General features: G+C 41.6%; 1 protein-coding gene across 1 annotated transcript; it reads left to right on the top strand.

The window, feature by feature from the left end:
* The first annotated feature begins 28,863 nt into the window (after positions 1-28,863).
* MXD1 (MAX dimerization protein 1) lies at positions 28,864-48,565 on the top strand. The gene is made up of 6 exons (XM_063448661.1): positions 28,864-29,186; positions 32,330-32,426; positions 43,465-43,494; positions 44,811-44,925; positions 45,005-45,164; positions 45,727-48,565. Exons 1-6 carry the CDS (start codon positions 29,114-29,116, stop codon positions 45,918-45,920), a joined length of 669 nt encoding a protein of 222 aa, XP_063304731.1. The 5' UTR covers positions 28,864-29,113; the 3' UTR covers positions 45,921-48,565.
* The last annotated feature ends 23,524 nt before the right edge of the window (positions 48,566-72,089 follow it).

Here is a 72,089-nt window from a genome sequence, read left to right as displayed (position 1 = left end):
ATCCCCATGTCTTGGAGCTGCTGTCTGGACTCTCTGTGCAGAGCTGCTCCCCCGTGGATCAGTGAGTAGAGAGAGGCAGGGAGGGAGATGCCGTAACTTCTTATCACTGCCTCTATCCACACAAACAGCGACCCCTAGTGGCCGGCGCTGGTACTGCAGAATAATCTCTGTTTATACTGAGACAGACATTTGTATTGCCGGTATTACTGCAATACCGGCACCGGCACCGGCTAGGCAGCCTCAATTACCTGAGAAATACTTCTGAGAAATACCTGGCAACCCTAAGAAATACATGAGAAATAATTTTATTTTTTTTTAAATCAATGGGCCTATTCCATGGGCCTGGGCCTGGAGCTGCAGCTCCATCAGCCCCTATGTTAATCCGGCCCTGGAACAAGGATAACATGACTGTTGGTGATAAGGCATAGGGGTGCTGAGATGTTTATGTAGGTGATCTGATTTATTGGATTGAGTGTGATTGGATTATGAGGTTGGGATAATGTAATGGTAATGGGACTGGGGGAGATAGAAGGATGGGTACTGTAATAAGGACTATCATACATAGGTTTATATAGCTGGGGTACTACTGTTAGTGATTGGGTCTGCACTACCTTGTATTTTGTTCTTGAATTCCTAAACTGGCTAGGCTCAGACTATGATTACTACCCACTACCCTCAGCCTCACCACCCTCCCCACCACCCTCAGCCTCACCCCCTCACTACCCTCAGCCTCACCACCCCACCAGCCTCAGCACCCCCCACCACCCTCAGCCTCAGCACCCCCACCACCCTCAGCCTCAGCACCCTCAGCCTCACCACCCCCACCACCCTCAGCATCACCCTCCCTCACCACCCTCAGCATCACCCTCCCTCACCACCCTCAGCATCACCACCTCACCATCCTCAGCATCACCCCCCCACCCCAACCACCCGCAGCATCACCCCCTCACCATCCTCAGCATCACCCCCCACCCCCCTCAGCCTCACTCCTCACCCCCCACCCCCCTCAGCCTCACCCCCCACTCCCCTCAGCCTCATCCCTCACCCCCCTCAGCCTCATCCCTCACCCCACTCAGCCTCATCCCTCACCCCCCTCAGCCTCACCCCCTCAGCACTCTGTGTGTGTATGGTCTCAGCAGTCTATGTGTGTGTGTATGGACTCAGCAGTCTATGTGTGTGTGTATGGACTCAGCAGCAGGCCCGCCATCAGGGCATAACAACCATAACGGTTGTCATGGGCCCGGCGGTCCTGGGGGGCCCGAACTACTCTGGCAGTCCGAGCCCCACATTCCTTATGTGCACTTATATATAATTTTTGCTATATATATGTGCACAGAGGGCCCCCTGCTACCTGTACATTGAAGAGGGTGCCCAGCAGTACACTCTGTCCTCCTTTCCAGCTGCTCTCTGTCTAACTTCCCTACGCCCTGCGGCCGCTAGCGCGTTGTGCTCCGCACAGCACGCAGACCTGTCTCGCGAGAGTTAGTCAGAGAGGAGCTGGAAAGGAAGACAGTGTGTGCTGCTGGGCCCCCTCTTCAATGTAACGCGGCTGGCTCGCTCCACCATGCCACCGGACCACCAGGGAATGCGATCTCCCCCCTCCCTGGCACAGAAAGAACCAGGGAGGGGGGGGGGGAATTGAAATATACACAAATAAATAAAAAAAATACTCCCCTCCCCCCTATTTTACACATACACTGCATCCTTACAAGTACACACTCTGCACTACACACACTACATTCACTAAACACACTCTGCACTAGACCCACACACACTACATTCACTAAACACACTCTGCACTACACACACACTACATTCACTAAACACACTCTGCACTACACACATACAACATTCACTAAACACACTCTGCACTACACACACACACTACATTCACTAAACACACTCTGCACTACACATACTCACACTACATTCACTAAACACACTCTGCACTACACATACTCACACTACATTCACTAAACACACTCTGCACTCACTACAAACACTACATTCACTAAACACACTCTGCACTACACACACACTACATTCACTAAACACACTTTGCTCTACACACACACTCTGCATTCACTATACACACCTACATTCACTACACACACTCTGCATCTAATGCATGCATACAAACATTACATACATTACACAAAACGTACAATCTGCATCCACTATACACACTGCATCCATGACACACATACCGTATCCACTACACACATTCTACATCCACTATACACACTGCATCCATGACACACATTCTACATCCACTATGCACACACACACCCTTCATCCTTGTGGGCAGCTCGGGGCTGGCCCTGGAGGCCCAGATCTTGAGCTGTGTAAGGGGCCCTAAAATTTCTGATGGCAGCCCTGCTCAGCAGTCTGTGTGTGTGTGTATGGACTCAGCAGTCTGTCTGTGTGTGTGTATGGACTCAGCAGTATGTGTGTGTGTGTATGGACTCAGCAGTCTGTGTGTGTGTCTGTGTGTATGGACTTAGCAGTCTGTATGTGTGTATGGACTCAGCAGTCTGTGTGTATGGATTCAGCAGTCTGTGTTTGTGTGTGTGTGTGTGTGTATGGACTCAGCACTCCCTGTGTGTGTGTGTGTGTGTGTGTGTGTGTGTATATATGGACTCAGCAGTCTGTGTGTGTATGGACTCAGCCCACTGTGTGTGTGTGTATGGACTCAGCCCACTGTGTGTGTGTGTGTGTGTGTATGGACTCAGCCCACTGTGTGTGTGTGTGTATGGACTCAGCCCACTGTGTGTGTGTGTGTGTGTGTGTGTGTATGGACTCATCAGTCTGTGTGTGTGTGTATGGACTCAGCAGTCTATGTGTGTGTGTGTGTGTGTGTGTGTGTATATGGACTCAGCAGTCTGTGTGTTTGTGTGTGTGTGTGTGTGTATGGCCTCAGCAGTCTGTGTGTGTGTGTGTGGACTCAGCAGTCTGTGTGTGTGTGTGTGGACTCAGCAGTCTGTGTGTGTATGGACTCAGCAGTCTGTGTGTGTATGGACTCTGCAGTCTGTGTATGTGTGTGTGTATGGACTTAGCAGTCTGTGTATCTGTGTGTGTGTATGGACTCAGCAGTGTGTGTGTGTGTGTGTATGGACTCATCAGTCTGTATGTGTGTATGGACTCAGCAGTCTGTATGGACTCAGCAGTCTGTATGTGTGTATGGACTCAGCTATCTGTATAATACTATAGTGCTGTTCTCTGTATAATACAGATCTGTGTCTGTATAATATCCTGGGACAATCATTGTTCCCTGTATAGTGCTGCTCTCTATCTTGGGATATTATACACAAACAGATCTGTATTTACAGATAGCAGCACTATACAGGGAGCACTGACTGTCCCAGGATATTATACACACAGCCATGTATTATACAGAGAGCAACACTATACAGGGAGCACTGACTGTCCCAGGATATTATACACACAGCCATGTATTATACAGAGAGCAGCACTGTACAGGGAGCGCTGAATGTCCCAATTTCTCAAATGTTGGCAACTATGGCACTATATCAAGGGAAATGTTTTTTTTTTTTTAATAATCTCTGGTGGAAAATAATGAATCCTCCACCAGGGATTATAAAAAAAAAACCAAAAAAACACATTGTGTCGGGGGCGGGGCTTAACATGCGGCAGGGGCGGGGTCAAACTGCGGCGAGGGCGGGGTTAAATGTGCCCCCCTACTTTTGTCCCTGGCCCACCATGTGCCATCTCCCTTCTCTCAGTGATTATAGCCCAGTGTGTAAAGTTTAGGGATTATAGCTATTATAGCTGGCTCACCCAAACACTAGCCGAGACAGTGTAGTGTGAAATAGAACTGATTTTATTGAGCGAATGGCACACTATTATACCTGGGTCTGCAACAGGGGGTCGCCAGGAGAACAATGAGCATTGTGACATCCCTGGTGCCTAGGTGTCTGTACCTGGTCAGGTAATTTAATTAGCAGCCAGACACATTGGCGGCAAATAACCGTTTTACTATAAAAACAGAGTTCCCGTACCAATATCCCCAAATGTGCCTACCCCAGATAGCTCTCTCTGCAGTGCCCTTTCTGTGCAAAAAGCACTCTGATCGGCGGTTTCTAATGGTCCGAATGGTCTGGATCTTACATTTTAATAGGGCCGCGAGTATCCTCCAATCCAGTGCAGAGTTCCAGAGTGCTGGATGTAAAGTCCCAGTCATGCGCTTTCTGTTTGTACATCGAGCTCCCTCAAGTCCTTGGTATTGTTCGATGCCTCGTCATCACATCCCCTGTTTCACTTCCAATAGCGCTCTATTTGGTATTTCTGGGACAGAGAGTGCCCTCCAAGAAGTCTTAGCAGATTGCGGCAACTCCGCAATCCGACCTGGAGTTCCAGACGATGTGCAGGTTGCTCCCAGGCAGGCGCACCATGCCACTGCTGGTCCCCTAAAACGCGCTAATATCCTTGGGGCAGCTGAATAGTGTGCTGAGCTGGAGGGGCAATTAAGTCTTTTAGGGGAAGGTGGTGGTAGGGATCTCTGCACAAGTCTCAGATTCAGGAGTAAACCTTAAGGAAGTGGGGGCTGGAAAAAGACATGTCTGGGGTAGGGAGGATTCAAAAGGCAAATATAAATATATAAGTGCTCAACGGGGGAGAGATTAGTGGGAGACACAAGTAGAAGTGAGGCAAAATCAGAGAGTGAGATACAAATAGGGAGAGATAACAACAGACAATTTGGGAAGTCATAGTAATATGAGAAACAATCAGATGACAAAAGAGGGAGATACAAGTAGGACACAGAAGGCAAAGAAACAGAATTATCTTGGGAAGAGATGGGGAAGTGACAGACTGGAAACTAAGAGATTTCCCATTGGGAAGCTCTAGGCTGGGGCCAGCTACCTTCACTGTAAAGTTTAAAAAACAAACAAACAAAAAAAACACATACACATGTGGTGTGACAGGTCACAGAATAAAGGGGATGGGGCAAAGAATAGCAATCAGAACTTGATTGGTGGCAGTGCAGAGTGGAATAGCGAGGGAGCAGATTCTGCATGCATAAATCTCTGTTACTGATCCTTCACAAGCACATAGTATTTCATTGATGGTTGCTAAGATACACATCATACCCACCAGCCAAGAGCTCTGTCTGGTATTTGTGGAAGAGCAGCCAGTCAGACAATTCTGTGTATTTCATTCAAAGCTCTGACGAGGCTGCATCATGGGATCCAGACCTAGGGCCAACTTAATAAAGGACCTGGATGTACTCGTACCAGTGAGGTCATCGTTAAGTGTCAGGGTTATTCACTTAACTGTGAATTTCAAAATGTAGGCAAAAATCGTTAAATTAGATTAATTCCCAGTCAGTTATGTTTGCAGTTTGGCTATTTTGGCATTAATTTTGAAATTCACTTTGAATTCCATGGAATTCTCATCTTAGTGAATAAACCTGTGCTTGTATGTCCTGAAATGTCTTCTATGGCCAGTGCCCAGAACCGGAATAAATGCACCTGCTGAACAGATCTACCGCTGTGCGTTAAGTTCGTCCTCAGAGCAGATGAGAAGGGGAAGCCTGAGAAACACCATTACAGATCATAGTTGATTTCACATTACTACTAATTAAAAAAAAAAGAAAAGTATGTTAGAGTTTGAAGGAGGACAAAAGAAGAAGGCAAATGAAAAAAAAAAGACTCAAGCAAAGGGTAAAGTTTATAATATTCTTTATTTTTTTCTACCTATGCTATGTGCATTATAAAGCTGGTATTAAATATTTCACAGGGATGTGTTTGGATTGAGTTTGGTTTTGGGAAGTGAAATACAGAACAAGTGGGTAACAAAACAGGAAGCAAGATGCAGATATTGCTGTCAGAAGTGGTGGACTTTGGATCACAGGAAACCCTCCATTTTTTATTTTACAAAACACTGAAAATATTTTGATATAAACCAAAGGGACTGCACCCATTAGTATAGTTTTTTATAACGCATCGACATAGTTGGTAACGATTTTCAATAGTTGGACTAACAAATACCTACAGCCTTCTAGTGGCTATGGTGATTTCCTTTTAAAATATAGGGGGATGGCAATAGACAAATCCATCGTAGGGTACAAAACCCCTAGGTACTCCTCTGCCCAATAGTTCACTCTTTAGTGAATAACCATGTATACATTTTTTAATAATTCATTAATATGTTGTTGTGTGGCCTATACTTAGTATAACCTATCACTCCTTGCAAACATGTATTTCAAATCCTCATTGTTTTCATTGTTGGGCCCTCAAACGTCCATCCTCCTTTTTGGAGAAACATAGCTTGTAGAGTGCAAGTATATACTGTATGCCCACTACATGGGAGTCAACCTCCTGAACCTACTGGAGCTGAGTTAGAAGCATATGCTCACACAGCACTATTCCTGGCCTAACGCAGAGGGAGAACAGAAGTCAGCTTTTCTTCCTTTTGTAGTTGATAAAATTACTACCATTAAATGACCACTATAGGCACCCAGACCACTTCAGCTCAATGAAGTGGGCTGGGTGCCAGGTCCATCTAGGGTTAACCCTGCAGCTGTAAACATAGCAGTTTCAGAGAAACCTCTATGTTTACATTAGGGTTAATCCAGCCTCTACTGGCTGTCTCATTGACAGCCGCTAGAGGCGCTTCCGCTCTTCTCACTGTGAAAATCACACTGAGAAGACGCTGACGTCCATAGGAAAGCATTGATAAATGCTTTCCTATGGACTGATTGAATGTGCGCATTCAGCGGATGACGTCGGAAGAGGGAGGAGAGTCCCCAGGGCCGAGGGAGCCCAGCGCTGGAGAAAGGTAAATGTTTAACCCCTTCCTTCCCCTAGAGCTCGGCGGGAGTGGGAGCCAGACGGTGGGGGGGACCCAAAGACCCTATAAAACCAGGTAAACGAGTTTGATTTCCTGGCACTATAGTGGTCCTTTAAGTTGGGCAATAGTAAAACCTATTAATCAACTCCAATTCAGTTAGATCTGTGAGTTTATGCACTAAACCTTTTTCATAGAATTGCCACATAGCTGTTTATTATTTATTTTTGGATACTAATAAGTTCAGTTGGCAGAGATTTAAAGTTCTGGATGTACGTAATTCACATTCTTCTGGAATGAAAGTGATTAAGTAGCTGCCGCATCATACTGCCTGACCGCACTTTCAAGCAAATGTACAGATGTAAAGTTATTTATGTATTCTTTTTGTTTGTTTGTTTTTTTAACTTCCCTTTACTACTATGCCATTGCGTCAGGGGTAAAGACTACACCTATGCACTCACACAGCCACAACACCTGCAGGTGAATTCAGAGTTGAGGGATGCCACAGCATCACTTAGAGTTGATGACATGCTCAGTGTGAAGATTCCCTTTTTAATTATTGTCGTTTACTGGATACACAAAAAGGGAACAGAGCACACAAAATATACAATTCAAAATGTTCCCTAGCTATATAAAATCACCTTTCTCAATTAAATGCATAGGAGTCTGGCCACACCATCTTGCTTTATTTCAAACTCACGTCATCCCCAAAGTAACCCTGTATTGGAAGGGCCTACTCTAATTTGAACATGGAAAAACCAGTGTGGCTGTAATATTTGATAGTTCAATGGCTCCAAGAGGCTCTCTTTAAATGTATTCACAGGTTGATACCCACCACTGAAAATCTCCACAACCAGCATGTCAATGCAGAACTCTGATAATTCTTCCCATAGAGAAGCACTGGGATAATGCTTCACCATAAGAAGCTGATGAGAGTGGCAGTTTAAGTAATTCGTTAAAGGACCACTATAGTGCCAGGAAACATACTCGTTTTCCTGGCACTATAGTGCCCTGAGGGGGAGAGGAAAGGGGTTAAAACGTACCTTTCTCCAGCGCCGGGCGGGGAGCTCTCCTCCTCCTCTCCGCCTCCGATCCTCCCATTCGGCTGAATGCGCACGCGCGGCAAGAGCTGCGCGCGCGTTCAGCCGGTCTCATAGGAAAGCATTATCAATGCTTTCCTATTGACGCTTGCGTGCTCTCACTGTGATTTTCACAGTGAGAATCACGCAAGCGCCTCTAGCGGCTGTCAATGAGACAGCCACTAGAGGCTTTGAGGGCTGGATAAACCCATTTATAAACATAGCAGTTTCTCTGAAACTGCTATGTTTATAAAAAAATGGGTTAACCCTAGCTGGACCTGGCACCCAGACCACTTCATTAAGCTGAAGTGGTCTGGGTGCCTAGAGTGGTCCTTTAATTTCACATTGGGAGCTCAGGAATCCCACATGTAGAGGGGCAGTACTTTTAGAAATAATAAGTGCCCCACAAAAGCATGGCCTTGAGGCAAACCTAACCAACACTTAAAAGAACGTTGTAGGGTCAGGAACACAAACATGTATTCCTGACCCTATAGAGAACAAAATCCCAATTTAGGTGGCTTATCCCATGTTAACCCCGTTAAATTGTAATACAATTAACTTTAATTCCAGTGCCGCGTGGGCCCGCCAGCGCTGGCCCCGCCCCGATCCACCTCCTTGTTGATATAATCAGAGCTTATGATTTTTTAGCCCATGGAATGCTTTCCCATAGTGCATTGGATTGGCTAAAATCGGCAAGGAGGTGGGATGGGGACAAACGCCGGCTTGCCCAATCAGCACCTCCACATAGAGGTGCATTTAATTGGAGACGCTGAACGGAAATGTTGCACACTGTGCAGCGCATCCATAGGAAGCACCTCCAGTGGCCATCTCTAAAAAGGCAGTGTTTGCATGAAAATGCCTGCATATAATGATTATACTCACCAGATCAAATACATTAACTTGTAGTAGTTCTTGTGACTATAGTGTCCCTTTAATTCCAAACTCCTGCTAATTAATTTCATCATTTTATTTTATTGAAACACATTCGAAAATCAATAGGGTTTGTTCATCAAATCCTTACTTGTAGAAAATTAAAATCCAAAGTGACAAAATTAAAACTGTGCCTACAGCTGATTTGGAGACATTTCTGAAAATGTAAAATGTAGTGAATAACTTTCTATGTTAAGCAAATGACCCTGGATATGCAGAGTAGATTCTATCAAGGCAGGGTATGATAATCTGAAGGAAGACAATGGTGATTTATATTGTTCAATACCTGTACATATTTTAGAGGAGAGAGAGAGAGTGTGTTACATTGCTATATTATACTATTATTGCATTATTCCCCCAAATTGCTTTAAGGTAACAAACAAATCAGAATCACCTTCTGTTATAAGCTAGCAGTACCGCAGCAGACAAGGAGTTAAATCTACATTCATTGCCACATGGTGAAAAAGACGCATCCCCCCTCCCTACGCTGCTCTCCTCTAGCACGTGATCTGCCAGCCAACTACATTACGTAATGCGTTCTATTTCTAGACAATGCATGCCGACGTCACAGAGGGGGATCCTGCCATGAGTGACAGGTGCGTTCCAGCAGTGACGTGTGCACCTCTGCCAGCTTCCCAGCCCAACTTCCTGCTGCTATGGCAGGAACCATGCTGTATTATTAGTGTGGCGCTATTCTACCTCTGCTTACCATGTAATACATGTATAATGTAGGATACCATATTTATCTGCATGTATTAAACATGACTGCTTTTTCTTCACCCTCGTGGAGCCTGCATATTTAATATTGTGCATAAACATGTTATTTGAGATCTATACTGTATGTGTGCACCCAGCTACACAGAAACTCAACTTTTTTCATGCAATGACAAGAAAGGGTTTCCCTGGACTGGCTAAGGAAGGGAAAGACAAGACTGCTGCCCGGGAATGGGGGATGGATTAAGGGGGATACATATGTAGCAAAAGGGGACCTGTATATAAGGGAGTCTGGGGGGGTGGGCCCTTGCCACTCAGAAGGAAGAAAGATAACTAACAGGAGCTTTTCCCACCCTCCCTCCCTGTGATGGTCAATGTTAGTAGCAAAGTGGTGGTGTTGGTGGTGTTTTTTCTCGGTGTCTGGTTTTTTGTTTTTGTCACAGCGGAATACCTGGCCAGCGCATGGGAAGGCAAGTGCCAAGTCGGATTGGGGAGTCCCAGCCTGCTTGGGCTGAAGGCGGAAGGCAGGCTGCTTTGGACTCTGGTAAAAGGATGTGAGATCTGTCTGATGGATGAATCACCCCATCAGCTGACAGTTGGTATTAATGCTGGTAAAAATGTTAAATAAAGCTGTGGCCGTTTACTTATCCATTATACAGGTGTCGTGTGGGACAACGGATGGGTTCGAGGGTCTGCAGTCAAGACATTGTTAGCTTTTTGCAGATAGAGCTCCTAAATTAAAACTGGAATCTCTTTGCATTCATATTAAAGTTCAGTTTCTGACATTAAAGTCATAATCTTCCCTAACTCAGATGCTGTAAATCCATTGTATCGTTCGTATTATGGGCTTCATCACTTTAAATCGTTAGTTTTGAAATTACATCATTAAATAAAACACTGCAAATCACCAACAATCGAGATTGTTAAAGGAACACGCTAAGCACCATACCCATTACATCCTGTTGTAGTAGTTATGGTGCCAGGACCAGCAGGACACAACACTACTTCTGGTCTTCAGTGCTGGAGAAACCAGATGTCCGTTTTGTTCAATTGAGGAATTCATTAGTTTGTCAATAGCTCTCAACTGAAGCTTTCTTCCAGTGCAGAGAAGACCAAAAGCCCCAGGTATGTGCCAAACCATGCTAAAACGGTTTGAGAATGTATGCTGGGATACCATTAGCACTAGAGCAGGCACTATTGGCCATGATTTGAGTGTTCCTTATATTTCTCCTCTTCTCTCTGTGCTCTTTCTGTCTATCTAATGATGCACTTCTGCTGTGCTACCCAGGGACAATTCCCTGATGACCCAAGATACGGGACATCATGGAACTAAATCAGGACTGTCCTGCTGAAAGCAGGATAGTTGGGAGCGCTGGGTTAGGTCTAGGAGATACAAGAGTTAATATGGAGACTTGACCATAAGGGCATGCATGAGATAATATGGCAGTTTAAAGAGGTAGTATATATGTCTGGCTGGAGAGGACAGAGGTAGTATAATAGCCATACAAGACGTAGTGTTGTGGTGGAATCTCGGTAAAAATAAATTTAGTAGGCCGAGATTACCACGTGGCATGTGTACGTGCATATGCTGACGTATCGATCAGTTGGTTGCACGAGGCAAGATACGATCAGTAGTGTACGGAGCATGTGCAAGAATACAGGATGTAGTATTCCCCCTCCTCCATTGTGCTGGACAAGCCATGCGGTCAAACAGGAAGTTAATTCTTATTTGTGTTGATTGGTTAAGAGAATGTGCGGGTGGAGCTTAATATGGGAGGAGTTATGTGCCTATATAAGGAGCCTGCACTATTGTCCGGGGCTCAGAATTTGCTGTATTTTGGTGACGTTAGTCCCTCTGAGTCCCGATCGGTGATCCAATAAAGAATCTCTTCCTTCCTGAAGAAACCTGTGTCCATCTCTCTGTGCTTGGCTTCCGTCAGTTTCTCCGGTATCATTTGGTGCATTGGCCGGGAAGCTCATCATTCAACGGTAGCTGAGAGGCAGAGGCGTGAGACGGTCTATCTTTGCCCACGTTCTCTACGGCTGCACCCCTGAACTTCTGCGTGGACCTCCCTTCGTCTCGGCGCCACTGGTCTGTTGTCCAAGAGATCATCGGCCTCTACGTGAGAAGTGCTGGGGTGTCCCCGTCGATGAGTGTGAACTCAGGTTCAGGAACGAGGAGGTAAGACAACTGCTGTTTTAGACGGCAGGACCCACTAGGGGTATACCGATTGTGCGGTAGGCCCAAAGGGGTTTTGAATCTGTGTATCTGCCCCCTCTGTCGGAGGGAAGGAGCGAAGGCGCACCGCTCGATCGAACGCTCTTTAGTCAGACCGTTTGATTTTGTTAGTCAGGCGGGGCTCTGGTGTAAATAGCCCTAGCCGGACACCGGTGTCTTGTCTAGACTAGCGTTCTAGGGTGTATATTTTGTTCGCTAGGTCGGAGGGACCGGGAGACTAAGCGGCGTCTGTGTAAATTCGGTTCGCTAGTTCTCATCCTATCTGGGCTAAGTGGGAAGGCGTGTAAATTTGGAACCCACTAGACTTTTGATAGTGCGACTAAGAGGCGTCTGTGTAAATTCGGTCCTCTAGCTCGCTATATATGTGGTGATTGGGCAGTGTGGCTAACCAAAACATATGTAGATTGTTTTTAGGTAGTCCATTCAAGGTACTGGCCAATAGTTTAGTTGGGAATTGTAAATGTGTTAACGATTGTTTAGTAAAGTGTATATCTTGTTAGATAGCGCGAGCTCAGCCGTCTAGCGAGAGTGTTAATAGTGTGTTGCTGTATTATAGTGCACGGTACCATAACCCTGTATATTTACTGACACTGTATATAAGTACTAATCATTGTCGTCTATTGCATGTTTAACACCATAACCACTAATAATTGTATTGTGACCTTAACTTGTGCTTTGACCTATGCTAACCGTACTGTAACCGCTATTTGTAAAAGACGATGTTACTGGGGTGTGTTATAGACGGGTAATTCGTATATAGAGAATTATAGCGTGGGTGACTGTATAGTTACGCCAAAGGGCATAATATTGATTATATAGTGACTGGTGTAACAGCTGTGTGTGTACGGGAATTCCCTGAGTGTTTATTGTTATTGTGTACGTTTCACTTGGTAACCGTACCACGTGGTGCTGTTGCCAGAGGAAACGGGTGTGACTGTTGAATAGTACGCGTGCATAGTATTCGTTGTCGACGACGTTCCATTGTTAAGTATGGGTGCGTCGCAGTCAACGATCCCGGATCCCTTAGGTTGTATGGTGAAGAATTTTAAAAAGGGATTCAAAACTTGTGATTTTGGGGTTAAAATGTCTCCTGTACGTTTGGTCACTTTGTGTACTAGGGAGTGGCCTACTTTGGTTGCGGCATGGCCGCCACGTGGCAGTTTGGATCCAACTCTGGTACAGCGCTTACACGTGGCTGTATCAGGTAGGCCTGAACTTTACGGCCAGTTTCCTTATGTTGATTGTTGGAGACAGGCCGTAAATGACTCGCCAAAATGGCTCCGGACATGCCACGAGGAGCAATGTCGCCTCATGGTAGCTAGGACTTGTTCGTCCACTAGGACTGGTGTTAGGCCCATTTTGGACACGCCCCCTGAGTCCGAGATCCCTTTGCCGCCCCCTTACTTTCCGTTAAGAGGAAGTGACGCAAACGCAGGAAGTCCTGCAGCCCTCCCCTCATTACCCCCATCCACTTCCGCTTCCTCCTCCAGTACAGGATCCACCCCCCCTCGTACTAAATCTCCCCTTCCGGAATCAGAACCAACCCCCATTAAAAACGAATATCCTGATTTGGCGCCACTTCAGACTTCCGGTCAAGCTTCATCTAGCTCGGCTCGAAGTGTTCTATTTACAACCTTTTCCCAAAACCAAGCTCCCACATCCCCATACCCTATTTCTCCCCGACTGGAACCTATGACTGACGCCCCTCCACGTAGCCCCATACAGACCCGACAGTTGACCGGTGCCCAACAATTAAGACACTATCAGATGCCTCTTCGTCTGAATCCTGGGCCAGCCTATATCGATGCCGCAGGCCAAATGGCACATGCTGACCCAGTCTTTGTATACGTCCCATTCACGACAACCGATCTTTTAAACTGGAAGACCCACAATTCCTCGTATACTGAGAAACCACAAGCTATGACTGATCTGTTCACCTCAATAGTACAGACACATAACCCGACATGGGCTGATTGCCAGCAGTTATTAATGACTTTGTTTAACAATGAGGAAAGGACAAGAATAAATCAAGCAGCCATTAAAGCACTAGAGGATAAAGCCCGTACTTTAAACCAAGCCAATCCATCAGCATGGGCCGCAACACATTATCCCAACACCGATCCCGATTGGAACGTAAATGGTGCTGATATGGTTCAACTCAGAGCCTATAGAGACGCTATAATTGCTGGCATGAAAGCCGGAGGAAAGAAAGCTATTAACATGTCGAAGACAGTTGAGGTGATTCAGAAAAGCGATGAAGCGCCCAGTGTCTTTTATGACCGATTATTGGAGGCATACCGCTTGTATACCCCCTTTAATCCGGAAGACGCAGATAATTCCCGAATGGTGAACTCTGCCTTTGTCAGCCAAGCTTACGGAGATATTAAGCGCAAGCTACAAAAGTTAGAAGGGTTTGCAGGTATGTCAATCACCCAACTAATGGAGGTAGCGAATAAGGTTTATATGAATAGGGAAACAGAAAGTAAGAAAGAGGAAGAGCGCAAGATGCGTAAAAAGGCTGATATGCTAGCGGTAGCGATCGCAGGCGTAGATAGACGGGGCCCAGATAGAGGCGATAGTAGATGGAATGAGGAACCTCTAAGTAGAAATCAGTGCGCATACTGTAGGGAAGAAGGGCATTGGAGAAATGAGTGTCCTCGAAGAGAACAGTGTGAGAAAGACAGACCTAGGATAGGTTATGGAAACTTTAGAGGCAGAGCGAGAGGTAGAGGAGGCCCCGGAGGGAGTAATGGTTATAGAGGGAGTAATGGGAACAGAGGAAGTGTTAGAGAAGACAGGTATATTCCAGCAGCGCAAAGGTCCCGCGATAGAGAAGGTAGGGACTTTGTAGGATTGGCTGACACGGTCATGGAGGACTATTGATACCGACCGGGCTCCATCCCCCTTGGTCGAGCGGAGCCTATGGTCGATGTATCAATAGGGGGGAAAAGGAGTGCGTTCATGATCGACACTGGTGCTGAACATTCAGTGGTGACTAATCTAGTTGCTCCTCCATCTGGAAGGACTATTACTGTGATAGGAGCAACTGGAAGAAGTGCTGAAAAACCGGTTCTTAAAAGTCGACTCTGTACATTGGGAGGCCACGTAATAAAACATCAATTCCTTTATATGCCTGAATGTCCAGTCCAATTGCTGGGACGTGATATGCTATCAAAATTACAAGCGCAGATTACGTTCCTACCAAATGGAACAACATCCTTAAAGTTTAATGGACCCTCAGGTATCATGACATTATCCGTACCAAAGGAAGAAGAGTGGCGACTTTATACAGTGTTGACTAGCCAAAACCCTAGGAGTGATGAGACATTATTTAATATACCAGGAGTTTGGGCAGAGAACAACCCACCAGGACTGGCCCGCAATATTCCACCTATAAAAATTGAACTAAAACTTGGGGTTTATCCAGTGAGCCTAAGACAATACCACATCCCGCAGAAGGCTAAGAAGAACATCCAATCCTATCTGGATAAGTTCATACGGTATGGTATCCTAAAATTCTGTACTTCCCCCTGGAACACCCCATTGCTGCCTGTTCAAAAGTCCGGTACAGATGAGTATCGACCTGTGCAGGACTTGAGAGCAGTCAATGATGCGGTTGTTAGTATACATCCAGTTGTACCCAATCCATATAACCTGCTTGCTTTAATTCCGGGCGGGGCTACTTACTTTACAGTCTTAGACCTCAAAGATGCCTTCTTTTGCCTCCGAATTGCCGCAGAAAGTCAATGTATTTTCGCTTTCCAATGGGAGAACGCTGTAACGGGCTCAAAACGCCAGATGACTTGGACAAGACTGCCCCAAGGGTTTAAAAATTCACCTACCCTATTTGGTTCAGCCCTAAGTCAAGATCTACTGGATTTCGAGTCCATCCCAGGAGAGTGTGTATTGTTACAATATGTAGATGACTTGTTGATAGCAGCAGTTACAAAAGAAATCTGTCAGCAAGCAACGCACGATCTACTACACATTCTCTGGAAGGCAGGATACAAGGTGTCTAGAAAGAAGGCTCAGTTGTGTTTGCCAACTGTCAAATATCTGGGATTCCATATCTCTGAAGGTCAAAGAATTATGGGGCCAGAGAGAAAAGAAGCTGTCTGCCAAATACCAATACCCAAGAATAGAAGACAAGTGCGAGAATTCTTGGGGGCAGCAGGCTTCTGTAGGATATGGATTCCCAGCTATGCGATACTGGCAAAACCTCTGTACGCAGCTATCAAAGGTACAGAGCACGACCCCTTCTTATGGACCCAAGAACAGCAAACGGCATTTGAAGATGTGAAGAAGGCTTTGATGAGTGCCCCAGCATTAGGTCTACCTGATCACACACGACCATTCTACTTATATGTACACGAGCAAAGAAGAATGGCTGTGGGAGTATTGACACAGTACTTGGGATCATGGCAAAGACCTGTTGCCTACATGTCTAAGCAATTGGATGCAGTGGCCAGCGGACTTCCACCCTGTCTAAGAGCCGTAGCTGCAGCCGCCCTGCTAGTAGCTGAAGCCGATAAACTCATTCTGGGTCAAGAACTTTATGTACGAGTCCCACATGCAGTACAGACGTTGTTGGATTACAAAGGAAATCATTGGTTTAGTAACAGCCGTATGACCAAGTATCAAGCAATGTTGTGTGAAAACCCAAGAGTGCATTTAGAGACTGTAAACACCTTAAATCCAGCTACCCTTTTGCCACAACCTACTGAAAGTCAACATGATTGTTTGGAAGTAATGGATGAAGTATTCTCAAGTAGACCAGATCTTCGTGATTTTCCCATCCAGAACCCCGATGTTCAATATTATACCGACGGCAGTAGTTATGTGAAAGAAGGGATCCGCTATGCAGGATATGCAGTGACAACAATAGACAAGGTGATAGAAGCTCGGCCACTGGCGAAAGGAACATCAGCACAAAAGGCAGAATTAATAGCACTAACACGAGCGTTACAATTGGCTGAAGGTTTAAGAGTGAACATCTACACGGACTCCAAATATGCGTTTTTAACCACTCATGCCCACGGAGCTTTGTATAAAGAAAGAGGACTACTGAATTCAGAAGGCAAAGAAATCAAATACGCAGCTGAAATCCTACAACTATTGGAAGCAGTGTGGGAGCCGAAAGAAGTCGGTATCATACATTGTCGAGCGCATCTGAGAGGAGATGGTGATGTAACCAAGGGAAATCGGATGGCAGATAGTGCAGCTAAGCGTGCTGCTGAATCAGGAAGACAGGAGTATGTGGGGCATATAGCTGCTCTTATACCAACTCCACTGTCCCAATGGACTCCAGTTTATACAGCTCAAGAAGAGGAGTGGTTAAAGACTGAACCAGGAAAGTATTTGGAGAACAAGTGGTATCAGCTAGAAGATGGAAGAATAGTCATACCAGCATCACTAGCGGTAGAAATTGTCCAAAATTATCATAACGGGACACATTCTGGGAGAGACAGTACTGAAGAATCTCTCAGAAAACATTTCTACATACCCAGATTGTCCAACTTGACTCAGGCCATTGTACGAAGATGTGTAACGTGTGCTAAAAATAATGCAAGACAAGGACCAGTAAAGCCACCAGGAGTCCAGTTTATGGGGGGACTCCCCATGTCCGATCTACAAATAGACTTTACAGTGATTCCTAAATCGGGTGGACATCGTTACCTGTTGGTAATTGTGTGCACCTATTCAGGCTGGGTAGAAGCATGTCCTACTCGTACAGAGAAAGCAGGAGAAGTTGTAAGATTCCTGTTACGAGAAATAATACCCCGATATGGACTACCCTGTTCTATAGGATCGGACAATGGTCCAGCTTTTGTTCATCAGTGCCTACAACAACTGACTCATATGCTTGGTATAAAGTGGAGGCTTCATACTGCATATAGACCCCAGAGTTCTGGTAAGGTAGAGAGAATGAATAGAACTATAAAGAACCAGTTGGCTAAAATGTGTCAGGAAACCCAACTTAAGTGGAACGTTCTCTTACCCATAGCTCTATTGCGAATCCGCAGTACCCCTACCAGAAGGATGGGCCTCTCTCCTTTTGAAATTATGTATGGGCGACCACCTCCCATACTTGGTAACTTAAGGGGGGATTTGAGTCAGTTGGGAGAAGGAATTACCCGGCAGCAGGTTGTAGAGTTGGGTAAGACTATGGAGGAGGTACAGAAATGGGTACAAGATAGATTACCTGTGAATATTTATCCCCCTGTTCATAGTTATCATCCAGGAGATCAAGTGTGGATTAAAGAGTGGAATAATGTACCGTTAGGGCCCAAGTGGAGAGGTCCTTATGTTGTTCTTTTGTCTACCCCTACAGCGATAAAAGTAGCCGAAGTGACTCCGTGGATACATCACTCCAGGGTTAAACCAGCAGCAGTCGATTCTTGGCAAGTTACAGCAGATCCAGAGAATCCCTGCAAGATCCGGTTAAAACGCACTACTCAGTCGGAGTAACGAGGAACTATTGTGGATTACAAATTTTATTATTTTTGGGATTTGGTGCGTGAGTGAGAAGGCCATAATAAAGCCTGTGCGCTTACCAACACATAGTATATAAGCCAGGAAAGTCTCGAAGGGACACCTGTGAAGACGAGCAGAACTCCATTCCCTGCAGCCCTCACATCCTGGAAGCTGAGGCGCCTTCGCACGGACGAAGACTGAGGATGACGGCGAAAGATGTGCTTTTGATAGTGTTTATTTATATGTGTTTTTATATTCAGGAAGGTAGAGGTACCGACACTCCTAGCTGTGAGGTATGCATTAAGACTACGAGAACAGGTAACCATATTTCCCAAACCCTAATCTGGCATTCACAATACGAGTGTAAAGGAGATGTATCGAGATGTAGATACCTAAATATAGACTATAGTGTGTGCCATTTAGGAGTGGGAGAACCTAAGTGCTTCAGTCCGGAGTATCAACCTCGTACAATTTGGTTGACTCTCAGGAATGGAGATCCTCAGGGGACCCTAATTAATAAGACGGTGTTAGAATCCGTACATTCTTCGGGTGTTCTGCTATTTGATGCGTGTAAAGCGATATCGAGTGGTAGAAAGCCGTGGAATGTATGTGGGGATCTTAGATGGGAGAGGACGTATGGGTCTAATGATAAATATATTTGTCCCAGTAGTAAAAATAAATATGTGAGTCCTAGATGCCCAAATAAAGACTATAACTTTTGCCCATATTGGTCTTGTGTGGGGTGGGCGACTTGGGGACAGACAGTAGACAAAGACATGATAGTGACTAAGTTGCCGACTAGCCCATATTGTAAGTCTATGGAATGTAATCCCATCCATATACTTATAAATAACCCCGATAAGTTCTTAGACAAATATGGCAATTTATTTGGGTTTCAGATATACGGGACGGGTTTAGATCCTGGGACATTATTGTTTATAGGGATAGAGACTGATACGGTATCCTCCCAAACTCATCAAGTATACCATTCCTTTTATGAAGAGATGAGTATAGATAATAAGATCCCCCATAATGCTAAAAACCTGTTCATCGATTTAGCCGAAAGTATTGCCGGTAGTCTTAATGTTACCAACTGCTATGTGTGTGGAGGTACTAACATGGGAGACCAATGGCCTTGGGAAGCAAAGGAGGTAATGTCCGGTTCTGAGGCAGTTGACCAATTAATATCTACACAAGCCGATTATCATATGAGTGTTAGAGGTAAATCTGAATGGAGATTAAAGACCTCCATCATAGGTTATGTTTGCATAGCAAGGAAAGGAATAATGTATAATACTTCTGTAGGAGAATTAACTTGTCTAGGGCAAAAAGCGTATGATGATGATACAAAGAATACAACTTGGTGGTCGGCTTCAAATGTCTCAGAACCATCTAACCCGTTTGCTAGATACGCCAATTTAAAGGATGTGTGGTTTGATTTATCCATCACATCTACTTGGAGAGCCCCAGCAAATTTGTACTGGATCTGTGGTAAGAAAGCCTATTCGGAGTTGCCACAGGACTGGGAAGGGGCATGTGTGTTGGGTATGCTCAAACCATCCTTCTTCTTGTTACCGATTGAAACAGGTGAGACTTTAGGTGTTAAAGTGTATGATGTGAATCATAGGAAGAAAAGGGGACCCATAGAGATAGGCACCTGGGAAGATAATGAATGGCCTCCCCAGCGTATCATAGATTATTATGGGCCAGCCACGTGGGCTGAGGATGGTACCTTTGGTTACAGAACCCCTATTTATATGCTCAACCGTATTATAAGATTACAGGCGGTGGTTGAGATTATTACTAACGAAACATCACAAGCGCTCAATCTTCTAGCGAAGCATAACACCAGGATGAGGACAGCAGTCTACCAAAATAGATTAGCCTTGGATTACCTTTTGGCAGTAGAGGGAGGTGTATGTGGGAAGTTTAACCTGAGCAATTGCTGTCTTCAAATAGATGACGAAGGGCAGGCAATAGCTGAGCTTACTAGCCATATGGTTAAACTAGCGCATGTGCCTACTCAGGTATGGAAAGGGTATAATCCAAGTAGTTGGTTTGGTAGCTGGTATGAGTGGTTTGGAGGGCTTAAGGCAGTGGTAGGTGGAGTCCTACTAATTTTAATGTTGTGTCTACTCCTGCCGTGTCTTATACCCTTAGTAGTTAGGTCTGTGCAAAGCCTGATAGAAAATATAGCAGAGAGGAAGGCTGCTGCACAGATAATGGCGATTTATAAGTATAAGGCTTTAGATCAGGGAGAACCAATGCAGGAAGATGAGTGTTAAAAGATTCACATCATAAGATAAGTCTGGTCTGGTTCAAGGTAACTTGCGGTGTATGCAAACCAGGGTTAAGTGATGCCTCAAGTAATTGTAAAATATCAAGAGGCATCAAAGGGGGGAATGTGGTGGAATCTCGGTAAAAATAAATTTAGTAGGCCGAGATTACCACGTGGCATGTGTACGTGCATATGCTGACGTATCGATCAGTTGGTTGCACGAGGCAAGATACGATCAGTAGTGTACGGAGCATGTGCAAGAATACAGGATGTAGTATTCCCCCTCCTCCATTGTGCTGGACAAGCCATGCGGTCAAACAGGAAGTTAATTCTTATTTGTGTTGATTGGTTAAGAGAATGTGCGGGTGGAGCTTAATATGGGAGGAGTTATGTGCCTATATAAGGAGCCTGCACTATTGTCCGGGGCTCAGAATTTGCTGTATTTTGGTGACGTTAGTCCCTCTGAGTCCCGATCGGTGATCCAATAAAGAATCTCTTCCTTCCTGAAGAAACCTGTGTCCATCTCTCTGTGCTTGGCTTCCGTCAGTTTCTCCGGTATCAGTGTGTGTAGGTTTGGCATCAGGGAACATACAGTAGTTGTGGTCTGGCTGGAGGGCCAAACAATAAGGGGTCTTTAATAGGTAATAAAATGTGCTGCACATACTTACAGCTAGAGATTTATAAAAATAATAATAGATTGTGACATTTGTTAATCATTAAGGCTATTGTTTAATTCATTAAACTATTGAACCCACAACACTAACTTTTTTTTAATAATCAAATATATACTACGATACACTCAGTTTTCACACATATTATCTTGCAACAGATAATCAGCAGCTAAAATTATTCTAAATTGTGGATCTAAATGAAAGACGTGGAGTAAAAAAAAATTTTTTCTCAAAATATATGCGTATTGAACAATTTACAGTCCAGCTGAAACTGGCTTGAGAACCTGTACTTAATGGTTATGTTAATAAAGTTAGGTTAACGCACTTTTACGTGTTGATGTTTTTTGAGGGTTTTTTTTGTATGGGAAGGTGAATGTACAAAAGAGGAAGTGCATACGCAGGGACTTGCCCAGTGATCTGTTTAACAGTAAGTTTAGACTGTACTTTGAACTTTGAAGATAACTTGTCACTTGTTTGCTCCTATACTATTGCTATGCAGGTACTCTTTTGGTAGGACAATCGAGGTTTTGGTGCATTGTCCTGCGTCCCGATTTAGTTCCCACACTTGCCTTGTGCAGCAGGCAGAGAGCACTTCAGCAATGCTCTCTGCATGGTCATGTAACTAATGGACCAGCCAGAACACTGTCTATCAGCCTGGTATGCTTGACTTTAGGCTGCTGCGCTCCCTTCAATGGGAGGGCACGCCTGCTTCCAAGGATGGTCCACCCATTGTGGCTGTCACAACTTGCATCACGTGTGATGCCCCGTAGAAGTCTCACCCACGCGTCCCGAATACATACCTTCAACTATTGGGAGGTATGGATATATATATGTATATATATATATATATATATACAGGATTATTTGGTGAAGTATTAAAGGAACGCTCTAGAGTCAGAAATACAAATATGTCAACAAAGTAAAAGGTGAATTTACTACTTTTTTCCCAGTGTCGTGTGGGACTCCTCGCAGCTGGCCGCACCCGTGCTCCACCTCCTTTTCATAGGAAAGCATAGGGAGGCTATTGTGGATCCCACATATTTTGTGTTTGGTTGTCTATTCATTGTGAAGGTCATCTTCTCTGGGTAGTGATCTTGGGAGGCTGTTTTATAATTCTGAGCTAAGTATATTTATACTTGATATCTCACTACACTTTTTAATTACAGTGGTGTTTATATTGTATGGTTTTGCTGCAGCAAAATATCACTCTGCGCCAGGCAGCATCTCCTCATCATGGAGATGCATTGAATAAATGCATCTCTATGTGGAGTGTTCAGCGCCTCCATGCAAAGCGTGGAGACGCTGAACGTCAGTGCTGCACATTGTGCAGTGCAGTACTGACCCATGAAGCACCTCTAGAGGCAGTCTGATCAGTAGCCACTGGAGGTGTTACTAGGCAGTAATGTAAACACTGTCCTTTTTATGAAAAGGCAGTGTTTACATGAAAATGTTTGCAGGTACTTACTATACTCACCCTATATAACACTGACCCAGGAAGCACCTATATTGGCTGTCTGAGTGACCCCTTGTGCAATAGATATTATAAAGAGTTAAATTTAGATGTTTTGCTACGGTAGATTATATTACACTTACATTTCATAAATGGGTCAATGTCTGAGCTATTCTTTTTGTTAAAATGATGGATCACCAATTAATGTCATCTACATCATTTGTTTTTGGAAATATCTGAAAATATTCTGTAGACAACCCTGTTTAAGCATGACAATGCCCCACTGCATATGCAAAAATACTCACAGATCTCCAACCTTAACAACATCCTACTCATGCAGGATACCTGGGCAGTGATGTGCCTTGTTCCTTGTCATATTACTGTTCCTACGTTGGGAGAGAAAGTAGAAGGGAAGACAGTAGGGCGATATAGTGCCAGCTGCCACTGGATTCAAGGAGATCCAGTACCCAAAAGGTATGGAAACAGGAGGATTAACAAAGGTAGTGTGTGTGTGTGTGTGTGTGTGTGTGTGTGTGTGTGTGTGTGTGTGTGTGTGTGTGTGTGTGTGTGTGTGTGTGTGTGTGTGTGTGTGTGTGTGTGTGTGTGTGTGTGTGTGTGTGTGTGTGTGTGTGTGTGTGTGTGTGTGTGTGTGTGTGCATGCGTTGATTCATTCACCAAGACTACACAGAAAATGCACCCTTGCAATCGCACACTCACAGTGTCATTTAGTAACATGAGAATTTAAAGTAGATTTCACATTTAAGATTTATGGAAGCATAGCTTACGATTTTTCCCAGTTTAGCTATTTTGACATTAAATATGAAATTATTATTATTATTTATAAAGTGCCTACAAATTCCGCAGTTCTGTGCAAGAGGTGGACTAAGAGGTTGCACAGACGAGTCTTTGCAACAAGACGAGTTGAACACACAGGAACAGAGGGTGTTGAGGACCCTGTTTAAAAGTGCTTACGTTCTAGAGGGAATGGGGTAAAGTAGCACAAGAGGTAAGGGTACAATGTATTTCATGTAGCCATCCAGTTAGAAATAGCAGGGAGACAGTCAGAAACATGAGTCAAGAGGGACAGAGAGAGATCAGGAGTGGACAGATAGATTTGCATGTCATCCAAATAGAAGTGATATTGGAAGCCAAAAGAGCTGATGAGTTTACCACGGGAGGCAGTATAGATCGAGAACAGTCGGGGACCAAGGACAGAAACTTTGAAAACACTGACAAAGAGTGGTTGTGTAGAACAGGAAGAGAAAGAAAAAGAAACATTGAAAGAGTGCTGAGATAGGTAGGAAGAGAACCAGGAAAGAGCATAGTCTTGTAGACTGAGATTATGGAGGATGAGAAGAAGTTGTTGATGATCAACAGTGTCAAAAGCAGCAAAAGAGTCAAGGAGAATTAGAAGAAAGCAGTGACCAGTGCAATTAGCAGCAATTAAATCATTGGACACTTTGGTCAGGGACATTTCGATATAGTGACAAGTGCAGAACTCAGACTGAAGCTGGTCGAGCAGAGTTGGATCAAGGAAGTCAATCAATCTAGCATTTCCAACTCTCTCGAAGATCTTGGAGGCAAAAGGTAGGTGCGAGATAGATCAAGGTTGGGGTTTTTAGAATCAGCTGTGCGGCTGGCACAAAGACCATGCTCTCTTCTTAGTCCTGTAGGTCTTAATCCTGTAGATTATGGCCGGGCCAAGAGACTGTCTGTCAACCTGGCATGCTTGCCAGGCTTACATTTCCTTTTTTAGTGGGTAGGCAGGACCTCCCATTACGGCTTCACCAGCAGGGCGAGTTGCATTAAATGGCAATGTACCCCTGAAGACATGCCACCGCGTACTGATTCCATATCTCCCAATGTTGGGAAGTGTGATAAAAATGCCTATAGATATGTCGCAATTAAGTTCTTGCGCCTTTTTAGATATGCTGCACAGAAGCATGTAATTTATTATTATCATTTATAATGTGCCAAGATATTCTGCAGCATTTAAAATGTGGGAAGGGAGCACTGAGAGCAGATTGTGGCTGTGGGGAGGGATGTACTATGGAGAAAGGTGTCAGAAGACTTACAAAACCATGATGTCACTGAAAAAAATGGCATTTAGTCACACATGGCAGGTAACAGATGAACAAAAACTGATAGCTTTAATAAATTCTGCCAAATATTCACCAAAAATGTCATGTTAAAGTATTGGATATATTGAAAGTCTCTCCCAAAGTGCCCCTGGAATTTCTTTTAAAATATTGGCAACTATGCAAAGCTAAGCCAGAAAATGCATTGAAAAGAAGTACACTATATGGCCAAAAGTATATGGACACATATATGAGCTTGTTGAACATCCCATTCCACAACCATGACCATTAATATGACGTTTGGAAAGCCTTCCACTAGATTTTGAATTGTGTGTTTGGAAATTTGTGCCCATTCAACCAAAACGATATTTGTATTGTCAGGCACTAATGTTGGATGAGAAAGTTTGGTGTCCCAATTCGTTCCATAGATAGGTGTTTAATAGAGTTGAGGCCAAGGCTCGGTGCATGCCACTCGAGTTCCTCCAGGGCAAGCTCATCAAAACATGTCTTCATGGACCTCACTTTGTGCACAGTCAGCTGGAACAGAAAATAGCCTCTGCAAAGTTAGAAACATACAGTTGTATAAAATGTTTTTGTAAAATTATCACATGCTATTATTCCAACCAAATTTTACAGTAGTAACCTTATATTCCAAAAGGAAACCTTCTGTTGGCATTCTCCACAACCAGATTCTTACACCAGACTGCCAGATAATGAAACGTGATTTTTCACTCCAGAGAACACACCACTCCAGCCGACGCATTGCACATGTTAATGTGAGACTTGTGTAAAACTACTTGCTTCCGCACTAGCACCCCCCACTCTTTATGTGTTCTCTAAAACTTTGTGGTTGGGCTGTAGTTGCTCCTAAATGTTTCCCCTCCCATCCATGTCTCTCCCTCAATAGCACTTACATTTGATTGGAACACATCTAGTAAGGAAGAAATGCCACAAACGGACTTGTGGCAATAGGTGGTGTCAAATGTCAGTACCATGCTTAAAGTCACCAAGTTTTTCAGTATGATCCAGTATGCCAATGCCTTTTAGTGTCTACATACTTACTTTTATAAAAAACAGATGAAATTTGTATCTTGTAATACCTTTTTTTATTGGACTGACAGAATTTTGTAATGACAAGCTTTCGGCACATAGAATTCAAAGTTGAGTTGTGATACAGGGGTTAAAGCGACATGAGTGCAGATAAGACACAGGTTTGACAGAAAATAGACACCATTCTCGCAGAGGGTAGTAAAGAGAGAAAAAAAAACACCCAAGCAAATGATTGGTCTCTCTTTGAAAAATCAGGACGCGCACTATGTCATTCTCTCACTACGTCTGTCACTCGGTTTCTCCAGAGCCCAGTGTCTACCTGGAGTGGCTGATGTGGCAGAGACGAATCCAGAGCCTAATCTCAGGAGGGGCACTGGTAGTGGGCTGTATTGGGTGATAGAAGCTGTAATTTAGGAGGTAAGGGCTCTAATGGAGTGACAGGGGCTGTAGTGTGGGGTATGAGTTATAAATGAGGGGTTAGGAAATGTAGTGGGGGATAAGGGCTGTATTAGGAATGTTAGGGGCTTAAGTAGGTTGCTGTAATTGGGTTAAGGGACTGTAGTGTGGGGAATATGGGCTGCAACTGGGTGAGAGGGGCTGTAGTTGGGAGCATATGGGACTGTAATCAGGGAATGGGGTGCAAAAGGGGAGTTGGGGCAATAGTGGAGGTATGGGGTGAAAAGGGGGAGTTAGGGGCTGTAGACGGGGTATGGGGTGCAAGTAGGGGGAACAGAGGCCGAAGTGGGAGGGTTAGATGCTGTAATGGGAAGGATAGGGGAGTTTGGGGCTGCAGTTGGGGGGGAAAGGGACTTTAGTGGTGTACAGGGGCTGCGATTGGGGGGGCTGAGACTGTAGTGGGGCAGAGAGGCTGCAATTGGGAGTTACTTACAGTCTCACTTACAGTAATTGCTTTCTCCCTTTGCAAACTGCAGTCTCCGCAATCTCCAGGCAGGGTAAGATGTGGCTGCACTGTCCGCTCCACTCATTTCTAGCCCCCTTACACCCATGTCTCTCCCCCCATGTCTTCCTCCCCTCTCCTATCCATGTCTCTCAACCACCCTCCTCGCACCCATGTATCCCTGCCTCCCATGTCTCTCCCACCCATATCCGTCCCCACTTCCATGTCTATCTCCCTCCTTCCATCCATGTGTCCCCTATTTCTCCCTCCCACGCACGTCTCTCCCCATGTCTCCCTCCCATCCATGTCTCTCCCTCATGTCTCTCACCCCATCCGGCGTGGGATAGACATAAGGCTATCCTAACTATAAGATAAAGCCAGGGACTAATGAAAGTATTTAGAAAATTGGGCAGACTAGATGGGCCGAATGGTTCTTATCTGCCGTCACATTCTATGTTTCTATGTCTCCCTCCCCATCCATATCTCCCTCACTCCCATCCATGTCTCTAACCCCATCCATGTCTCCATCACTGCCATCCATTTCTCTCACCCCATCCATATCTCCCTCCCACTCATCCATGTCTATCCCCCATTTCTCCCACCCACCATCCATGTCTATCCCCCATTCCCATTTCGCCCACCCTCCCATCGATGTCTATCCCCCCCCCCCCCAGGTCTTCCTCCCATGTCTCTCACCTCCTTCTTGCTCCACAAGAAGCAGATAGCTGCCTCCTTCACAGATCCGGCGCTCTAGGTGAAGGTATCGCCGGCTCAGCACTCCTATAGATTGGTGCCCCCTTCAATGCTCTTACCTGTCATGACAGGGGAGGGGGCTCCTTGAAGTCGCGCTGTCAGAATGAGCGGCAGGTAGTCATGTGACACCCGGCACTCCTACGCAGAGCGGGAAGGTGGAGGCGCTGCCTGCTACTACAGTGCGGTTCTTTTATGGAGCCCCACTGTAAAATCCCAGAAAAAAATATTTAATTTTGTTTGCGCAAGAGAGTTCTCGCTCTAGAATAAAAAGCTAGATTTCCAAGGATATTATATAGACTCTGCGGGTGCCGCAATTAAAATGCGGGAGTCTTCCAGAACACACGGGAGAGGTAGGATGTCTGCATATAACGATATACATATAAATACGACCAAATGCACAAATATATGTACATGCACACCTATACATACATCCACGCACAAGCACCAATACATGTACCTAGACATGTACATATGTGCTACACATACACAGACCCATATATATGTATATGTACACATACACCTATTCACATATACATACATGTATGCATATATAAACACGCACAAATATATTTACGACCCTCTGTGAGAATGGTGTCTATGTTCTATCAAACCTGTCTTGTCTTCACTCATGTCATTATAACCCCTGCATCACAACTCAACTTTGAATTCTATGTGTCGTCTTTGCTCAGAAATGCTTCAGACTTGAGAAAGGGAGGTTCTCCCGAAAGCTTGTCATTAAAACATTCTGTTAGTCCAATAAAAAAGGTATTACAAGATACAAATTTTATCAGTTTTTTTAACATCTGCATCACTGGACTAATACGGCTACAATCTCTACTTATTTACTTATACATATTCAATAGAAAATAACACACTGCTAGCATATAATAAGTGTGAATGTTTCATTTTAATTAACAAATATTACACTGTTCCTTTAAGGGATCTGAGACAGCAAGCAGATTACATGCTCAGCAAGCAGGTGCCCATATAGATTTGGTAATGAGCAATATATACAGTCAGTGTTTATTATTCCCATGCAGTACATAGTGTGAGAATAGCATGATGTTGACATGACACTAAATGTGGGCAGTGGGCAGCATGGCTTCCTATAGACTATATATAGGAAATACACTGTTGATTAGCTGGATTATGATGACGTAATTGCTTACAGGGAGGCGGGGAATGTGCGACACATTGCCAGCTCGTGGCCAATCAGAAGCCAGAAGACTGTCCAGCTGTCAGCTAGTCAGCCAATGAGAAGCCAGCACTGGGTGACAGCTGCGGCCGCCTCCTGCTTTTTTTACGCCAATCAGCGCAGTTCTCGCAGAGACCGGCCCAGCAAAAGGGCGGGGCCTGATCAAAATCCGACTAATCGAGTGCCAACACTGCGCCGATGGGCGGGGTTACGCAGACCGACAGGGGGCGGGGCTGGCTGAGGCGTGTCTGTCAGGATCCAAAACAACAATCCCAGTGCTGCCCCCGGGTACACCGAGCTGCACAGCATAACCCTCGCCTGCCACCCCGGGCCGCCCTCCGCCAGCCGTACCCGGCAAACACCGCGCGCCCCGCACCCACCGCCACTCAGCCACCGCACGGCCCGCGACTCCGGCCCGCTGGCACTCACCGCAAAGCCCGTCATCCGGCCCTCCAGCTCTCCCTGCTCGTCCCAGCTCCGCTCTCACCGGCTGGAAAATGGCGGCCTCGGTCTGTGTCAACATTCAGATGCTGCTGGAGGCGGCCGAGTACCTGGAGCGGAGAGAGAGAGGTGAGAGAGCCCTGCCAGCTGTACAATAATAATTAATAATAATAATGGAGAGCCCTGCCAGCTGTACAATAATAATAATAAATAATAATAATACATAATAATAGAGAGGTGAGAGAGCCCTGCCAGCTGTACAATAATAATAATTAATAAGAATAATAATACAGGCTGCACAAACTGTCAGACAGTAATAATTATAATAATACTACAGGGTGCATTGTATGTGTGCACAAACTGTCAGTGAGCTACACACACTATGCTGTGTATGTGCCCAGTACTGTGTGATTTCAGTTTCACATTGAGTGTGTGTGTATATATATATATATATAAATAAACATGATTCCTTCATGAATACACGGGCGTATGCGTGAGTGAATGGGCATGGATCCGCGCGTATGCGTGAGTGAATGGGCATAAATCTGTGTATGAGCGCAGATGGGCATAGATCTCTGTATGAGTGCAGATATGCGTGAGTAAATGGGCATAGATCTGTGAATGAGTTTAGATATGCGTGAGTGAATGGGCATAGATCTGTTAATTGAAGCAGATATGCGTGAGTGAATGGGCATAGATCTGTTAATTGACGCAGATATGCGTGAGTGAATGGGCATAGATCTGTGAATGAGCGCAGATATGCGTGAGTGAATGGGCATAGATCTGTGAATGAGCGCAGATATGCGTGAGTGAATGGGCATAGATCTGTGAATGAGCGCAGATATGCGTGAGTGAATGGGCATAGATCTGTGAATGAGCGCAGATATGCGTGAGTGAATGGGCATAGATCTGTGAATGAGCGCAGATATGCGTGAGTGAATGGGCATAGATCTGTGAATGAGCGCAGATATGCGTGAGTGAATGGGCATAGATCTGTTAATTGACGCAGATATGTGTGAGTGAATGGGCATAGATCTGTGAATGAGCGCAGATATGCGTGAGTGAATGGGCATAGATCTGTGAATGAGCGCAGATATGCGTAAGTGAATGGGCATAGATCTGTGAATGAGCGCAGATATGCGTAAGTGAATGGGCATAGATCTGTGAATGAGCGCAGATGTGAGTGAATGGGCATAGATCTGTGAATGAGCGCAGATGTGAGTGAGTGGGCATAGATCTGTGAATGAGCGCAGATGTGAGTGAGTGAATGGGCATGATCTGTGAATGAGCGCAGATGTGAGTGAGTGAATGGGCATAGATCTGTGAATGAGCGCAGATGTGAGTGAGTGAATGGGCATAGATCTGTGAATGAGCGCAGATATGCGTGAGTGAATGGGCATGGATCATGTGCATGTATGAATGGACACAGATTGTCATGGGAATGGTTAAATATAGATGGAGAAAGCTAGTTTATGGTGTTTATCAACAGAATGTTTGTTGATGTTGGTTTTTTGAGAGGATAAATGTGTACATTTTCTATGCACTGTCTGTGGCATGAAACCTCTTATTTACAACATATTCTATTTGCAATGCCACATAATTAGCAATATATAAACATCCACAGTAGCCAAAAAGATTTAGTGTATGCATGTCTGTGTGTGTGTATATATTAATGTGTAATTTATTTCCTCTCTTTAGCATATCTAAATATTGACAATATGTGTTCAGGTCATGCATGGAGAATGATGTAAATACTATTTTTAGATTTGTGCATTGATATTCCTTTTTGTATGTGTGCTATTACCATTTGGGTAAAAAATACGTAAGAGCCTTATAGTCATATAGGAAGACTTAATTTTATTTTTGCCATGTTGAGCTTGTCAGTTTCTTTCGCTGCATGATTCAACCATCTATACAGATTTTCTTTCCTGGGACATAAGCTGTGTAATACATTTTTCTTTAATACACAATTACAGAGCAGCACATGCTACCTTTAGTGCATTAGTATGTTTAGTGTTTGGCATCAAAATATTTTTCATTATCAGTAACTAGGTGTCTATTATCATGTTAATAAATGGCATAATTCACATGCTACTGCAATGTTTTGCACAAATATGGAGCCTGTCCTTCTCTATGCTCTCTCGTAGCACCGTAGAGAAATATAAGCACCTTCTAAAAATAGAGGTCATTTGCATTAAAAAAAAAAAAGACAAAAATTCGGGAGCTTCTAAAAGAAGGAAGGTCAGCAGCATTTAGATGCATATTCTCCTCACAGCATGATATATATATATCTCTATCCATGTTACTTGAAGTGCAAAAGAGAGACCTGAGAGAAATGTTTTTTTTCCTCACAAGGAATTGAATCTATTTTTTTAATATGAATGTATATGTATTTTAAAAAACACTCGGACTGGCTATGAAAAACAGTTGCATGGCAATAGTTTTCTGCTGGAAATTCCTCTGTATAATTCTCTGTATAATGTTTGACTAAATCAGCATGCTCTGTTGAAGATGTTTTGAAATATATTTTTCTTTAGTTCTGGAAGGTAGGGGTAAAATAAGCTTAGCTCTTTGTGTACTGTTTGTATCTCACCAATATTCACTGCAGACGTTTTAGTGTGTGTGTTGTTTTTCTTTTTCTTTTATTGTATTTTTTAAAAAAGGTGTGTGGTTCCTGCAAGTCATAATTGCCTTTGCTTTGTGTAAAGTCCAAATGTCACAACACACAATTTTCTACTATTATGTTGACACTAGCAGTTTGTCTTATAAGAGATGAAAATCAAGGCCGTAATTTTAATTTGTTGTAAAATTATAATTTCAATAAATGCCTACGCCATATTAAGATAGGTAGATCTAAATATTGTGAATGTCTTCAATGGAAGCCACAGAGCTTACGTGTGTATTTTATAAATAACTGGATAGTTACATGGTTTGGATATTAGAATTTATTTAACTTTGACTTTATTTTAGCACAATCTATTTCCAACCACATCTAGAAATGTTTGGTTTTGGAGTAAATCTTGAGGGAAATTTTATAAAAAAAAAAAAAAAAAAATAGGTGCTATTTTAGGTGCAAATTGCTAAATGTTAAGATGCGTTCTTTTGGTTTCCATGGTGATGACTTCTTATTTAGCACTTTGCCCTCGAATAAAACCTTCATACGTTTTTGAACCATACAGTTTTCGCAACTCTGGCCTTATGTGTTTGAGAAAAAAGAAAGGATTACATAGCCTATTAATTCTCATGTAACATGTTTATTCCACTCTGTGTAGAAGCCGAACATGGTTATGCTTCCATGTTGCCTTCGAATAGCAAGGAGAGAGAGAACATGAAGAGGAAAAGCAAATCAAAGAAGAGCAACAGTAGCAGGTAGGAAAAAACCAACAAAAAGGCCTTGTTTTTCAAAGAGCTTTATCAGTTTGCCAGTGCAGTGCACATGTGACATTTGGCAGGCTGCAAACCTCCTGTGGATTCAGGCCTTCTCCAGCACCGAGGAACATCTTTTCAATGGTGTTAATGTTTCCATAATCGGCATCATGTGAAATAAATAAATAAAACTGGAACTGTACGAATCATAGGATTGAGAAGCATAACGGGGGAGAATTTAAAAGCAGGATGTCTTTTTATTAATCACAGCCATGGTTTATAAACCGTATTAAACAAAAAATGTGTTTTGTAATATGCTGAAATACAAACATTTGGTGGGAATTAACACTTCGGATTTAAAAGGGATGAATATCACAGTTTTATTTTTAGCAACAACAAATACTGAAATGCTATTGTGGCAGACAGCAGTCTAGATTATAATGACCTGTACACATGCTTCCGTTAACACTAAACTTGGAATTTTAGTGACATGACAAATGAGTTACAAAATCCAATTCGAAATTGTTTTATTTTGGAATAATACTTTCTCAGCTTTTCAAGCCTACAACTTGCAAGTCTGTTGTTGATTCATTTATATCTGTTGGCTTGTTAGATAAACGCCGGAATGATTGTAAACATACTACACTGTAGAAAAATGGGTAGCTCATGACAGATATATTTTCATGTGTTCCAATATGTAGTTTAAAAAACAGTCATTTATTGGATTTTAGAATGTGTTATGCACTGCCATTGAGTCCATTGTTTTCCTTGAGCTTTCCCATGAGTGATAAGTTCAGTATGTTGGGTGTAATGATTGGAATAAATGCTAAATACAAGATAAAATTAGTCAGGAGGGGATATAATCTTTGTGCAATTACCTCCTTTAGATTTTATCGCTGTTGATGGAATTAAACAAACTGCAGATAGGGAAAAACAATGTTTCAATTAGATTGTATGATTCATGCTACAGACATTTGAAATTTGTTAATTCTCTGTAGATAGTTTTAACAATAATGCAATCCTCTTGGGCATTCTTATGATAAATATGCAGATTTTCTTTATGATTTTAAAGAAAAATATAAATCTACTTCTGATTAACCTTAGCTGTGGCATGTCCCCCTTCCTTTTAAAGTAGTACATTTCTACTGACTTTTATTCACCTGTTTGCTGGGCTAACAATGGCCACCACAGCTGAAATCATCTATCCCCATAGGGAAGCATTGGAAGGCTATTGCACATGCGCTGCAAGGCAGCATCTCCTCAAAGAGATGCATTAAATCAATACTAGAATGTAAGCTTGTATGAGCCCTCAGCAACCATTTTATATAATATTGCATCTTTTTTGGGAGCGCTCAGCGTCTCAATGCAGCGCATAGAGACACTAAATGTCAGTCCTGCAGTCCGCTTGACAGCCACTTGAAGGTGAATTTGCACAGTGTAAACATTGCATTTTCTCAAAATCAGGCAGTGTTTTCACTGATGAAGCTGCAGGTACATCCTATATGACCAGAACCACTACATTAAAGGACCACTCCACACTCATGAAATAAGTAAATTATGGTGGAACAGGCTTGTATTGGTCAAATTCCAGCTTTTGTTTTGATTTAGAACTTGCACAATTGCCTCTGTCATTAGGGGGTTAAGCTGACATGGTTCTGCCTGTAGTGTCCCTTTAAGCTTTATCATTCTGTGTGTGAATATTCTTATTGGCATTTATATAAAGATATTTGCAAAAGATAGGTTAGGTGGGCCCTGTCTGTGATAACAATGACTATGAAATCTTTCATTTTATGGAAATACCTCTGTACCTGACAACCAGTGAAAGCATTACTGTTTTTCATAAACTGCAGTGTTTACTAAGATTAAAGGGACACTATAATCACCAGGAACAACTACAGCTTAGTTGTTCCGGTGAGTATAGTCAGTCCTAGCAAGCATTTTGCTATAATCACTGTCTTTTCAGAGAAAAGGCAGTGTTTACATTGCTGTCTAGGGACACCTCCAGTAGCCACTCCTCTGATGGGCACTGGAGGTACTTCCTGGGGCAGTGCTGAACAGCTGACGGCACTGATATTCAGGGTCTCCATCCTCTGCATGGAGACACTGAACTTTCCTCAAACAGATGCGATGCATCTCTAGGAGGAGATGCTGATTGGCCAGCGGGGTGTTTGGTCCCGCTCTCGGCCCGCCTCCTTGGCAATCTCAGCCAATCTAATGGCTATGGGAAAGTATTGTGATTGGTTGAGATTATCAGTTCTGATTATGCCAACCTCGGGGGTGGAGCCAAATGTTGGTGCTGGAAATAAGATGAGCTTTCACGCTCATCTTAGGGTCGGGTAGGGTCGGGAATACATGTTTGTGTTCCTTCAAATGATTTTGGTGTTTAGTGTCCCTTTTAAGGGCTTATTCACCAAATAGTTATATGTGCCAATTTGACAGCAGTAACACAATTTTTGCTTTAAAATAATTGAGGTGCTCTGGTTCATTTTTTTGCCAAGTGGGTAAAACTATTTATGTATGTTGGGGTCAATGTGTCCACAAGGGCATATCCAGTGGTGTATTCTGGTTTTGTGCTGCCCTAGGCATGACAAACTTCGGGCACTCTTTCCCCCCCCCCCCCCCCCTTCCAAATTTCTCTTCCTGACAGACACGCCCTCTCTCTGATGCATGCACTGACATACACTTACTAACAGATACACAGTCATTGTCACACACACTGCTTAACTAACACACGCTTTCACTGAAACATACTCATTCACAGTTAAACACACATTCACGGACAGGCACACTTATACACTAACTGACAGACACACACACACTCATTGACAAAACACACATGTACACTCGGTGACAGAAATGCACACACACACTGGGACACACTCACTGAGGGATACAAACTGACAAACACATATATAACACTCACTAACAGACATATATGTACTCCGTGTCAGACATACACTAGCTGACAGAAGCACACTCTCAGTGACAGACGCACACTCTGTGACACACGCATACACACACTGACACACGGATAAATACACTGACAGATACACATATACACTCTCAGTGACACACACACACACACACACTTGCACTAGCAGACAGACACACACACACTAACACACTTACTAACAGACAAACACACACACTCACAATTTAAAATAAAATAAATTAATGTTCAATCCACCCAGCCCCATCCGGCCAGCTCTTGGGTGGCCCCCCAGGACAAGAGCCTAGCCTGCAAGGTATCTGCCAGGGTGATTGGGGGGGGTGGCTTTTTTTTGCCACCCCTCTGAAAGTGCCACCCAAGGCAAATGCCTTGTCATCCTCGCGCTTGGTACGGCGCTGGGTACATCCATACATTTGTGGTAGAGGTTCCCTAAGGTTCAACAATATTGGTCAATAAACTTAACTCTTCTCAGGGAAGTCTTTCCTGTAACCCTGGGCACTATGGCTGGCTTGATTATATTTTGCAGGTCTCATCTACTGCTCAGAGCTTGCAATATAATAAGTAAATCCCAGATGTAAACTAGGCAGAAATTGCAAAGAGGGATAAAAAACAATGTGGCTTTTCTAGGATTTTGTTTAGAGTTACACTTTGTTTATTTTGGTCTATTTTTGAGTTGGCTCACTGTTTAGTGATTACTATGTAAAGGTCTGTGCTTGAGTATTTTTTAAAAAAAATGTTTATATTCTTTATTTTTGTTGTGCATAGTTACAGCATGGATATTTCAGTTTACAAGATTTGAAGCCACAAAAATTGGTATCCAGCTTAAAATATGTTATGCTGCACTTTTTTTGTAAATGTAAAACAAGAGTATAAACAAGATAAGCATTAATAATAACAAACATATCTTCACATAGAGTGAAGAAACAAATAGGTGCATGCATAGGTTACTGTACTTCTGCTAAGTTGCTGGGTATGTGCCTGGCAATTAGATTAAAAGATATGCAAAAAGTGATAGATGGTGAGTGAGCTAAGAAAAGGAAATAAATCCTGTAAAGACTCAGTAGTGAAAGTTCAGGATGACATAAACCGCTGGAGCCTCAAGAAGCTTAGAATTTTGATCATGCTTATTATAGTCACTTTAAACGAGGAGACTACATGTATGTGCAGATTAGGAACAGAATCAGACCTCCGACCTTCGATATCACTGGTAGGTATGTTGACAAAGTCCCAGCATAGAAAGGTGTCCAGCTCAGACTGCCCCAGCGGCTCCCGGGCTCTTCCGAGGCTCCATCGAGTGCCCCCAGACCCGATCCTCTGATATGCCGCGATCGGTATTCCCGAAAAGGCTCACCTCTCACTGGCGAGCCACTCTCCTTGGAGCAGGTTTGTGATGGGGAGCTCTACCCCACGGGGTTCGAGACCCGGGTAAGTGGAGGCAGGACCTAGACACAAGCTCAGCGTTGCGATGGGACTGCGTGGGTCAGAGTGAATAATAGGAGCCACAGTGATCCCCTTTCGTCGGCTAGGAAGTGAAGCTGATTCTGTATGGGCTGTGGTGTCAGCCATCTTGGATGTCAATATTTGGTGAGTATACAGGCCCCTTTGATGACAGCTTTGGAGCCCTCCAGTGGGGACCGGGATAACCCCCACCGGCCCATAGGGGGGGAACGGGGCCAGGAAGATGGTATGGTATAGAAAGCGCCACTGCACAGCACTCAGGCATGAGAGAGAAAAGCGGCGGCCGTCCACTATGCTCCCAGCCCAAGTAGGCCGCAGAATTTGCAGTGGTTCGTAGTAGTTCCAAGGCACCAGATTTAAAGGAGTTCTGTGGCCCCAGTAGTCTCTCATGTTGTCTACTGGTAATTTCCTGGCTTTGGGTGAGTTTATGTGTATGTTGTATTTGGGTAAATTCCATAAATTGCAGGAGCTGTGCTGACTTGCGGCCAGCTAGCATGGCGGTCCGGCCCCGCCCCCGAGTTTTTGTTTTTTTTAATGAAATCGTTTGGAAACTGGTGTCTGCAGTAGAAGTATTTCTTAGTCATGGATAACCTTTTGCAGAAACTCCAGCTGTTTTAGCGTCTGCCATTTTGTGCCTGAGAATGAGAAACCACGCCATCTGGATTTTCAATTACTAAGATGAGACACATCTGGCATGCATAGAGATAAAAGGACACTCAAATGCCCAAATAGAAATAATAAATAGAAATTAAAACATGCATGCGTTTAATTATGCACTTTTTCATTGGTAGTGTATGTAAAAAATTAACAAGCCCTCCTCTTTTACCTTAGCCCAGACTTTCTGTGTTTTTCCAATCAGACGTTCCAGTGCAGCTCAATGAGAAGTGCTTGCAAGGCAGGTGCTGTGGGCAGTTGGCTGCCTCTTGAGTTTATTTTCACTGAGCTAAACAACCAGGAATTAACAGGACTGGTGGTCTGAATCACAGCTTTAAGATGTATATAACAAGGTTCATTCAAATAATTGCCAATTTCTAGTGAAATATGTACTTTTATTTTTTTTATTTTTTATTTTTTGTGTGCAGAGTAGTACAGATAGCCTTGCAAGGCCACAGTAGCATTAGCAAGCGTACGATAAGTCATACATAATATTTTCATGGTATTGATGAGTAAGCACATTTTTGTTAATAATAGGGTTACAGGCTAGATAACATACGTCCAGGTTGCTATATTGCAGTAAATGCTCAAAATTATGTTGACCAGCTGGACTGTAAGAGTAGATTAAGGAAACCGAGTAATACAGCGATTATCAAAGAGAAGTGGTCCTCAGTACACATAGGTTGGGTGAACCCATCAAGCCATCAGGTATATGTCACGTAGAGTATAGGCTGGTTAGAGGACACATAATTCAGGCATAATTAACTTGGCAGGGTGGGTAACGTTTAAGTGGGGCTGTCATATATGCAATAAAACCTGCCAGTTATGCCATTAGGAAAGGTACACTGAGGCTATTGATTGGAGACATATGTTAAGAATAAACAAAATACTGAGAACCAATCTTAAATAAAATATAGGCAATACATAGGTAAGGCAATGCGTTTGTAAAAGATAAAGGTTTAGCTTAACTTAAGAACGTAAAAGCAGATTTATAACAGGAGTCCACCAAATTAAACAGAGTCTGTATTGTCATCACTTTAATGTGCCATCAGGCAGCCTGGGTCTTCTTACCCCTTCATCCAATGCCCAGTCTGTGGGGAGATCGTTGGTCGCTCTGCAGTAGGCAAGTTTCATGCAGGATACCTTTTGTAAGAGTGTGAGGATGTGCTGTGTCTGAGGTCCATATGGTGTTCCTGCATAAAGATCCGCCATCTTGTGGGGCTGTGGATGTGAGAGTGCCGTTAGCTTGGGCCCCGTCCTTGCTTTCCACTGCCACATGCTTTCTACTGGGTTTTCCAAGCCTCCGTGGGGTGACAGGCATGCGTCTTTTCAGTAATCGCTGCATCTTGCGGGGGCGACGCTGGTCTGTCTGGATGCATGACGGCTCTGGGTGCTTTGCGGGTTTGTGCAAGCAGGTCTGTGGTTTCACAGGTTCAGCTGTGTGCTGGTCAGGTTTTGGTGTACCCGGCTGCCGTGCTGCCAATTTTGCCCAGAATCTGTCGAAGATTAAATTTATTCATCTTGGATGCCACTCTGCAATACTGCCCAAGAGGCATTGGGTGTAGTGGTGGGGAGCCTCCTGGGACTGGGATGTCCCCCGCTGGTCCAAAGGGGGGGGGGGAGGAGAGGCAGAGGAGAGGCTATGATTAGCAGGAGTCAGCGCTGGAAAGCGGCCCTCTCTCTGACACCTGATGCGCTTGTAGGCCGCAGGAGGTTGACAGTTTGGTGTCAGTCGGATCACCGCGATCCCTTCTTTTCAGCCCGTGCGTTTTGCGGTAGAATCTGCTGCTTGACTGCAGGTAATTGTAGTTTTAGCTTATTGAGCTGAGGAGCTCGTGCAATATGCGTCCGTTCGGCTAGCCAGTCAAGCCCAGCCCACATATATACTTTTTGTAAAAGAAAAAAAAGGACACACTCTTGACACATAAAATACTGCAGCAAGCTAAAGTGCATTAGGTCTGTAGTGTTACTTTAAACTAACATTGTAACATATTCTACCACATCAAAATTTGGTTACTCTGCAGTTATACGAGTTTGTTTTTTTGCTCACGTGCTTCTAACCCATGATGCATTAATCTCTATTACCAAGTAGTTTGTAAATCCTTTGCAGAAGTCTATCACAGTCCTTCATGTGTTTGTGATTGTTCACGTTTATTGTGAAACCAGACTGAAGAAGCATAGGGTGGGTTCTGCTTTTGTATGTACAAAGGAATCCGTTGAATCATTAACGTGCAGGGCTTTCATTCTCTTTCTTAATCACGTCTGTTGCCTACGTATTTCAAGTTTCTCCACATGACAAGACTCCTCTCTGCTGACGAATCAGATGTTGATGTTCTTTTTCACTGCAGATGTCAAGAGCTGGGGAAACACAAGATTAGGACATTAGTGAAGTTCCTCTTGCATTATATGCCATTTCTGTATTTTAAAAAAAAATTATTATAGACCTTCAACTTCTCATAGGAGTATGGCACTGTAGGTTGTCAATAGATGCCAGAGTATGGTTTGCATTTACAGAGGTCCCATGTTTTTGACACTTTTGTTTTCTAACACATCAACCATTAACAAGCATCCAGTGGTTATAGCAAATAGCGGAGTCAACAAAATATATTCTTTATGGTTTTGGGTGTGCCGGCTATTTATTCCATCAAATAAGTGTGTTTCCAGTGCAATATCTAATAATTAGGACAATTCTTGTTTTCAATTTATATACAGGGTTTGCAAATATAACATTAAAAATGTTTGTTAACATTTTTCATACTAATGCTGTTCTACACTGAATTTTTAAAGACAATGAAGTGGTTTTTTTTTTTTTTTGGTTTATTGTTTGTTTTTGTTTTTTTTGCCTCCTGTTACTTAAATTACTTTACAGTCTTTACTTAATAGGCTTTCTACTAGAGCTTTAATTGTAATAAACGTTGTCAAATAGTCTAAGCTTATTCTTAAAGGGACTCTCCAGTGCCAGGAGAACAAATCCGTTTTACTGGCACTGCAGGATCCTGCAGTGCCCCCCCTCCCTCCCACCCACATCCCATGTTGCTGAAGTGGTTAAAACCACTTCAGTGGCTTACCTGAATCCAGCGCCGATATCCTTCGGCGCTGAGTCAGGCTCCGCCCACACTCTTCTCCCGTCTATGTCAGCTGGCGCGGGAGACCTAATGCGCGGCAATGGCCACACGCGCACCTTAGGCCGACCTTTCCTACGGGGATTTCGGCGATGCTGGAGGTCCTCATGCATAGCGTGAGGACGTCCAGCATCATTTAAAACACTTTTCGTGTTCTAAGAAGTTGGAAGTCCTTCTAGTGTCTGTCTGATAGATAATTACACTTTCCAATGGTCAGAAGTGGTTTGTGTGCCTGGAGTGTCTCTTTAATGCTGTGGCCAGATAAAGCTATGGATTGATACAATTGCAAATGTTCCAACTGAAATGTGAATGTGTAGTTGTCTTTACCATAAAATCAGACGACCATACAGCTTCCTTAAAGAAAGTTTGAGCCTCACAGACTTCCTTTATGTATGACATTGTCCCATAAGTATTGTTACAATGGATTTTGAACATTTGTTTTTTAGAAAATTAAAGAAAAATTAAATTAAAATCTCACATTTTCAGAGTACTACTATTTCCTTTATTGTAATAACAATATCATGTGATAAAGTGATTACTTTTAACAAGGCCTTACTTTCAAACTACATGCTTTGAGCATAGTAGCCTTCTTAGAATGTAGACCACATGGCCGAATGTCTCTGCAAGGCCTGGAATGCTATCCTAGAATAGAAACTTTTTCCATTTCTGACATGGAACCCAAAACATAAACCTAGCATGTCAGATCATAGCCAGGTTTCTGTTTCTGTTTTTGTTTGGGCTCTAGACTACTGTGTTATAATATCTCTATTAAAGTGATGCCATTTTGAAGAAATTAAAACTGCCACCCAATCGCCATTGATGTTCCATTGATATTGTAAATGATTACTTCCATATCATCCATTGCTTTGAATTTTGTCATTAGTTTCTTTGTGTAGTCTATATTTTAAAAATGTACACACAGAAACAACCTTTTCTCCTGATAGTGGTTAGCTGTAGTTTTATAGTGATGTAAGGATACACAAGGCACTTACATGTCTCTGTACTGCTATTTTGAGTACTTCAAATGTAAATCGTAAATATCCTTTGTTTCTTTCAAATGTTTGTTTCTTTAAGTAATAATCTTAAAAATAACAATTGTAAATTTTTGTCAATGTTTTAAGAATCAACAATGTGTAAACATTATATGTGAACATTGACACAATAAATATAATTTGTTTCTTAATCCATACTCAATATCTGTGCTGATGTTTGACAGATCTGCTGTATAACGTTCTTAGTTTTATGATGAGTTTCCCACTGGCATAAGCAGTACTTCTGCTTGTTTAAATGTTGTATCGTCTTAATCTGCCCTTATTCTATTCTGAAAATCTGCTTTTTTGGGGGTATGATTTAAGAAATTTTCAATTCACTTGCTTGTCATGTCCAATCCCTTCCAGATGGTCTTCATTTCGAGTGTTCAATTTGCAGGCCTGAATTGGTTCCACTGTCAGCCTTTAGTCTGCTTTTCTATCTGTCCTTCATTGGCTATCTCTGTCTATTTATGATTATATATAATAAATATATTCTATATATTTATAAACTCGCAGCTCCCATAATCTGATCTTAAAGCCCAGTCTGTAACCTTTCTTTAGGTCTCTTCTCCTCTCTAGAATCCACATCATTTAAAATACTTTATTCAAAATACCAATCTCTTTATTGTATCTTTTATTTATTCTAGTTTGGGGGGGGGGGGGGGGGGGGGGGGGAGAATCTATTTATCTCACCACAGGCTGAATATAATAGGAATGCATTAAGGCATCCCCACCTCTTCATGACCCTGAGTTGCAGTAAAACACCAGGATGTTCAACCAGGAAATGTTTCAGCCAATCCTGGTCACTCTGTAGTTTTCATTAAGAGATCTGTGCATTTTCTGTAAACCCTTTATACTGAAAGGATATTATTATTATTATTATTATTATTATTATTATTATTGCCATTTATATAGCGCCAACAGATTCCATAGCGCTTTACAATATTATGAGAGGGGATTTAACTATAAATAGGACAATTACAAATAAACTTACAGGAACAATAGGATGAAGAGGACCCTGCTCAATCGAGCTTACGTTCTATAGGAGGTGGGGTGTAAAACACATTAGGACAGGATATTGTACTCCTATAGCTTTCAGTGGGATAGCTAGAGGTTGCCAGTATCCCACAGAGTAAAATCAGGAATTTTGTGCATAGATTGCTGTTGAGAATTATGTACATTTTAAAAATGTTATTGCATTTTTTTCCATTTTTTTTTTTTTTAAATAAATATTTTGTATATATATATGCTGTACTGATTGACATGTATGCTTTTCCTTCCTAGCTTTACAGTACATTAAAGGAACACTCCAATCCCCTTTACCACTACAACCCCTGACTTCTTAGTTTGGTGGTGCTCCACTACTGCTCGGCAAGAGCTGGGTTAAGCTCAGCGGTACAAGATTTATCTCGTTGGCTGAGCGTGACTAGCTGAGACATTCTCAGCTTGTACTGCTCTGTAGTGGATATGGTGCTTGGGAAATTCATTCCAATTTCTCCCATTTGTGTGCTTACTAAGGGGAAGGTGGGAAGAGTGTTCTGCCATTTCAAGTCCCATTGCTGATCTTTACAGGGACAGAATGAAAGTAGTTTTGTGGGCAAATGTTTGTGTTGTATTGTTTTGCAATGTAGATTGAAAGTGTAACCATGTATCTGTGATTTTGGTGGTGAAGGTGTTAAACCATTTTGTTACAAGGGAAATTAAGATTTTGAGTCACCAACTCTATGGTCTTCTGATGGCTTTAAAATTTTAATTACCATGCTATTACCCGGCTAATATTAGAAGGAAGACTGTGACTAATATATTGATTTATTTTTGTGTTTCAGGTCAACCCACAATGAAATGGAGAAGAACAGGTATGTCTGGTTATTTTACAGAAATATTTACATCCATATTTATTTGCTTGCTTCATCTTTTATAATCCATTTCCAACCCCTGCCCAGGTGACATCTCATTACGGAGTAGTCCACCCTTGTATCTACAGAAACCTGTTCTGTTTTGTTTTCCTTGCATTTTTGAGTCACTATTAGTCCATTGCTGGGTGAACTTGAAAAGAAAATGTGTGTCTTTCTAAGCGGCTCTGTCACGTTCTGGGATCTTTGCATATTTTGCTAAGACCACTGATGGTGACTCTATAGCTGGCCGTGTGGTGGATGCAGAGTGCAGGGAAAGATTTTACTTACCTGACACATATGGCCGCCCCCATCTTCTATTGTGGGATTCTCTCAAACTCCTGGTGCTTAGTCTGCCAGGAGCCATCGGTACTGTACTATTGCACATGCATGAGTGTATAACACTTGATGTCTAAGTAGTCCCTACTTTGCTTTATGGTATTTTTTTTTTTTTTAATTCTCTGTATGAAATACTCATTTGGGGTGGGGGGTTGTGATTAGCATTACAGCATTTTAAATATTCAATTTTAATAATTTGTATAAAACCTTTTTTATATTTTACATGAACAGGCAAACTATTTAATTTCTGCTAATAATATAGAGAACTATTTCTACATGTTAAAATAAAACAATACTGAAAAATATTGCGAAACCCTGTAATCATCAATTTTTGTTTGCTAAGGAGTAAAATGTTTCAGAGTATATTCAGTTCTGAATGTTAAAGGCATATATGCAGCAAAGTTTGTACTGTTTTCTTAAAAAAAGCATTGATTCTTAGAATTTCTATGTAATTAGTATTTATTTATCTAGCATGATTCTCTAAGAGGGTGCTTTTTGTCTTTTAAATATGGAGGATGTTGCCATAAACTGTATGCACCTTCATACCATGGAGTTCTCATTACTAGTAGATTTGTGGGATAAAATTATTAACATGTGTGCATTTTACATCTGTCTGTGTTTTGAGGAAATCCTTGCAGTCGGCACCAACATGTTGATATAGCAAAAACTGTTTGCTATAGATGAGTCATGCAGAAAGCTAGGCGCCCAACTGCTTATAACCATTTTACACTGGGTGATTGGAATTTTTGGCCTTTTATGTAATGGTACCAATGTACATGTGCTTGCGTTTGTCTTGTACGGTAGGGTTTTAGGTAATCAATATGTTTGTGCTATTCTATACTTTGTACCAAAATATTTTTTCCAAAATTCTGTAGTCTGAAACTGTGCTTTAATGTATTCTTTTGGGTTTTGTTGATTTTATTTTCCTTTCTTGCATTTAGACGAGCTCACTTAAGGTTATGTCTAGAAAAGCTAAAAGTTTTGGTTCCTCTTGGTCCTGAATCCAATAGACATACTACCTTAAGCCTATTAACCAGAGCAAAATCGCACATAAAGGTAAGTTAGGAGTACAGTAGCTAACCCACCTGTTCTGATGTCTGCAAGTACGTAACTAGGGTTGCTCTTTGATTTACAGAAACTTGAAGATTGTGACAAGAAGTCACAACACCAAATTGAACAGTTACAGAGAGAACAGCGACACCTAAAAAGGCAGCTAGAAAAATTTGGGGTCGAAAGGATACGGATGGACAGTGTAGGATCTGCTATGTCTTCGGAGAGGTCGGATTCTGACCGAGGTGAGTAATCATACTTGTGTGTGTGTTTGTATATTAATATGTTTGTTATGTTACAGGTTCGTAATTTTTTTGGTTTGGTTTTGTTTTATTTAGGTGTGGAAATTGACAAATATGTATGAAAAATGTACAAATATATTGCCTGCTGAAATGCACATTTACAATTTTTAATAAGGGATTTTTGTGCAGGGTACTGGCGTGTATGAGAGCCTTCTGGATAGGCCCTTCACCATTTAAGGCTTTCTTTTTAACTCTTGATAGCAGTGGCACATTTGCCTTGAATTCAGCAGCTCATTCGTTTCTGATCTGAAAAATACAGGCTGCTAGGAGCATGTTCTTCCAACCACCAATAGTCATCTAGTATATCTTTAATTCCACTGTGCATAGGAGTGGAAATGTATATAATATATTTAGTGTGACTGGAATTGCAGGTTACTTAGACATTTGTTATAATCAACTGTTATTTTAAAGCAAACCTCTAAAAAATAAAATGGGCACAATTATTTAATTTAATTATGGTTCCAATATAATTTTTGATTTGACTTATTTTAATCTGTATTTGCAGAAGAAATTGATGTTGATGTTGAAAGCACAGACTATTTAACTGCAGACCTGGATTGGAGCAGCAGTAGTAGCAGCGTGAGTGACTTGGATGAGAGAGGGAGCTTGCAGAGCCTCTGCAGTGACGAAGGATACTCAAGTGCTGGCATTAAAAGGATACAACTACAAGACAATCCAAAAGCCAGTGTGACCCTATAAATCATCTTTTACACAAGGTGAGGGGGTGGAGTTTCAAACATCCCAGCAGTTCTCCCCCCACCCTAGGTTTCCCACGTCAGATACTGTCTTATCTAGCAACTGCTTCACACCATAATCTTGCACGTGAACTGTCCCACTCAGACTTTCTCCCAGCTCTGGTTCCTAACCCCTTCCCTATAGCTCCTGAGAAGTACATGGCTGTCAGTTTACACAATAAAGATGATATGCTGTCCCATCAGCCTGTACTTCTCCAGTAGACAACATTCCAGAAACACAATGAAGCACTCGAAGGAAAAAAATATATAAATATATATATTTCTATCTATGTGTACTGGGAGCTAAAGCGCTGTTCTGGTAATGCAGTAAAGTGGTAACTGTTATTCCACTTGCTCACCAGCTCTTCACCACATCTTTACCCACTAAAAATGGCCAAAACACAAGGTCTTGGTATATTTCTGTAACACCAAAACCTTTTATTTGTGGGTTGTTGTTTTGGGTTTTTTTTTTTCTCATCACGTGGGATTCCAATCTGGAAATGGTATGAAGGATTATGTCAAAAGCCTCTTGCTGTACAGCAAGGCCTTAGTTTACAGCTAATTATTTCCAATGAGAAGCCACCAGGAATCGATGGATAGGACGTGCATGTTAACTCCTTGGTTCTGGCTTAGAATGGTGAGAATGCTGCTAACCTGTTTTTAATTTTTTTCACAAAATTGTGCATTTGGTTTTATTTTTGCACTTAACCCAGCACAGTCTAAAATACAAAGCTGGAGCCTTATGGCTTCTTTTTGGAAATCTATAAAGCAACTTTTTTTTTTTTTTTCCTTTTTCTTTCTGTTGTATTTTTATGTATTTGGTGTCGGTTTTGCCTAATTGTCATCATCAATATATTTATAATTTCACCCTTATATAGGGGTCACACTATGTCATTTCTCTGTATGATTCCATGTTCCATATGGTATAACTGGAATCTTGAAACTGCAAAATGAGCTAGTTGGCACAAATTAGGCCCCGAGCAGAGATCAGTGTGTTCTCCTGCTAACTGTAAAAAAAAGAATTCAGGATACGAAGTGTTCAGTTATTTAACTCGTTATTACGTGATGCAGTAAAACCCCTGTTTCTTACTACTTAATTTTAATTTTTTAATTTTTCTTTCTTAAATTCCAAAGCAAAAAAGGAATATACCATGCACTACAATGCACAAAATCTTGATTGTTCTAAATCTAAAACCCAGTAGTTGGAAATTTAATCTAACAGTGTTTGGATGGGTACTTTGTCATCTGTGGTTAAAGGCAAATTGCACCCTAATGTCATTTTGTTTCACTTTGTAACATTCGCAGCTGCATAGGATTGTCCCTGTCCATATAAAGGATTTGTGTTTTGCTCAATGGGACAATCAGTTTTATTTCCTACCTCACAGAGAGATGAACAAACATGGCTTAGAGCAGGCAGAAGATAGTTTGCTTTAATTTTCGTTTTCTTATACCCTGCAAACAAGGTTTAGTTACAGTCAGCTCAGAAACCTTCAACACCTGCTCTTTGTGCTGTCCATACAGCATCATCTTGTCCTTATGACCGCTGTTCACACTACAATTTTCAGTGTTATCAGGAGCTAGACCTTATCCAATCCAGAACGCCTTAAGTCATAGGGAAGCCATAGAGTTAATGAAGCAATAACCCGAAGCATTAAGTTAACAAATCTGGTGACATCGCAGCAAAGTTCTGAACAGCACCCAGCTCCTGAATTCAATGAACTTTATTTAGCTCTTCCTAGTGTTTCGATTTCATACCCAAGTTTATTATCCTAAAGTGTAATTAACCCTTTTATCCCCAAACTTTTGATTGGTTAGATATTACTATTTTGTTTTATTGTTCTTGCATGTTTTAAGATGATTAACCAGCAATATAAAAGTCCAACTATCAATAGTAACCCATGGAGTACCAAAGGGGTATGCAGCGCCATTGCGCATCCGATGTTCAAAAGGTTAAACCTGTTTAAAATTGATAGTGTTCTATCCAACCCTCTGCAGTAATTAAGAATAACGTAGGATTGGAAACACAACAATTTATAAAAAAAATAATATATATATATATATATATAATTATACACCCTATTGGCAGGAATCAAATTAAACCCTTTGACATTAAGACATTTAGTTGTGTTCTAAATGACCCTCATAATGGCTATAAAGTAGAAATGAGGATAATAAACGAGTCTTTTAGCACAAAAAAGGGCTTAAGAAGATACTTATCTATTGCAGACCAGACAATGTTTTGGACTAATTACATTAGTAACTTGATTTCACCATTTCACAGACAGACTGTTTTTTTTTTTTTTTTTTTTTAGTTTTTTTTTCTTTTTTTTCTTCAAGTTTGAACTGGTCAAAAGTCCTAACGCTGTACAACCCTCTCATGTTATGATTGCTTATTGTTTATTTTGTTCTTGATTTCTAAGTAAAGAAATCTCTCCTGCTAAAAATTTTCTACCTTTATAAAAGAGAAGTATATGTTCTGCTCTAAAAAAAAAAAGCACACCTAGATGTACATAAATCACATGGAAATATATAACTATTTATTCATGTTTTGTATAGCTGATGTAATAGAGATTCTTATGAATTTGTGCTTTTATAAATGTTCTGAAACACTTTTGGTTTTGTATGTGTCTTTGTGTGGATAATTTGTGTGCATATATAGCCACTTCCCAAATGGAAATGGTAAATGTAGTCTAAAATCCTCATGTACAAATGTTTACACCGAATATTTTAGCACCTCATAACCGTCCCCAGGTCTAGAAAGCTAGTGTTACCCAGTTGTCATGAAATGGGGATGCCATGAATACATTGGCTATTAGTGGTGGTATTGGCAGTTATATGCCTTTATATATAGGCATCCATGTACCTTTTAATAATGTCACCTGGCTACAAAAAGCACTTGGTCAGAAGAACTGAATCTGATTGATTTATATACTGCAATTTAGTGAATTGAAAACTACATTTTGACATTTAGGCTTAAAGTAGCCAAGCTGCCACTGTAATTGAGATATAGAACTTTTCCAAATCAACAATTTTTGCCTAAAATTTAGAACTTTTAATTTTAGTTCAGTACACATCACTAAATCATAATGAAAGGGTTGTTTCTGAAGTATTCTATAACATTAATGCTTGAACTCGATGGCCATTTTACCATTATTTTTTTTTTCTTGGTTTAGAGATATAACACGATTTTCAAGTTATGGTTATGATGTTTGTCAAACTCGCAAATTAAGGTTTAGCATTTTCTCAGAATACCTAGTGTGTGATTTTTCTTTCTGTTATGGGAAATATTGCATTATCTGTGTTATGTTTTAACCAATTCCATGCACCATGATTGAAACAACACACATGTACATTAACTGTCTTCACTGTGCTGCAAACGCCATTTTGAAATCTATTCAGAACCAAAACAAACATCTCTTTTGTACAAAGCTCTTTAGGTAATGGGCATTCGCTTTAAAAGCTAGATAAAGCCTAAGGTCTTTAAAACAACACTACATACTATCTGCCTTTCATCAAAATGGGATCAATTTAGGTCAGCCTGTTCATGGAGAACTAAACTTTGGTATGTTCTGTTTAATACTATTTTCCACCCTAGTCATTTATTACATCATGAAATCTTTATGCTTATAGAGTTGTATTATTTTACAAGTTAGATTTACATACTTTTTTCTTTATCATGGTGTTATGAGGATGACACAGCCTTGCATTATAGAATAAATGGCGACAAGAAAACTATATTGAAATTTATTCCCACAAACCTTAGGTTTGTGTCATCTTTGACCATCTACGTGAGTGTAAGTATAAAACAGGTGTCTTCAGAAGAAATAGGCCCATATCTTAAAATTGTCTATATGGGTGTCAGATATTTGGTGCCTTGTTACATTTTTATTTAGCATGGTTTGCCAACTGAACAGATTACTTTTCCTTACATGTAAAAAAAAAAAAAAATAGATATAAAGTCTGAATAAGGTGACCGACTTCTTTATTGTACACGGCCTTGTTTTTACAAACCAGTCCATGAGCCTCCATCCAAATAGAGATACTATTATATTCTTATGAGAGCTTATGCTTACCAAGGTATATAACACATGTACTTTCCTACAATTAATTGATTGTAAATTCTCATGCTAAAAGCAATACTTATGTAGAAATGGTTTTATGGACATTGATGTAGGCGAGCTCAGCAATCCTGCAAGAAGCAAAGCATATTTGATACTCCATTGATTCCATCAGTTATAAGATTTGCTTTTTGATGTACCTTGATCAGAAACAAATCTTCTCAGCTGCAAACTGGTACTTCAGGTTCAAGAACTGTACATAGCCTGTGTGAGAATGTTACAGACATTAAAACACCAAACATACCATAATTTACATTCAAAACCTGGACCATTCAGTATCATTTGCCCTAATGTTTCACTGCGGGTGTCAATCATTTTGTACAATTTTTATAATCAAGGTCTATGAATGCATTGTTTTAAATTCCTTTATTTATGCGTCTTTTAAATGTTAGATGCAGTTGCTCATTTCCGATTCCCATTAACCATAGCAGCTATTCTTACCAGTATGATCACTATAAACTGCATAGCTCTTGCAACTTGTGAAGTTGAACTATTACTATAAAGGCTAACTTAATACTGCATCATTGTGATTAAGTTTTCATGTACTGAATTTGATTTGCTGGTACTTCTGTGGCATACTGTACCCCACTATCATGTATTAATTTATTGGATACCTCAAGTGACACTCTCATACATGAAATAACGTTCTCCTTTCTTTAGAAGAACCATTGACTATCTTGGAGGAAATATTTATCAGATACCTGCACCGTCACTCTTGACAAAACAGACTAAATACTAAACACAAACGGAAAATAAATCTATAATTCAGCACACTTGAAACATAGTACATAATAACCCATAGTGTTGCACTGGGCAAGTTCACTCCTAAATAAGATTAATCATATTTTAGATCAATCTTTCTATCTATATATTATTTTTTAATTATTATTATTTTTTTGTTCTTAAATAAAAAAATCAATCCTAAGGAAAGTGCCTATAAGTTTCACATCTTCTTAACGCCAAACCATTATTAAAACCTAAGACAGGCAGCCAAAAACATACTAGATACATATACAAGGCACATGCATAAAAATATGCATAGTTTTTTTCTAAATAATTAAATTTAACTAATTGTATCTCTTTTATTGTGATTTAGGATTTAATGGGCAACATTTTCTGTTTCTCTTTTTTTTGTGTGTGTGTTTTAAATGATGATGCAATCATCTATATGTAATATGGATAGTATAAAAATATGAATGTATATTTGGCTGATAGGATCATGAAACATTAGAATTCCTGTGGGTGATACTTCTAGCACAATTTAGGCATATATTATTTTTGTTTTGTTTTTTTGTTAAGGTTAAAAGAACTGTCGGACAAACCTTTTTTTTTTTTTTTTGTCAGAAGTATGTAAGCCTATTATACATGCTTCCATCCTTGGAGATAGAACCACATACGTTTAATGCTGAACACAACCTTCCAGGGAATGTGTATCAATGTTGCATTCGTACATATTTTTGCTGTTGGTATTGCCACATCTTGCACATGAGACTGGTGCACTAAGTGACCAGATTACTATATTCTTTTACATCCACAGGTAATCTAGATGTTTTTCCTTATGTGCTAAAACAACAATATGAGGAGTATATATATTAAAACCTTATAGTTTTAGACCCACCGTTTGCCCCTTTTGTAAGAACCCTTTAAGCAAAATTGCTTGTGCAAATCCCACCAGCTCACTTTCAATGGCTGTCCACTACCTGTAGAAGTTCAGCCAGTATTGACCTAAAATAAATGCTAAATTTAAAGTGACCTTCAATTTTTCGAGGCTACTTCACACAGGAAAATTTATATTTTAAAATATAAAACTGAAAATTATTTTCACTTACATAATCTCTACAATAAAGTGCTTTCATATAAAAAAACATGTAAACGTGTAATTATATATATATTTGCACAATGGCGATACTTGATATAACATACAATTATATTACATTATTGTATTACATGGAAAATCTATAATATTGTATATGTGTTCCCCAGATGTTCAGTCTTTCTAATAAGGATCTCTCCCAGTAAGTGAGAAATTGTGTTAATTTCACTCTTCCTAGGGAAGGGCTATTTCTTTAACATTCTATAAATCTTTGCGTTCTTGCCTTTTTTATGTTGTGGTTTATTTTTATTTGCCCTACATTATGTTTTCCGTTGTAGTTATTTGTGATTCTTATTAGCAGTCTTCCAAAACTAATGAAATAAAAAGGGGGAACCCACATTCTATATAGCTGATTGCACTAAAATGGTATGTGACACACTCCTCTGTTGGCAGGAATATGCCCTAATCGACTGCGATAAATACTCTTGTTTCTGTTCTCTCCTGTATGCTATGTTTGATCACATAATGGTGCTTTTATACTGCATTCAGCACATCCATTTTTAGAGTCTACGTTTTAGATAAACAAAAAAGGAAAAAAAAAAAACTTGCTGTGTTTATGGAACTACTTCTGTATTGTTGAAAATGTTGTAAAAATAAAAGAAAAAATATTTAATTACTACAGTTGTTCTGATTGATTTCTTTTTAACAGACTATATGCTTACATGTATAATTTAAATAGGACCCAGTTACCTAAAGTGTGTGTGTGTATATGTATATATATATATATATATATTTTGTACATATAAATGCATCATATTCAAACACAGGGCAACACAGAAAAACCCATGCCTTAATTTGGATTCTTATTTGACTGCAAGTTTGGCTCTGCCATTTTAAATATAAGATTTTGTGTATAAATGTGTGGCCTTGTAAAATTGTTCCGCTTTTTAAAAGGGACAGAAAATTGTTACCATGCTTACCTTAATTTTCTTTTCCTGTCTATTATCCAGCATTGTCAGCATTACCTATGGGTTAAGCTCTTCCCTCTTAGCTGATATAACTGGAATCTAAAATTAAAATAATGTTATATAAGAGCGTTGGCTCCCCATATTTAGCAGTCTCATAATTAAGGCAGTCCAGACAGTGGAAGGGATTGATGATGCTGACATGGATAATAGCCAGGAAAAGAAAATTACAGTAAGTATGGCAATAATTTTCTGTGTTCCTGGCTAATCCATGTCAGCATCACCTATGAGATTTCCCAAGTTTACCAATGGGGGTGTGGGAATAAAACACAAATGCACCCAATCAATGCAAATCAAATTTTAATTCAAATATTAATGGCAGAATCAAGGACTTTCCTCCCAAGACACGAAAGTGTTGGAGGAAGACCAGGTAGCCACCCTGCAAATTTCCTCCATTGAATTATCCGTTAAAGAAGCCCTAGATGCCGAGACAGCCCTGGTAAAGTGAGCCTTGATTCCCTCTGGTACCTTCTTTCTGGCTACCTTGTATGCCTTCTGAATTGTAGAAGTAATCCATCTGCAAATTGTAGAAATAAAGGCAGCCATACCTTGGTAACCAAATGGCACCACGAAAAGCTTGGTTGTTATTCTAAATTCCTTGGTTTGATCAAGATACTTGTAGCAATCTGACCACATTCAAGGTGTGCCAATGTGTTTCTTCAGATTAAGGATTCTTATTGAAGGTAATATAATTTCTAGATTTAGATGGAATTTTGAAAGGGCTTTAGGAGTAAATTCTGGAACCAATCTCTGAACTGCATTATCTTCCAAGATTTGAGTGAATTGATGTTCAGACGAAAGGGCCTGGAGTTCAGAAGCCCTTCTAGCAGACGTGATGGCAGAAATAAATTTTTTCATTGTCAAGTCCCATAGGTATGATGAATTCATAGGTTCAAATGGTGCATCAGTTAAACTGTGTAGCACTGTTGGTAGATCCCATGCTGGAATAACCTTTTCAGTTGTTGGTCTGATTCTAATTGTCCCTTTATAAATCGCTTGATTGTAGGATCTAGAGCCCATTGGACATTAGATATGGCTGAGAAGGTGGATAATTGAACCTTCAGGGAGCTGAGACTCAATCCTTATTTTTCTAGTCCCTTTTGTAAAAATTCTAACAAGTTAGGAAGGTTTATTGAAATGAAATATTTATACACATATGTTCTCCAAATCCTATAGTACACTTTGGATGTGTTGGGTTTTCTTGCCTGGAAATTGTATTTACCACACTCTGAAATTCCTTTAGCTTTTAGGACATTCTTTTACATTTCCAAGCCTTTAACCCCTTAAGGACACATGACATGTGTGACATGTCATGATTCCCTTTTATTCCAGAAGTTTGGTCCTTAAGGGGTTAAACGAAGAATGGCAGGATCGTCGTGGAGAACTGGACCATGTGAAAAGAGATTCCACTGGATTGGTAGTTCCCATGGATCTTCTAGTATCATGCTCAGAAGTAGTGTGAACCAAGGTCTCCTTGGCCAATGCAGAAGAATCACTATAACCTCTACTCTCTCCTCCCAGATTTTCTTGAGTGTTCTCGGAATTAGCAGAAGAGGAGGGAAGACATGGCCCAGCTGAAATTCCCATTTTTTTGTGTTGGCAAGTCTTGACCTTTTGCTCTCCAGTTGAATCTCCTTGAAAAATACAAAGGAGCTGTTTGTTTCTGAAGGTCGTCAGATCTATATCTGGTACACCACATAGATCACGTTTTTGGAAAACATCCAAACTCCGTTTCTGTTCTCCTGGATCTACAGAATGTCGGCAAAGATAATCTGTGACAGTGTTCTTTAGTCCTTGTAGGTGAAGCACAGACAATCCTTCCAGATTCTGTTGTGACAAGAATATTATTGGTTTGGATTCTTGTATCCGTCTATTTTTCTTTGTCCCTCCCTGATGATTGATGTAGGACATGCAGTTGTGTTGTCCACCCTTACCTTCACCCATTTGTTCTTTAGGAATTACTTGAATATCAGTAAAGCCTTGTAAACTGCCCTCATTTCAAGATGTTCGAGTGGAGGTTACAGCATCTCATAGGCCATATTCACTGGGCTACCTGTTTTTTGTTTTGTGCTCCCCATCTTCTCCCGCTGGAATCTGTTGTCACAAATTCCCATTCTGGTACTTCTAAAAGGAAGCCTCTTCTTATATTTTCCTCTTTCATCCACCATTGAAGAGAAAGTCTTACTTCCACTGTCATCCATATTTTTGATCCCATTCTTGGATTTCTTGAATTCATTGATCTAAAAAGTTTTTCTGTGCTGTTATGAGGTTCCAATGGGCCCATCTTACTAACCCAACTGTTGATGACATTGTTCCCAGAAGACTCTTGTAATCTGTGGTAGTCATGTGATTGCATACTATTGCTGAAGAGACTTTCCCAATAGGTCTTGCTATCCTGTCTTCTGCTAAAGTTATCCAGCTTTTTCTTGTGTTGATATTGGCCCCCAAGAAATGTATTTCCTGCGACAGTTGTAGTTGACTCTTGATGATGTTTATTATCCAATTGAACTTGTAACTTCTGGAACACCATATCTGTATCTTCTTTTGGTTTTCTCTGGCATGTGTTCACAATTAGGAAAAAAGACTGCTGGATATGGAGGTGCGACTCTCTTATATAACAATTTTTTATTTTTTCCTGTCTTATCAGCTGAGGGGGAGGAATTTAACCCATAGGTGATGCTGAAATGGATTAGCCATGAAATTCTAATTAATCATATTATGAATGTAGTTAGCCAGGAAGGGAACCTTTCCCTTTCTGAGTCCACCTCCTCCGGTCACCCGAAGCTAGTGTGCGCATAAAAAAAAAAAAAAAAAAAGTTTAAAAAAATAAAATAAAAAATCTGTACAGAATCTGATCAAGTTCTTCTTTGGGACAGAATTTATCATATCTTATTGTTTTACAGTATAGAATGCCAATCTCTGCTCTTGGCAAAATGTCAAGTCTAAATGGGTTGTCATTTTTTTGTGCAGTTCTGTTAATGAGCAGGTTACCAAACCACTGTCTCAACGGTCCCTGTATATATTTATATCATGGTTTCATTTTTTTTCAATCAAGTTTTCTAGCCTTACTTTATACATAAAATCTTCCATTCGTTTCATTAATTTTCTAGCATGCCTTCTGATTCCAAAACATTCTTCTTTTATAATGAGACCAGTTTATTATTATTTATTTGTGCTCTTGTCCGTTGACTTTATACCATTTTTTTTTAAAGCATGACAATACCTTACTTACCTTTGCAACTGTTACCTGACATTACACATTGTTGCTCAGTCTGTTGTCTATAATGAAGTCCTTCTCATTTGTTTTCCCTAACTCTATGCTATTTACAATTATTTATATAGCGCCAATACATCAACATATTCCACAGCGCTGTAAATAGGAAACAAGACAAACATTTAATTGTAAAAAACAAAACACGTATGGCATATGGGAACAGTATGTGAATCTAACGGGGTGTAAGTAGCTTGTGCATGCCTCACCTCAAATTGCATAATTATCTCCATTCATTTTACAGGGTTATTCACTTAAGTGAGACTTCATAGTGAATTATAAATTAATTTCACATTTAAGGCCAGAATAGCCAAACTGAACAAATTAGACCTAGAGAATTTTTCCATGTTTGTTATTTTGACCTTAAATTTGACATTCACATTTAATTCTAGCTGGTAAATAATCTTGTAAAACTCATATGCTACTTGGCTGCCCAGCCCCTTTAATTGTCCATATTCCTCTACAGCAAAGTAATATCTTGCTCATACTGCATTATATTACCTTTTTTTATTTATTGGTCATCTGTAAACATTGACACAAACGTCAATGCCTATTGTAAGATCATTGATAAACAGAAGTGTACCCACACAGGACCTTTGTCTAGGTATTCCACTTAAGTTTGTCCACTCTACTCTCTGCACTCTATTTTAAAGCGAATGTGCAATTCAAGAACAAAACTTTTCATCTACACAAATTGTCTTGGCAAATTCAAGAGATCATATCTACTGTAATTTGAATTCAAAGAAACACCCTTCTACTGAATTATTCATAGAATGCAATTAAATGAATACTCCAAGCACCATAAACAATATAGTTCTCTGTAGTGTTATGATGCGTGGGGTGATCCTTTTGGTTTGGCATACTTGGGCTTTTGTAGAAATCATGTTGATTACTACTAGTGACATTGGTTTACACAATGAATACCTTCCGATAACCACTCAAATCACAGGTTTTTAGCTCACAGGTCTGTAATTTCCAGGAATCTCTTCATCAATATGGGCACTAAATTAGCTTTTCTCCAATCCTATGGCATGATTCCGGAAAGAAAAGCATCCTGAAAGATTAAAAACAGCGATTTGAATATTAACCATGCTTAGCTCTCTAAGTACTTGTTGGTGGACACCATCTGGTCTCAGGGCTTTGCTTACATCAATGTTATTTAATTGCTGTAGAACATTGTTCTGTGTCATCCAATCGCCTGTTTGCTGTAAGGTGACTTTTAAACAATTTTTATGTGTGTATGTTGGGATTTGGATATCTACCTCTATAGGACGAAATCGGTTCATCAGGATGAAAGATTTTTAAACAAATCTGAATAGTTGATTATTTAAAAAAAATAATAATAATTTTTAAACTCTCTTGTATTCTACTTTGTCGTATTAAGCACCAGGTTTATTATTTTGCGCTAACCAGTGAATGCAGATTTCTGTGTGTGTCCTGATGAAAGTCTGTGTGTAACAGACTGAAACGTCGATTCAATTTTTAAAGCTAATTAAAAGCTATGTTTTATTTTACTTACAAGTCCTGGGAGTGCTATCTGGATCATTTGCTCCTGTATGTTTGCCTGACAAGCACCGGGCAAGTATATTTACTGTATATGGCGTGCAGGATTATTTTTCTTTCCTATTGCTCTTTTCTTGATCCTCATATACAATTTTGGTGAACCAACACTTTAATTCTTGGTATTTCTTTTTTTTTTTTTATAACCTAATATTTTTGCATTTGTTTCACCAGTGCATTTAAAGTTCTGCACATCATTGTAGTATAGTTTTGATGCTATGAATTTGGAATGAATGATTTCTGGGAGAACTATATAAATACTGAACTCTGTGTCTGTGTTCTGTAACGACTCTTAAAGGACCACTCTAGTGCCAGGAAAACATACTCGTTTTCCTGGCACTAGAGTGCCCTGAGGGTGCCCCCACCCTCAGGGACCCCCTCCCGCCCGGCTCTGGAAAGGGGAAAAGGGGTAAAACTTACCTTTTTCCAGCGCTGAGCGGGGAGCTCTCCTCCTCTTCTCCGCCGGCTGAATGCGCACGCGCGGCAAGAGCTGCGCACGCATTCAGCCGGTCGCATAAGAAAGCATTTACAATGCTTTCCTATGGACGCTTGCGTGCTCTCACTGTGATTTTCACAGTGAGAATCACGCAAGCGCCTCTAGCGGCTGTCAATGAGACAGCCACTAGAGGATTAAGGGGAAGGCTTAACCCATTAATAAACATAGCAGTTTCTCTGAAACTGCTATGTTTATAAAAAAAATGGGTTAACCCTAGCTGGACCTGGCACCCAGACCACTTCATTAACTGAAGTGGTCTGGGTGCCTAGAGTGGTCCTTTAATAGAATTCCTGACACCCTGCAAACTCAACAGCACTATATTTAAGGTGCACTTCACCTACACGCACTCTCCTGAGAGAGGTGAGATCAAAACTACACTCTATCATTATTTACTGTGGATAAAGGCTGTACTATATCCTATAGGCAACCTGCAAATAAAAAGAAAATACATCTATCTCTTTGCACTTGTCCCATTGAAAAGAGTAATAACAGAAGGGAACTGCTATCCCTTGTACATCTTGCATAATACTATCTACTCAAACTAGATTAGGACATTAAAGGGAAACTCTAGATTAATAAATTTTTTAAACATTTTAAATGCATACGATTAAGGCATTTAAGTTAATTTTATTTACTGGGGGTTTTTTTTCCCCTCAAAGAAACTTTCTCCAACACTTAAAGATATAATTAGTGAAGCTAATGTTGATCTTCCAATTTTTCTGCACTCTATCCATACATAGCAAGAGAGGGAGCGACACTACAGGGAGGTATGTAGAATCTACTATATATATGTACTCGACACAAAGAATATAATTGTCTGCAAACGAAGGCTAGCTGTTGGATAAATGTGACGTAGCCACAACATAAATAATATATTTCTTGCTGGCTGATTGACAGACAAAGGATCTAGAGCTACACCCCAGTTAAAAAATAAAATAAAATCAATATATATCCTATTTGGTTGTGTATCTAGCTGAAATTCTGCAGAGAAAGGGCCTCTTGCACCACAATTGTAGCTTAAAGGAGCCCTGTACCCAGAATATTTGTATGAGAAATTCAATGCGTTAAATTAGTAAATATACCATTACCACCTGCTTTCTCATACAAGGAACCATTAGTGATTGTATAGAGACTGGCTGTGTCTCTACATGTGTTTATCTTGTCATGTCACTGGCATGGCATTTTTTGCCACTGCACCCATGCCTCTGATGTACAGTAGTTTGAAGACACTTGTGTAGGATGCATTCTGCCAAGCAGCAGCACTGGATCTCATAGACCTCTTCTAACACTACCAGAAATGTTTGTAATAACCTACAACTTTTGCTTCCTTTTAGCTTCTCAATCAGTGTAATTGAAATTTGATTTAACTGATTAGGCAGCATTACCCATCCTGAGGTCTCCACACTAACCTGGATTTCTCTATATTTATTTAGAAATGGAGACTGATCAAACTATTCTAAACTTACACATTCAAACATTCAACGCTTGGAAATGGGTACGACGAGGCTGATGATTCTGGCTGAGCTCAGTAGGTGATGCGCTTGCATGATACACCGTTTCATGGTTATTAACTAAACTCCACATTTAAAGGGACACGGTTGACTGATTAGGTCTGAGTGATGGACAGACAGCCTGGTGTGTATTCATACCACGTTGAAATGCCATTAACTTAGACGGACCGGCCTCATTTCCAGGTGGGTCTGCCCCTTTGGGAGCTGAGCTAGTGCTGCAATCGCGTCACTGGTCTGCCCCCTTTACCTCCCTCCCAAATGTTGACCCGGTTCTCAGGACATTGGTGGGAGGGAAGTATGACTCTGGTAGATGTTATGTACTGCTTTAGTCCTACAAGCATAGGGCAGCTGTGACAACACTCAGCCAATCACTGCTGATATTTCCTCGTTGGTCCAAGCAGCACTGAGACTGCTGGGTGTTCTCGTCTAGCATTAAACCATTAACACGGTTATTTACTAGTGAATTTCAAATTGAAGGTCAGAGTAGCTATTTTGACCATAAATTGGAAATCACGCTGAATTCTCACTTTAGTATATATCTTGTAAAAATGGCGTAACACTGAATGAAAGGATGGTGCCACGGGACTTCACACACTATAACCACTTCAATTAGATGAAACAGTTTTCGGTCTCTACAGTGTCCATTTACGCACACCAAATCTGTATTGCAAAATGTAAGCAAAATTAAAAACCATGGAAAGAAAAATCTCTCCAATTCATCCCTAGTCAAAACGTGTTTATTTTAGTCGGAATATCGCATAACATTTCCTTTGGGTTATGGTCAGGTCAGTGCTTTTACCTACACGATTGGGTTCTAAAGTGAGAATTGTCAGGAATTCAAAGTCAATTTCAGATTTAAGGCCAAGGTAGCTGAACTTAAAGTTCCTGACACTTCCCACTTTAATAAAAAAAACTATTAACCATTTCAAATTAAACATATCTTAATCCATTAAGTAGTAGATCTGTGTTTAGAACCATTGTTGTGCAAAATGACTCACATTCTGTTCAACATCAGATCACAGATAGATCCTCTGATATTCTGTTGTACAATTTAAAACAACAATGCAGAATTCATTAGTGTTTATTCATCAACATTAAATTTAGTTAACTGAAATCCGTACTGCAATATTCAGCTGACAAGGGATGATCTTATTATTCTCCGCTCTAGCGATAGTCATTTAACTATTTAAGCTTAAATTGTGCAATTAGGTTTTCAATTCATATTTAGATAATAACCTCCCCTCCCCCGTGTCTCCGATGATGGCTAACTGTCTGTGTCCTGAGGATGTGTCTCTTTAAGCTTTTTCTATCAGATTTCTTAGGACAATGGGGGAAAGAGAATGAAGACAATCAGACATTTCTGCTGCAAAGGATTTATAAATCAGGCAGTTATGGTTCTTTTACAATACTCCCGAGGAATGAGATATGTAACACATAGGGATTTATTTACTAAACGTGAACTCTAGTGAACCAAAAACAGAATTGCAGAATTTAAGCTAAAATATCCTAACTGTGACTATATGACCTAACTTGTAAGCCGGTTTGAGTAGAGTCCTCAAACCTCTTTTTCTTTTTTCTGTTGACTTTTTGTTGTTGTCAATTACTTGATTTTTTTTAAAATTCGTTATTGTTGCTTAAATGTTGTGATTTCACTTTTTAATTTGTTAAAATTCATTTTGTAGTAAAAATCCCCTTTTATGTTGTGTATGTGACCTCTGAATTTTCTCATTTTATTTTAGCATTCCTACGAAGGATGTATGTTCTTAGTTAGCCATTGAGTAGTAAAAGAGAAGTGCTTTTAAATTTGGCTGAGCTTGCACCCTGACAGATGATCAGACTGGATGTGTGCTGCCACCACCAGTATACCTCCATCCCAGCAGCAGGTAGGTAGGTTGTACCTACCCAAGAATGAGCTCCAAACTTGCAGATCCTCCCGATGTCTGTGGGTGATTCGAATAAAGTGAAACGGCTGTTTGACTCCGACCGTCGCTAATGAAAGGCGCCGGCTAAAAGCTCTACCCATCAGCAGCACCCGACAGGCAAAGTTCAGATGCCCTAGCAGTGCCTGTAACTGCCGCAGCTGTACCTTTTTTGCACCCTTAACCGAATCCACCAGACACAGCAGGTGATGCAGTTTCTCTTCCGGCAACCGGAAAACCATATACCGCGAGTCCACCTCAATCCCCAGGTAGGAGAGAACCCCCACCGGCCCAACCGTCTATTCCCCCGCTATGGGCACACCAAAATCCGACGCGACAGCTCGGAATGAATCTAAGAGCCCCACGCAGTCATCCAACTTCTGTGGGCCCACAAACAAAAAATCGTCCAAATAGTGAGTCAGCGACGCCAACCCGGATACCTGAGCAACCACCCATTCCAAAAAGGACGCGAACATCTCAAAATAAGAACAGGAGATGGCGCAGCCCATTGGCAAACACATATCTACGAAAAAGGAACCCTGAAACCGGCAACCCAACAGGTGAAAGCAGTCCGGGTGGACCGGGAGCAGTCGAAAAACTGACTCGATGTCCGACTTGGCCAACTGAGCTCCTCTCCCTTCCTCCCGGACCAACTCCAGAGCCCGATCAAAGGAGGCATAGCGAACGTGCGTCACCTCCCTGTCAATGTCATCATTCACCGATCCGCCTGACGGGTAGGACAGGTGGTGAATGAGACGAAAGGATCCAGGCTCCTTCTTAGGGACTAATCCGAACGGGGAGACCCGCAAATTGGGAAATGGCGGCGTATTAAATGGGCCGGCCATCCTGCCCAACTGAACTTCTTTCATCAACTTCCCCTCTAATATCTCTTCTTTACCCACAACCGAACGCAGATTGTCCGCTAATGAAGGGGAATCCGAATGAACAAACGGAATCCAAAACCCTACCGAAAACCCCTCCAGTAGGACCTCTGCGTCCTTACGCTTGTGGTACTTGGCGAGCCAAGGGCGCATCCTTAGGACGCTCACCGGAGTCCTCCCCTCTAGGGAGATCCTCCCTAGAGGGCCTCCCTCCTTGCCTACCCTTCTTGAAGCAGCGTAGGGCCGGGTGGGCCCCTCCACAATGCGAGCACTCGTGTCTGAATCGACACGATCCAAACCACTTGCAATGGCTCTCTTTGTAGAGCCAACAGACGCCCCTGCGCTGCCCAGCCGGCGCACTGGACGGTGCGCCGGCTGCACCAGGAAAGGGGGACGGACGACTGGGGGTCATCAACAAGAGCCAAAGGCTCCCGTCCTGTACCCCAAAGTCCATACCCGGACACACCGCCAACTTCTGGCGAAATTGTTGGTCATAGCGGAACCAACATTGACCACCATAAACCTTGTATGCCCCCCATATCAAATCTAAGTACCCAAACAACGCAGGTGCCTTCTCAGGGAAGGCCCGCATCAACACGCTCGCAAATATGGAGAACCCTTGAAGCCAGTTGCCAAATGTACGCGGCAGCTGCTTACCCTTCTCGCCGGCTGCCGACTCCCCCTGTCGCGGTCTATCCACTGACTCCCGGTCCGGAGGGACCAGGGACAGAACATCTACGTACTCACCTTTTATGATCTTCTCCTTAACCTCTAACACCACATGCATACCTAGGGGGGACAATTCGCAACCCGGCAAGCACCCCCGCACTCCCCCAGAGCAACCCACTTGGCGACTCGTATCCCCTGACTGGGAAGGGAGCGTGCTAGCAGCTGGGCCTGGGAGCCTCTCTAAAACTGCCCTTAGCAACCCCAGCACCTCTTCCCCCCCAAACCCCCTATTCCTATCTACCGCCAGCGCATCCCAAGCGCTGGCGCAACACTCACCTATTGCTGCCTGAGGATGCTGGGATGCCTCCTCCTCCGATCCAGAACTGGACCCTGCCGAGGTATGGGGGGACCCACGGTCATCCTCCTGGCCCGACCGCCCTCTTCGGATACTGCCACTGCTGCTAGCCGGCTCCAAAACCGGCGTAATCCCCGTGGAAGGCACGGTGGAACGCAAGGCCTGTGACGGCCGCGCTCTCCTGTGCATGCCGTCACGTACGCGCCTTGCATCCTGACATTTTCCTCCGGCGTGCGCACGCTCGGCGTGCGCTGTGACATCACTTCCGGTTGGGCCGGAAGAGAAGATCTTCCGGCCTCACCTCCGTCATTACCGCTGCCGCCATCTTGGGCCTGGACACCAGGCAAAGTCCGGCTCCTTCGCCTCCTGGGGACCGATGGCCGCTCCAAGTGCGAGGCCGAGCCGCCACCATGTCTCCGCTCACGCTGCCGGACCGGGCTCGGGGAAAGGCGCGACGGAGGCCGCGATCTCCTGGCCCTCCGTCCGCCAGATGCCACAGGCTGACCGGGCGCCTCTCCTTCCTCCTGGGCCATGCTCCTCACCCCTGACATCAATTCATCCAGGGCCCCTCGACCGTGGGCCTCAAGGTAAGTCTGCAAAAGCCTCTGTAAGTCAGCAGCTGGGGCAGCCATCACAGCAAAATAGTTCAGGGTAGATTCGTCGTTTAGGTGATATGCCAAAAATATATATATATATATATATATTTTTTTTTTTTTTTGGAGAATAATAATAATAACAGTCAGCTAAGAAACAGTCAGGAGCCCTCAACTGATCCTGCCGACTGGTAAGTCCCCTCCCTCTCCCCTTCCTTAAGAAACCCCAAGTCTTAGCAACATTGTATCTTTTATTGATCCATCCCACAATCTTGGGCAGCAGTCATGTTCCCCCTTCTTTATTATTCCAGGGGGATTCTGGATGCAGTGCTCTGTGGACCCCAGAGATGGAGTCAAACAGTTACTAAACAGTTTACAGTTTGATTACATGCATTGAGTGGAGGAGGGTTCCAGGGTACTTCTGGCAACATGTCGACTACAGCTCCCTGTAGTGGTTATGGTGCTTGGAGTGTTTATTATGGTTTTAAATTGTGTCAGCACCTTTCCTGATGGTTTTATAAATAACATATCTTTCACTATAATTGAATCCTCTTTTATATTGTCTGGGATTTGTTCTGTTTTTTTTTTTTTCTTCTTTTTCTTTCTCGAGTATACATTATTCCAGACAGGTGTGTGCAGGGGATGTGCCAGGTGTGGCCAGACACACCCTAATGCACACCCACATTGTTTTTCCTGTCCCCTGTTAAGTTCTCAGTGGGCCCTTTTGTGTCATTGTTATCATTAGAACAATAATGTGCATTTTAGCACATTTTTTGTTAAAAAGAGTAAAGTTGATCAGGTAATTTCTCTAGGTGCATACCCTAATGTAATATGCTGCACACATTTGAGTGAAAACAAAAGTGTTTTTGTTGTTACTTGTTGTTTTTGTTGTTGCTCCTTAATGGATATTGTTAGAAACAAGTGTGCCTCATACCTCAAATGTCAATCTATGGTTCATTATCATATGCTGTACCTGTATACAGGAGCACTCTCGGGTGCAGGTCAGCGGTCACTTGAATGGGTGACTTGAGAGTACAGGTGGCTGTCCACAATAGCAAATATTGGCCAGTCTCTATACAAAGATAAGGTACCGGTAGTTACATAAAAGTATGAGACCACGTCAATAAAAGAAAAGCACACACCTACTAGATTTGGGGGTTATGCGAGCATTAGAAAAGGGAAAAGGACCAGTCAGTGAGGTTTTAGGTGTGGTATCCAGGACCCGACTTAGTGACAGGGTTATTTACTAAAATGAGAATTCAGAATGAATTTCAACTTTGAGGCCAAAGTAGGGGAACTGAAAGGATAACTGACTAAGAGAATTTTTGGTACCGAATTCAGTATGGTATCGCCTGTGTCTCTGTCTCTGTAATTGGAACCAACTAAGAACCGCCCAGGGTGTACGAGTCTCAACATTCTTTCTTTACTTATTTACAAATTCCTACATTATGATCACTCTCAAGGTGGAAAATTATGTGTATAACATGTATGCTCATATGCTTATTCTTTTGTATTCTTAATATGTTTGATTATCTGTTCCTTTTTGTATATATTGTTTTAGTTGTTCAATAAAATTCTATCCTAACATATGGTCGCAGACTACCAACAACTTGCTAGATAGATTACATATCAAGGGCACTCTAAGATCTCAGAGTATCCTTACGCAGTTACAAACCTGAATCGGTCAGGTGTTATACATACAGATGAAAAGATGACATGTTGAACATACATATAACCATGTAGCCTCCACTGCCCATGCCTTCTTCGGCAGTGTCCGCCAAATGCCAATCTCTGATGCACCTTCTCCATCTGTATAAGTGATTCTTTTTTTAACCGATTGTATGTTTTCCTATATATCTCTTGAACGACATGTACAAAGTGGCTTGTATACCATTGCTTGATTATCTTTTTATTATGATTCCATATGTTTGATATTCTTTAATGAAAAGAAATTGAATTTAAAAAAGAGAGAATTTTATGGCCTTAAATATAAAATTCACTTTGAGTTCTCGCTTTAGGGAATAACCTTGCTAGTCTACATACTGGAAACCATAGGGGTTTATTTAGTCTGTGCTGTCAAAAAAAGCTAGAAGGCATGTTTTCCGTGTACAGGCAGAGTCTTACAGCAATGGATTGCAGACTCAAAAATGTTAAGTGCATTTGACCTGGCTGCATCTACCCCTATCTAGCATACTTCAATACACAGGACACAACAACACACACACGTCATTTACATATCAAAACAAAACATCTAACAGCAGCAGAAAGAGATCAGGTCTATAATGGTGGTGTACCATGTAAGCAAATATAGCAACGTCTCCAAAGGTGATGGTCATCATAGCCGGACACACATTATAGCGAAAAAAAAAAGTAATTATTAAAAAAAAAAAACTTTTTTTTTTTTTGCTTGCTCAATTAGATTTTTTTTATTACTAGGACTTAGATGAAAATCAGCTCACATTTAGGTCAAATTAATACAGGAATGCAGGTAATCCTTAAGGGCTCACAAATGTGGTTTTCCCTACCATAGCTGATTTCTAAAATGAATCCTAATGGATACTGAACAGCTAGTGTAAGGACTGACAATAGGATGATGTATTAGCACAGCTATAAGGAAGATAAGCCTTACAGCAGCATGTATTATGGTCTGTAAGGGTCAAAGATATTATGTGGGAGCCTGATACACATGGGTTACAATAGTTAAGAAGGGCAATAATGAATGTGTGAACAAGAGGTTTGGTTATATCGTGTATTTTTCTGTCGGAAATTTTTTAGAAAGATTAATAATCTGTTACTTTGATAGATATCCATCATTAACGTACTTGGAAACCAGAGTAATCTCTCCAACCCAGCCCTAGTCAAAGCCAGGGCCAATGCAAGGATTCTTGCTGCCCATGGCAACAATCCATTTTGCCTCCCCCTCATTAATGCAACTACATTCTCGCAGAGGTTGATTCACTAAATGCTGAATTGCAAAGAAGAGACATTTAGGGAAGGAGACGCATTATAGGGACACTATAGGCACCCAGACCACTTCAGCTCATTGAAGTGGTCTGGGTGCAGTGTCCCTATTGCACTTAGTGCTGCAATGGAAAACATTGCCGTTTGTGTGTATTAGATACTGTTTGTGCAGTGAATGCAAAGTGTGTGTTTGTGTAACAGATGCAGTGTGTATAGTGAACGCAGAGTGTGTTTGAGTAGTGGATGTAGTGTGTGTACAGTGATGTAGTGTGTGTTTGTGTAGTGGATGTAGTGTTTGTATGTACTAGATGAAATGTGTTTAGTGGATGCAGTGTCTGTAGTGGATGTAGTGTGTGTATTAGACGCAGTGTCTGTGTATAGTGAATGCAGAGTGTTTCAATTTTTGGTGGATGTAGTGTGTGTACTGTGAATACAGGATGTTTGTGTAGTGGATGCTGTGTGTCAGTATAGTGAATCCAGAGTGTGTGCATAGTTTAGTGAATGGAGAGTGTGTGTTAGTGTGTAGTGAATGCAGAGTGTGTCAGTGTAATGAATGTAGTGTGTGTGTTAGTGCAGTGAATGCAGAGTGTGTGTAAATGTGTAGTGAATGCAGAGTGTGTGTTAATGTGTAGTGAATGCAGAGAGTGTGTTAGTGTGTAGCGGATGCAGAGTGTGTGTTAGTGTAGTGAATGCAGAGTGTTAATGTGTAGTGAATGCAGAGAGTGTTTGTGTAGTGGATGTAGTGTTTGTATGTACTAGATGAAATGTGTTTAGTGGATGCAGTGTCTGTAGTGGATGTAGTGTGTATTAGACGCAGTGTCTGTGTATAGTGAATGCAGAGTGTTTCAATTTGTGGTGGATGTAGTGTGTGTACTGTGAATACAGGATGTTTGTGTAGTGGATGCTGTGTGTACAGTTGATGCAGAGTGTATGTTAGTGTAGTGAATGCAGAGTGTGTGCATAGTTTAGTGAATGCAGAGTGTGTGTTAGTGTGTAATAAATGCCGAGTGTGTGTTAGGGTGTAGTGAATGCAGAGTGTGTCAGTGTAATGAATGTTGTGTGTGTGTAAATTTGTAGTGAACGCAGAGTGTGTGCTAATGTGTAGTGAATGCAGAGAGTGTGTTAGTGTAGTGAATGCAGAGAGTGTGTTAATGTGTAGTGAATGCAGAGAGTGTGTTAGTGTGTAGCGGATGCAGAGTGTGTGTTAGTGTAGTGTATGCAGAGAGTGTGTTAGTGTGTAGCGGATGCAGAGTGTGTGTCAGTATAGTGGATGCAGTGAGTGTGTTAGTGTGTAGTGTATGCAGAGTGCATGTTGTATTAGTGAATGCAGTGTGTGTATTGTATTAGTGTATTAGTGTATGCAGTGTGTGTTAGTGTATGCAGTGTGTGTGTGTTGTGTTAGTGTATGCAGAATGTGTGTTGTGTTAGTGTATGCAGTGTGTGTGTTGTATTAGTGTATGCAGTGTGTGTTGGTGTATGCAGAGTGTGTTGGTATATTCAGAGTGTGTTGTGTTAGTGTATGCAGAGTGTGTGTTGTGTCTGTGTATGCAGTGTGTGTGTGTGTTGTGTCAGTGTATGCAGTGTGTGTTGTGTCAGTGTATGCAGTGTGTTTGTGTTGTGTTAGTGTATGCAGTGTGTGTGTGTGTTGTGTCAGTGTATGTAGTGTGTGTGTTGTGTTAGTGTATGTAGTGTGTGTGTGTTGTGTCAGTGTATGTAGTGTGTGTGTGTGTTGTGTCAGTGTATGTAGTGTGTGTGTGTGTGTGTGTGTGTGTAAATGTGCAATCTGAGGGGGAGGGGGAGGAAGGTGCATTTTCACATATATTAAAAAAAAATGTAATGTAATTAAAATAGTTTCTCCCCCCTCCCTGCTTACCTGTGTCCAAGGAGGGGGGAGATTCCATCCCTGGTGGTCCGGTGGGGGGACCCCGGCTCCCTGTTACCGCAGAGGGGGCCCAGGCAGCACACTGCTTCTTCTCTTCTCTCCTCCAATAACTCTCGCGAGACCCGCGGAGCGTTGCCATGGCAACCGGGTCTCGCGAGAGTTATTAGAACATAGAAGAGAGTAGAACAGGAAGTGTGCTGGGCCCCCTCTGCAGTAACAGGGAGCCGGGGGCCCGCGGCTGCACACAGAGATAGCGATATTCGCTATCTATGTGTGCAGAGAGGGAAAGTGGGGCCCAGGACTGCCAGAGCATTCATGGTTGTCACCCCCTGATGGCGGCCCTGCATCCAGTATTAACATCCATATACACACGTTGCCTAATACATCCATCCATACTGTCTATTATATACACAAGCAACCATACACACACAGTCGAATACATAAATCCATGCACTCTTCCCAATACATACACATACTGCCTAATACACACAGTATAACTTACACACTCACTAACAAACTCGCTGACATACACAATGTCACTTATACATTTTCACTAACACACACACATACTCTCACTGACATACACAGTGTCTATTATACACTCTCACTGACTTAAACACACAGTGTCACTCAGAAACGCACACTCACTGACATCCACAGTGGGACTTATACACTCTCACTGACGTACACACAGTGTCACTTACACACTCAGTAACACACTCTCACTGACATATACAGTGTCTCTGATCCCTCAGCTTAAAAGCGGGAGCCTAGAGATTTCCATCGCCTTGAACCAGGTGAGTTAATTACCTGCCTAAAACCAAAGGTGTAGGTTCGTGATAAGATGCAGGCAAATGCCACCATTGAAGAATTTATATTGAAAGGGCAGAGCCATGTGCTGATCAAAACCTAGAGGTCTGGGGAGCTGGAGTGGATATCCCGAATAGATCTAAATGTGTTACAGCTAGAGCAGAGATAGATGTGCCTCCTGCCAGCCATCCATCTCCATGTGTCAGATTAGCTAGTGTTCTTATGTGTTTCAGTTTCTCTTGAAACCCCAGTTATGGTGACAGGGAGTTGTGATATGTGTGTTCTTCTCTAATCAATCAATTACATATTCCCTATAGACACTGTGTGGCTCAAGACTCATTGTCTGACACAAAGTGTGATAGATGGACAGTTTTTGCTGGAAGTCTAGTTTAAAAAGAATGGCACTGAATATTTCCATGTGAGTGAGAGAGAGAAACACACACACACACACACAGTAAAGTGTTATTTCTTCGGGTAGGGGGGAGTTGAACTGCTTCTGGCTTTTTAGGTTGAGCGTAATTGTAAAGGTACATCAGAAGTGAACCATTGATTTGTTACTTCCAAAATGTTAGAGACCTGCAAGTCTCACTATGTTGATTATCTTAGAAAAAAAGGTAGGGTCGCACTCAGTCACAACAAATAAACACAGGGTGCTACTGAGCATAGGTCAGCAAAGAACCCCAAGGGATATGTACAAATAGAAAAAAATCCCAGGCACTCACTGAGATTGTCTCCAGGCAGATTTATTGCAACGTTTCGACCTTTTAAGGTCTTTATCAAGCTTTATCAAGACCTTTCTATGTTGATTATCTTGACTTTGCATCCTGCTTGGTCCTGATTTTTCTGGATTCTGTTCTGTTTTAATGGTTTTGTGTGTATTATTTATTTAAACAATCTTTATTGTTTAAGAAAAAGTTTTTTTTTGGGGGGGGGGGGGGGGGGGGGGAATGCCACTTAATACTAACATATGCACTATGGAAACAATAACCTGTCTGACCTTCTAAAATAATGGAGCAAATGAATGTACTGTAGTTGACACCAGGTAAATAACTTTATCTCTTCAAAGCACATGAACTTGGGTGTGCTTTTCAGAGTTTACTGTACTTGTCTAGTGAATCACATTGCAGAATCTGACTGTCTAACCAGGAAGTATCAATAAGCTTGTTTTGCAGTTTCACCTTAAGTGAGTGGGCAGAGTAGTGAGTAGTTAATCTGTATTTTCTATAGCACAGTTGGTAGATTGAGTCATGTTAAGCATATGTTATGTTAAAAAAAGCAATGCTGATGATTTATGGCTGCTGTTATAACAGATACGTGCTTGTTGACATTTTCATTTTGTCCAAGGCAGACTACACTGGATTCCTTATAGCAACTATATTTAGATTATCTGTCTGCCATGCTTGGCTTTGCCTTAAATCAATATATCATCAAGTCTACCTGTTTCACAAGAGGGTGAAATGAGGTTTAGTTCACTGTCTTTATCCTGCACTTATGTCTTGTCAGCACAGAGGAAGGTCTGAACGCACTTTGAAGCCTCATGGTATCTTGATAATAACGGTAAGTTTCTTATGGAATGCTGTACACCCATATTTGCAGTTTTGGTCCTACAGACTGGACAGCTTCTGAACCTCCTTTTAAAATTGCCACCAGACTCCAGCCTGTTTTACCACACAGACACAATCACAAAGATCCATAATACATATTAAATTGAAGATTATGCTAGCTTTAGTGTACCTATAATCTTAATTTTAGTAATGACAGGAGGCGAGTATTTTGCATTAAACTCTCTTTACTAACTCACACAGCAGTAAAGAAAAGTGAAAACATTAACCAATCAAAATGCAATAGGAAGCATAGTATTCACAGAGATAAGGCTCCTCCCCCCCTTTTTCGAAAGCGACATCATGAATACAGGTCCAAAGAGTCCAAAGTTCCATAACAGGCGCCAACGGGCGATAATCCAAAAGAAGGTTGAACAGGCGAAGTTGTCATGGAGTCCGTCCTGATAATGAGCTGTAAAGCCACGGAATTACACTGAAAGAGAACATGAAATAGGTTAGGAACCGGTCTGGAAACTGGTTGAATTAAAGGTAACAGCCCATGATTAGTTACAGGAATAACATATAACTGAATATACGTGTCCTTGAGGTCCAATCTCGTGAACCAGTCCCCGTCTTGAAGGAGGTCTCTTAGAAGGTGGATGCCTTCCATTTTGAAATGTCGGTACATCACGTATGCGTTTAGCCTCCTTAGATTTATGACTGGTCTGA

Source organism: Pelobates fuscus, chromosome 3 (assembly GCF_036172605.1).
Source record: "Pelobates fuscus isolate aPelFus1 chromosome 3, aPelFus1.pri, whole genome shotgun sequence".
Classification (NCBI taxonomy): domain Eukaryota; kingdom Metazoa; phylum Chordata; class Amphibia; order Anura; family Pelobatidae; genus Pelobates; species Pelobates fuscus.
The sequence above is the reverse complement of the archived record's forward strand: the minus strand, read 5'-3'. Positions and strand labels throughout refer to the sequence as shown.

Bases quoted from the DNA above. Each gene is read 5' to 3' on its own strand.
- MXD1 (XM_063448661.1), top strand. From the start codon at position 29,114: ATGGCGGCCTCGGTCTGTGTCAACATTCAGATGCTGCTGGAGGCGGCC. The intron at 32,427-43,464 runs GTAGGAAAAAAC...TTTGTGTTTCAG, and splicing joins AAGAAGAGCAACAGTAGCAG to GTCAACCCACAATGAAATGG. The intron at 45,165-45,726 runs GTGAGTAATCAT...CTGTATTTGCAG, and splicing joins GAGGTCGGATTCTGACCGAG to AAGAAATTGATGTTGATGTT.